The sequence below is a fragment of the Oncorhynchus tshawytscha genome, unplaced genomic scaffold, assembly GCF_018296145.1.
Source record: "Oncorhynchus tshawytscha isolate Ot180627B unplaced genomic scaffold, Otsh_v2.0 Un_contig_766_pilon_pilon, whole genome shotgun sequence".
Classification (NCBI taxonomy): domain Eukaryota; kingdom Metazoa; phylum Chordata; class Actinopteri; order Salmoniformes; family Salmonidae; genus Oncorhynchus; species Oncorhynchus tshawytscha.
This window is the reverse complement of record NW_024609833.1, coordinates 300,047-358,004: the sequence shown is the minus strand read 5'-3', so window position 1 is coordinate 358,004 and position 57,958 is coordinate 300,047. Positions and strand designations below refer to the sequence as shown.

Sequence of the window (57,958 nt, the reverse complement as noted above, 5' to 3'; positions counted from 1 at the left end):
ATAATTCTAAGTGTAATTTCACTACCCAGCTGTTGGTGGGAGTAATACACCATCCTATCTGGCACCATTCAACATCCATTCTGTCTCATTCATGTCTCAGAGTTTGTGGCTTGAGAAGGTACAGTGCATTCGGAAAGTTCAGACCCCTTCGATTTTTCCACATTTTGTTACGCAGCCTTATTGTCCTCATCAATTTACACACAAAAGCCTATAAGGACAATGTGAAAACAGGTTTTTAGAAATGTTTGCAAATGTGTGTATATATGTAAAAACAGAAATATCTTATATAAGTATTCAGACCCTTTGCTATGAGACTCGAAATTGAGCTCAGGTGCATCCTGTTTCCAGTACACACCAGTCTTTTTTTAATTTTTTTTTTTTAACTAGTCAAGTCAGTTAAGAACAAATTCTTATATACAATGACGGCCTAGGATGACTTATATACAATGACGGCCTGGGTTAACTGCCTTTTTCAGAACTGCACATTTTTTACTTTGTAAGCTCGGGGATTCGATCTAGCAACCTTTCGGTTAATGGCCCAACGCTCTAACCACTAGGCTACCTGCTAGGCTACCTGCTAACCACTAGGCTACAGTGCCTTGCGAAAGTATTCGGCCCCCTTGAACTTTGCGACCTTTTGCCACATTTCAGGCTTCAAACATAAAGATATAAAACTGTAATTCTGCACGCCCAATTTTTCAGTTTTTGATTTGTTAAAAAAGTTTGAAATATCCAATAAATGTCGTTCCACTTCATGATTGTGTCGCACTTGTTGTTGATTCTTCACAAAAAAATACAGTTTTATATCTTTATGTTTGAAGCCTGAAATGTGGCAAAAGGTCGCAAAGTTCAAGGGGGCCGAATACTTTCACAAGGCACTGTACCTGCTGCCCCAAGGACCTGTCTATATAAGGTCCCACAGTTGACAGTGCACAGTGGCCTCCATCATTCTTAAATGGAAGAAGTTTAGAACCACTCTTCCTAGAGCTGGCCACCCGGCCAAACTGAGCAATCGGGGGAGAAGGGCCTTGGTCAGGGAAGTGACCAAGAACCCCATGGTCAATCTGACAGAGTTCCTCTGTGGAGATAGAACCTTCCAGAAGGACAACCATCTCTGCAGCACTTCACCAATCAGGCTTTTATGGTATAATGGCCAGACATAAGCCATTCCTCAGTAAAAGGCACATGACAGCCCGCTTTGAGTTTTCCACAAGGAACCTAAAGGACTGACCATGAGAAACAAGATTCTCTGGTCTGATGAAACCAAGATTGAACTCTTTGGCCTGAATGCCAAGTGTCACGTCTGGAGGAAACCTGGCACTATCCTTACGTTGACGCATGGTGGTGGTGGCAGCATCATGCTGTGGGAAGTTTTTCAGAGGCATGGACTTGGAGACTAGTCAGGATTGAAGAAAAGATGAACGGAGTAAAGTACAGAGAGATCTTTGATGATAACCTGCTCCAGAACGCTCAGGACCTCAAAGGTTCACCTTCCAACAGGACAACGACCCTAAGCACAGAGCCAACACACACAGCCAAGACAACGCAGGAGTGGCTTCGGGAAAAGTCTCTGAATGTTGTTGAGTGTCCCAGCCAGAGCCCGGACTTGAACCCGATCAAATATCTCTGGAGATAACTGAAAATAGCTGTGCAGCAAAGCTCTCCATCATACATGACAGAGCTCGAAAGGATCTGCAGAGAAGACTGGGAGAAACTTCCCAAATACAGGTGTGCCAAGCTTGTAGCATCATACCCAAGAAGACTTGAGGCTGTAATCACTGCCAAAGATGCTTCAACAAAGTACTGAGTAAAGGGTCTGAATACTGCGTTCTAATTCATCCCAAAGGTGTTCGATGGGGTTGAGGTCAGGGCTCTGTGCAGGCCAGTGAAGTTCTTCCACACCGATCTCGACAAACTATCGCTGTATGGACCTCGCTTTGTGCACAGGGACATTGTCATGCTGAAACAGTAAAGGGCCTTCATCTAGAATGTCATTGTATGCTGTAGCGTTAAGATGCCCCTTCACTTGAAGGGGCCTAGCCCACACAATGACAAATTGCCCCAGACCGTTATTTCTCCTCCACCAAACTTTACAGTTGGCACTATGCATTGGGGCAGGTAGCGTTCTCCTGGCGTGCGTCAAACCCAGATTCGTCTGTCGGACTGCCAGATGGTGCAGCGTTATTCATCACTCCAGAGAACGCGTTTCCACTGCTCCAGAGTCCAATGGCGGAGAGCTTTACACCACTCCAGCCGACGCTTGGCATTGCACATGGTGATCTTAGGCTTGTGTCCAGCTGCTTGGCCATGGAAACCCATTTCATGAAGCTCTGAAGAAACAGTTCTTGCGCTGATCTTGCTTCCAGAGGCAGTTTGGAACTCAATAGTGCGTGTTGCAACCAAGGACAGCACTCGGCAGTCCTGTTCTGTGAGCTTGTGTGGCCTACCAATTTGCGGCTGAGCCTAGGGCCAGTTGCCCATCCCTGATGTAGAATATATTTTTCAACTTGAACCACAACAGTAATGGTAGTACTAACTACAGTCTGGTTCCACCACCCCTGAGAATGTCTCTGTTTCTACTCTCAGGTAGTTGACCCACAAAGATATGTTCTGAGGTTATGAGTTATTCAGGCAATCAGTGAGGTGCATAAAAAAGTTGCCACAAATTCTTTGAAATCACATGGTTTGTAAGTATAACACAGAGGCCTGCTGAGGGGGTGGAGATAATGAGTGGATTTGCACTTGAAACATTTTAGTTTTCAGATATTGTATGGAAATTAGTTGTGGGTGTCTTGCCCACTTCTCAAACATGGGTTAAGTCATTTTGATACTGAGAGGTCTGACCAAGCTATGGCCTTGCGCAGTCATGTGTCATTTTGAAACATGATCGATGGAGACCCCCTGCTAGGCTACTATAAATATCAGTGGCCTATTCAGTGGAGTGAAACAATCAGAATGCAGCAGTAGATTTGTAAAAATAAAAAAATAATTTAAAAAAGTTTAATCCCAGCACACCCTGATGGGGATTCATTTTTAGACTGGACTTTTAAACATTCAATTTCCCCTGACAATTCTGTTTTACTACTGAAACTAGAGGTTTCACATGTAGAAAAGATTTAACTTGTGTGACTTCAGGTTCAAGAAATGACTTCCTGTGGAACACTTTTTTCTCTAAAAAAAATCTGTGGTTTTCGTCTTCATTCTTGACACCCACGGTGGTGACAAAATAAATTGTAGTAGTGTTGAGTTATTAGGAAACACTTGTCGCAAGTAGGAGGTGATATGTTCATTCTTGAACACTGTACAACCTCCTTAGAAAAATTATAAACGATAAATCATCTAAATCCGATTATAGAAATGTTATCATGGGGGTGACTAATGTCAGTTGTTTTGGGCAATTAATGGATTTACTGTGGTTGATTCTGAATGGTGTGATATAATATATATATATTTTTTACAACGTCACAAGGATGTGTGTGCCATATTTGCTTTCATGGTAAACTGAAGCCACAAGATACAGTGAAACAAAATAAGACAAATATGGACGAGCACAGCTTGCTCTCCACAAAATTACAATCTGTTTATGTCAATGTGATTTCAATTGTACACTGAATGTCACTATCTTTCTATTGTGGTGTCTTGCACAATACTAGTGTCATATTTAATTTCCATTACGTTTAAGGCCTGAGAATGAGTAGAGCAACAGGGTGACATGATAGAGAATCTGAATAGTAATCTGTGATATGTAATACATCATTAAGCTACTATATCTTCAATATCTGAAATTAAAAATATATTTTTAGTTCAACCTTGAAGAGGGAGGAATTCAGATTTTGAGAACCTGAGACGCAGACCTAAAATGAAGGACAAAATAACTCGACCCACCAATTTAGGATTAGATCAAGTGGGACGTAACATCACATTAATGTCTATTCTGTTCCACTACTACAGTAAGCCGTTTCATCAATTAACCCTTTCCTGCCATTCACAATGAAAGCCTGTAGTGACTGGTTAGTTTCCCCAGCAGTGGGAAGGTTGACTGAGGGTTGCGCATGTAGCCTGCTACTCCTTTTTCTCTGCTCAGTTACATTACTGAAAAGAGGCATGGAGACGCCCACGTTATCACACACACACACTGATCTGGATGGCTTGGGAGTAGGAAGTGTTGTAATGAGAGCTCAGGGGGAAGTTCCCCCACGTGGCTGTGTGTGTTTCACACGGGAATGAAAATATATCACATCACACATTACCATACTAGCTTCAATTGAACAACATAGGCTAAGAGATCACTTATGGAGAAGATGTTGAAACATTGTTCTCTTTTACACATTTACTGTAACAGACCTCACTTCTTACTGACTCCTTGAGGTAAGCCAATACTTCCTACTGGATTAAGATAACACCATCTTGTCCTCAGGTTACAATAACAAGAGGTCATAAGCTTTTATGATCAATCATCAAAATGTGTTCAGGAAATAATTAATCAGTAGTTTAGAGTAAGCCCCCATAGATCAGTTACATCTCATAGCACCCTGGCCTTTTCAATAACAACCCCCAAAAAATTCAAGATGGAAATCATAAATTCCAAGTCTTATACAAACAAAAAACATTTGAAGTCATGTATTTAAATTAATTTAATGATTTAAAATAAAAATAAATCAATCTAGCCTACTAGTTGAAATACTACAATGATAAAAAAACAGAAAGTACCGGTTACATTGCATTTCCCTTGTATGCAGAGGTCCTCATCCACACCAAACTCTAAGCCTGTCCAATCGATCCTTCACATTCTAGAGAGAGCGTCAATCATCACCATCCATTCAGGCCACATTAAAACATTCACACATGAAAGAACAGACAACAGTGCAGCTCTCCTCAAAATAAGCATGTCATTATGGACAGATAAAAAATGCTAGTAATCCATCATAAGGAACATGTACTGTATGCGACTACGCTCCATGTGTCCAAAAAGGTTACAGTTTCAATTGAAGCAAAAGATCCCAAGACAATGTTTACAAAGGTTTGCATTGCTTTCTTCCCCAGGTTATTCCCCCAGGCAATGTTGAAGACTATGTGAAAACCATTGACCTATCATGAATATGCCACGTCCCACGACCCATGCTATGACATTTGCTTTGCCAGTAGTACAGTACAGTAGTTTAACTGTAGTCCTCATCTAAGGCTGATAAAGATGGGGCTAACCATCCATTCAGACATTACCACCCTCAGCCTTGTCAGAAACCAGAAGCATCCTGTTTTCAGGGGAAAAGCAGAGAAGAGCCGAAGCCTGAAAACCAAATACTTCCGGTTTCTTCCGACCCCACTCACACATTTATTTTACGGGTGCTACGTTAGGTTAAAACACCAACTGACATTGAAACAAAAGTGTCAAGCTAATGCAAACAGAACATCAAAAGAATGTGCAGTGCCTTGCAAAAGTATTCAGACCTCTTGGATTTCTTCACATTTTATTGTTTTACAAAGTATTACAATTGATTGAATTGTCATTTTTTGTCAACAATCTACACAAAATACTCTGTCAAAGCGGAAGAAAAAAAACCTTGTTTTTTATTAATAAACATTTTAAAACATATAGTTGTTGCATAAGTATTCAGTTCCCTGAGTCCATACATGTTAGAAACACCTTTGGCAGCAATTACAGCTGTGAGTCTGCTTGTGTAAGTCTAAAGCCTTGTTCCCACTGTAGGCCTTAATGCTCAAATCAGTTTTGGACTACTGTACTGACTGTCCAAACGGCAAGTTACAAGTGACCAAATCAGATGTGTAGGGTTCAGACAGCAGACATTTGCTGACAAGGCTACACTTTTTTTAGCTAGCCACAGCACTCCACTAGCTAGCAAAGTAGTTGTTTAGCTTTCTAGCACATTCACTAATTTGTTTGTAAACAATTACCAAGCTAGTTAGCTACCACATGTGCTTGTCAAACTGTCAACAGAGTAGTTAGCAAGCAACAAGATAAGTCGAATAACAGTCTAAAAACCACTTGAGGGTAAATAAATCAGACTGGACTGTACAGACATGGCCAGGAATCAGATTTGTATCTGACTTCAAAGTACCTACGAAGGTGATTTGAAATGTGACTTGAAATTGCCGATTCCATGTGCTTTTTGGCTGTTCAGACTGCAGGAAAAATAACAGATTAAAATCGGATATGCAAATAAATATGATTGAGTCACTTCAAACTGCCAATGTGAACATGGCTTGGGCTTTGCACACCTGAATTGAGCAATATTTGCCTATTCATCTTTTCAAAATTCTTCAAGGTCTGTCAAGATGTTGGGGATCAAGGCTGGACAGCAATTTTCAAGTCTTACCATAGTATTTCCACCATGCTTGAAAATAAGGAGGCAGTTATTCAGTGATGTGTGGTGTTGGATTTGCCCCAAACATAGGGATTAGAATTTAGGCCCAAAAAGTGTATGCCTTTGCCATGTTTTTTTGCAGTATTACTTTAGCACCTTGTTGCATACAAGATGCATGTTTTGGAATAGTTTTATTTAGTATATTTGTGTTCCTCTCACTGTCATTTAGGTCATTATTGTAGAGTCACTACAATGTTGTTGATCCGTCCTCAGTTCTGTTCCATCACAGCCATTGTACTCTGTAACCGTTTTAAAATAACCAATGGCCTCATGGTGACATCCCTGTGCAGTTTAATTCCGGTCCTGCAGCTCAGTTCAGAGGTACGACTATCTTTGAAGTGTCTGGGTGGTTTAATACACAATGCACTGCATCATTATTAACTAGACCATGCTAAAATATATTCAATGTCTGACTTGTTATTGTTACCCAATGGCATTGAACCACTGCCATTTTTAAGAGGCCTTCGTAAAGCTCCCTGGTCTTTGTAGTTGAATCTGTGATTGAAATTCAATACTTGACTGAGGGACCTCACAGATGTGCAGTGCATTCGGAAAGTATTCAGACCCCTTACCCATTTCCACATTTTGTTAACTTAACATTTTGTTAACAGCCTTATTGTAAAATGTATTACATTTATATTTCTCCTCATCAATCTACACACAATACAACAGGTTTTTTTTTGAATTTTAGCAAATGTATTAAAAAAAACCCAACAGAAATACCTAATTTACATAAGTATTCAGACCCTTTGCTATGAGACTCAAAATGGAGCTCAGGTGCATCCGGTTTCCATTAATCATCCTTGAGATGTTTCTACAACTTCATTGGAGTCCACCTGTGGTAAATTCAATTGATTGGACATGGTTTGGAAAGGCCACACACCTGTCTATATAAGGTCACACAGTTGACAGTGCATGTCAGAGCAAAAACCAAGCCATGAGGTTGAAGGAATTGTCCGTAGAGCACCGAGACAAGATTGTGGCGAGGCACAGATCTGGGGAAGGCTCCCAAAACATTTCTGCAGCATTGAAGGTCCCCAAGAACACATTGGCCTCCATTATTCTTAAATGGAAGAAGTTTGGAAACCAGATTCTCTGGTCTGATGAAAGCAAGGATTAACTCTTTGGCCTGAATGCCAAGCGTCACGTCTGGAGGAAACCTGGCACCATCCCTACGGTGAAGCATGGTGGTGGCAGCATTATGCTGTGGGGATGTTTTTTAGCGACAGGGACTGATAGACTAGTCAGGATCGAGGGAAAGGAACAGAGTAATGTACAGAGAGCTTCTTGATGAAACCTGCTCCAGAACACTCAGGACCTCAGACTGGGGCACAGGTTCACCTTCCAACAGAACAACAACCCTAAGCACACAGATAAGACAACCGGGAGTGGTTTTGTGACAAGTCTCTGAGTGGCCCAGCCACTCTGGAGACCTGGAAATAGATGTGCATCCAACCTTACAGAGCTTAAGAGGATCTGCAGAGAAGAATGTGAGAAAATCCACAAATACAGGTGTGCCAAGCGTGTAGGGTCATATTGCAAGAAGACTCCAGGCTGTTATCGCTGCCAAAGGTGCTTCAACAAAGTACTGAGTAAAGGGTCTAAATACTTATGTAAAATGTTTTTTTTTTGTAATAAATTTCCCCCAAATTCAAAACCTGTTTTTGCTTTGTCATTATGTGGTATTGTGTGTAGATTGATGAAGAACAAAAAATCTATTTAATCCATTTTAGATTGAGGCTGTAACGTAGCAAAATCTGGAGTCAAGGGGTCTGAATACTTTCCGAATACACTTTATGTAAGGGAGACAAAGGAAGGGTTAGTCATTTAAAATAATGTCAACCCATATTATTTCACACAGTAAGTCCATGTAACTTATGTGATTTGATAAGCTAAATTTGACTCCTTAAATAATTTAAGGGCTGAATACTTATGCATATTTTTTTATTAATTAAAAGAAATCCACTTTGACAGAGTATTTTGTGCGTATTGTTGACAAAATTACAATTAAATCCATTTTCATCCCACTTTGTAATAAAATGTGATATAATCAAGGGGGTCTGGATACTTTTGCAAGGCACTGTATAGCCAATAAGACATGTGTACAGCCTATACATAGGACATGTATATTGTTGTGAGTCATTCACTGCAAAAGCAGATGGGCTGAACCAAAGTTACTGACAAAGAGAGCTGTACAATTTGAATGTACAACTTTATAAAATGTGAATGCAGTTTGTCAAATCTTTTAGTTGTCTCTATGGGTGATTACTGACTTTATGGCTCGTTTGAATACAAATTCACATTTGCAATTTAATAATACCAGAACTGGTCTACAGTACCAGTCAAAAGTTTGTACACACCTACTCATTCAAGGGTTTCTTTATTTTTACTATTTTCTACATTGTAGAATAATAGCGAAGACATCAAACCTTAAGAGAATGTCAAGAGTGTGCAAAGCTGTCATCAAGGCAAAGGGTGACTATTTTGAAGAATCTCAAATATGAAATATATTTTGATTTAACACTTTTTTGGTTACTACATGATTCAATGTTATTTCATAGTTTTGATGTCTTCACTATTATTCTACAATGTAGAAAAACCCTGAAATGAGTAGGTGTGTCCAACTTTTGACTGGTACTGTATGTCCTGTTCCAAATGATTTATAGTCTACCCACTAATGATTGTTAGTGTAAGATAGTGTAACAAATAATTCAAGTATTTGGTTTGATTGTAAAAGCTAGGGCTTTTGAATTGCCTGGCAATTGGAAATCCTCCACTTTGTCTGGGTCAGCCAGGCCACTAAATGAATGCTACCATACTTAAACTTACATTCGGTATGAAAATGTATGGCATTTATCCAAATCAAATACTTCAATAATATGGTTTGCCTAGTTGAATCCTACACCAACAAAACAAGAGAACAAATAATTGTGCAGGCTGTTTGTTCCAAGAGCTGAAGTTCGAGTCATTCCGCCTGGTTGCAACTCTTGCTGGCATTTGACAGTTAATTGTCTTTTACCTGACCTAACGTAAGTGCGTCCTATTCAAAAATAAGATGGGCATCTTGAATGCTGTTTGAAATCTCTCTTTCCCCTCTCACTCCATATAAAATAGAACATAGTAACTCTGCAAAGCTCTTTTTGATGGTCTGCTGGTAAGCTGTGCATTTATTCTTGTGATGTTAGGAAAATAGTAAAACATTTTCTGTGGGGTCACTCAGTAACTTTCCTCATCATACACTATGGTAAGCCATGAGGAACAACACATCAGTCAACTAAAGATGTATGAACTATGCTATTCTTATGATCTGAAAGGGCGGTAATTTGACTTGAGATCCGTCTGACACAACCTGGACGTTCGTGTAAATCCTTCCTTGATCTCAATGGTAGACTTCTTTAGTTAAGAACATAGATCTCAAGTCAGAATAATGCCAAAAGTGAGACCTCTACCATACCTGCTTCTTTATATGAAACAAATAAAATATTCTCAAGCAGCATTACCTGATCATGAACTGGTAATGATTACAAACATTTCTCTCATGCCCAAAATGTACAACAATGCAATTATTAGTTTTAAACTAAATTGATGCAGTATCTACACAGAGATGATCCAAAACGGGACCTTACTTGGGGCCTGCTCACCATAGTATCTCATGTCCTCTTTTCATAGAGGCCTTATAAGCTTAATATAGTGCCATTCACAATATTACATTACTCATAGCTGAAGGCTTGCAGTATACAGCTCATGTACTAGTGATTACCCCAAAACTACAAACATCAGATTTTTGTTCTTTGACTGCAGCTCCAGAAGCATATCGCAAAGGCTGAAATCAATAGCCATTTTATTAGTTGTTTACATTTGACATGCCGATGTTGCATGCGTTTGAACTGGGTTTGACAGAAAAAACGTACAAGCGACGATTGCTGTGTAATTTTGGGGTCATAGACACTTAAACGGGCATGACTGCTGACTGGTCCAGCCGAATCACTCCCATTGACCTGTACCCTTGAAACCTGACCCTAGGCAACACAGTGACTAAGAGGCAGATATGACAGAACATCGTGATTTTGCAGGCAATAACTTTGCAGTGGTTTTAGTTAAGGTAGTTGATGCTAACTATCCACTTGCATAATTCACTCATTAAAAATAACCTGTGTGATAATTTTGCATTTTATTCAAGCAGATAAAGTAGTGACTTAGGCAGTGACATGGTTCCTCTATGACAAGAGTCCATCATTGAAATCAGAACCTAGTCACTGTGTTGCCTAGGGTTGGGTTTTTGAGACTAATTGACCTGTGTGACGACGGCTCGGTGCGTGTCAAGTCAAACACCTTTAAAAAGGCATTAGAATCCCTTTCTGTACCTTTCCTATGCAAAGTAGAAACCCATTAAATGAACACAAAAAGTCAAAAGGGACACACAGAGACAGAAAAAAAAACCAACGAAAACGTGGCTTTAGTTTTTGTTTTTCCAGTTCCCTCCTCAGACTCCTCCTCCTAGACCTTCTGCACCTGTGGCTGCGGCGCCCTGCGTCCTGCCTTCATGCGGATGCGGGCATAGACGCGCAGGAAGAGGGCGAGGAAGACCACGGCCATGCCGAAGCCCCCCACCATTGTGACGGCGTGGCCATACAGGAAACAGGAGAGCAGGATGGCGATGGCCTGCCGAAGGGTCATGATGATGGTGAAGATGGCGGCGCCGAACTGTGCGATGGTGTAGAAGATGAAGAGCTGGCCGCATGCTGAGCACACCGACAACAGCACGGCATGGAATGCAAACTCCGAATGTCGCGTCATGAAGGCCAGCGAGTCGAAGAAGGCGCCCTGCTCCAGCAGAGAGCCCACGGTGAAGAGGCAGGAGAAGAGGTTGACGCCGAACATCATCTGTACCGACGACATCTTGCACTTGAACAGGTTGTCCTGCCAGTTGGATGTGAAGCTGTCGAAGACAATGTAGCCGACCAAGATGACCACGCCGCTGAACGTTGTTACCGTAGACGGGTGCTTACCGGTCGTGCTCGTCAACAAGAACATGCTGACGCCCAGAGAGATCAGAGCCGCCGTCAGGTACTCCCAGTACTCGTAGCTCTTGTGCGACACAATCTTACCCATTAGCATGACGGGGATCACTTTAGAGGCCTTAGCCAGCACCTGGGTGGGGAAGCTGATGTACTTGAGGGCCTCGTACTGGCACCAGCTGCTGAGGACGTTGGAGAGCGAGGCGAACGAGTATTTATACATGGGCGCACCGTGGCGAGGTTGCTTGAATAGGAGACACCACAGGCCAGACACAGTCAGCGCCAGGATGCGGTTCATGAACACCAGGAACTGGGAGTCCTTGAAGCGCTCACCCTCCTCCTCGGGGGTGGAGGCCCCGTACGAGCGTGTCATCACCCTCTCCTGTAGGACACCCCATGTCAGGTAGGATGTCTGGAGAGAAAACAAGATAACATAGATAAAGAGACTAAACTGTATGACGTACATGAGATATAATTGTGAATATGTTGGTATCGCTGTTTTAGTCTTTTACACTTGTGGGAATTGGCCTATATAGACAGTAGTGTTGCACGGTACACCGGTACCATGGTAATATCATGGTCAAACACCTTTAAAAAGGCGTTTGACCATGATATTAATAATAATAATATCATGGTACCAAAACATCATAATAAAAACATTTTAGAATACCTTAGTATCGTTTCATGTGATACAATCAAATTTTTCTGCCCTACTAATCTAAAGAACCTGCTGGCGCCTGTAATAAAACGTTTATAACGTCAGCTACATTTAAGCAACAGCCACTAGTCTCTTGTATGCGCAGGTCCCATAATATCCACTTCACTTTCATGCGCATATCACGTGGGCAGCTATAACCAGCCAGCCACATACCCTACCTGCCGTCACTCACCTGCTTCTTGCTAATTATTGGTTTGATAAAAAACATTGTTCAGTCATGTTACCTAGCTAGCGAACAACCTGGTAGGTCTAGGCAGATTTGATTGACCCAGGAAGAAAGGAAAAGGGTCTGCTACTCATGAGATGTGCTTCAAAGGTAAGATTAATATAGGCCTAATGCAAGCCTAAACTATATCAATACATCTCTCTTTCTGGTGCTCCTTAAATTTGGTTAGGTGCCTAATGAAATCAAGCTTTATTTATATAGTACATTTCAGACATGAATGCAACACAATGCGCCTCACAGAAAAAAACAAATAAACAATGAAAAATGTAATATTTACTACACAAGAAACACAAGAGGATAAAAAACTGAAAGACTAACGTTTTAAAAGTTGGAAGCAGTGTGTGTGTGTGTGTGTGTTTGTGGGATAGAGGGAGACAGGAAGGGAGAGAGTGTGTGTGTTTGTGTTAACTGAAGAGTAAAGAAGGTTTCATGCAGTGTTTTCCCCTTACTGCTACAATGACATGGAGATCATTATGCATGTACAGTTGAAGTCGGAAGTTTACGTACACTTCGGTTGGAGTCATTAAAACTCGTTTTTCAACCACTCCACAAATTTCTTGTTAACAAACTATAGTTTTGGCAAGTTGGTGAGACATCTACTTTGTGCATGACACAAGTAATTTTTCCAACAATTGTTTACAGACAGATTATTTCACCTATAATTCACTGTATCACAACTCCAGTGGGTCAGAAGTTTACATACATAAATTGACTGTGCCTTCAAACAGCTTGGAAAATTCCAGAAAATGATGTTATGGCTTTAGAAGCTTCTGATAGGCTAATTGATATCATTTGAGTCAATTGGAGGTGTACCTGTGGATGTATTTCTAGGCCTACCTTCAAATTCAGTGCCTCTTTGCTTGACATCATGGGAAAAATCTAAAGAAATCAGCCAAGACCTTAAAAAAAAATTGTAGACCTCCACAAGTCTGGCTCATCCCTGGGGGCAATTTCCAAACGCCTAAAGGTACCACCGTTCATCCATACAAACAATAGTACGCAAGTATAAACACCATGGGACCACGCAGCCTTCATACCGCTAAGGAAGGAGACGTCTTCTGTCTCCTAGAGATGCGAAAAGTGCAAATCAATCCCAGAACAACAGCAAAGGACCTTGTAAAGATGCTGGAGGAAACAGGTACATATGTATCTATATCCACAGTAAAACGAGTCCTATATCACCATAACCTGAAAGGCCACTCAGCAAGGTAGAAGCCACTGCTCCAAAACCGCCATAAACAAATCCAGAATATGGTTTGCAACTGCACATGGGGACAAAGATCGTACTTTTTGGAGAAATGTCCTCTGGTCTGATGAAACAAAAAATAGAACTGTTTGGCCATAATGACCATTGTTATGTTTGGAGGAAAAAGGGGGAGGCTTGCAAGCCAAAGAACACCATCCCAACCATGAAGCACGGGGGTGGCAGCATCAGTGGAGGTGCTTTGCTGCAGGAGGGACTGGTGCACTTCATAAAATAGATGGCATCATGAGGCAGGTAAATTATGTGGATATATTGAAGCAACATCTAAAGATATCAGTCAGAAAGTTAAAGCTTGGTCGCAAATGGGTCTTCCAAATGGACAATGACCCCAAGCATGCTTCTAAAGCATACATCACAAAGCCCTGACCTCAATCCCATAGAAAATTTGTGGGCAGAACTGAAAAAGCGTGTGTGAGCGAGGAGGCCTACAAACCTGACTCCAGTTACACCAGCTCTGTCAGGAGGAATGGGCCAAAATTCACCCAACTTATTGTGGGAAGCTTGTGGAAGGCTACCCGAAACGTTTGACCAAAGTTCAACAATTTAAAGGCAATGCTACCAAATACTAATTGAGTGTATGTAAACTTCTGACCCACTGGGAATGTGATGAAAGAAATCAAATCTGAAATAAATAATTCTCTCTACTATTATTCAGACATTTCACATTCTTAAAATAAAGTGGTGATCCTAACTGACCTAAAACAGGGCATTTTTACGAGGATTAAATGTCAGGAATTGTGAAAAACTGAGTTAAAATGTATTTGGCTAAGGTGTATGTAAACTTCCGACTTCAACTGTAGGTACTCCTATAGGCTTCATTTAGAGTTATTAATGTAACTTTAGATGTTCTACAAACGTTGGCATGCATGTTTTGATTTTTAATACACTGTAAGGTTGCATTATATGACTAATGATGATTTGAAAAAGTAGCATGAAAGGCATGAACCCTGCTTTTTGTGTGTGTAGGCTGTACACTCTTCCTCAGTCTCTCATTCATAATTTGACAAGCACTTGATAATGCCTCGAATTTCCCGGCGGAATCCCCTTTGTGTGGCCGTAATGCCCCTTAAAAAATCTATGCCTTTTGCAGCCAGTGTGCCCTTAGGCTGAATATAATAATTAAAATTCACTTCTCCCTGAGTGCTGCGTGCTCCGAAGCACCTCTCACTCACATGACTCTCCATCACGTGATCAGGTCTCTCTCACAGGCTACAAGTGAAGACAGACACATTGGGGTCGCAACTGTGCGCATTCTTATCCAATTCCGAGATGCATATTGAAGATATTGGAAGAACTGTCCACATTTACTTTTAGTCAGCCAACAAGATGAGTAGGCCTAACAAACAGCAAAAGCACTAGTCTATTGTTACTGTAATTGAATTATTCCAATATGTTTTCATTAATTTAATTCCCTTAATCTATTTTATGAGAATTGGTAAGATTCTTGTTTGCATAAAATAGACAGAGACCAGTCTTATCAATAATAGATAAAAGTATTTATTATCTTAGCGCGCTGCCACGTTACCACGAGTAACAGTTTATATACAATAACATGACGTTATTTCATTGTTTCTAGAATGAATCCCCTCCTCCCGACCTAGAATTAAGTGAATTTAAAAGTTCATTCCAACTCACTAACACACACACAGGTCACACAACATAACTGAATTAACTCTTGACCCCTCATCATTATCGATCACCACTTAGCTGACAGTTCTAATTAACAGAAAACTTAGGAATGCACTCACTGCCTTATCTAAAACACCCCAGAGCTAAGTTTCGTCGGTTCAACCATAGGTTCACGACCCTATCTGCTTACTTCACCCACAACCCATTCCTCTCTAGAATAGTTTAGAATGGTGTTCGTTATATTTAATTACTCCTTGTTCATGCCACATAATCCCTTCTTATGAACTAACCTTATTAAACAGATATTGTAAAACAGGGTATAGTTTACTTAGTTACAGTTCTAAAAATTGGGATATTGTTTAGTAATTTATTCATAATATTCCTAACATCTATGTCAATCTACTGTCCCCCATATTACAAAAGTTGAACTATTATATTCTGTGTGAAAAATAATTATTCCAAACAAATGAATACAATCACTACCATCAAAAATACATTTTTACGCAATGAGGCTGACACAGATCAGAACATTTGGCTTAAAATGTAGGAGTAGGTTATAAGCGCTAATGTTCCATTAACAGGAAACACTATTATCAAAAGTGGCCGCAAATGCGATTATGTCATGCTTTTATTATAAAGTTGCATTTTTAATGGTGAAAATGATATTCCCCAAACTTGAAACTCACCGCTGCTTATGTATGCCAGTAGGCTCTCACCCACTGTAAAGTGGATTAATGTGCTTAATTTGAAGAAGTTATTTGTACACTTTAGTTGTGATACAAACCTTATCAAAACATATAGGTCAATTGGCTAGGCTATGAGGTGTGTGACTATGATTAGAAAAAGTCACACAAAAAAAGGCATTGTTTTACACTGGGCTTCATTCACAAGTGCTAATATATAATTCACAAGTGCTAATATTGTCACCCATCAGACTATTCTTGATTAAATCTTGTCTTTACATATACTAAATAATATATGTGGGAAATTTGTTTTGATTTAGAATGGACTATTATAATTTTCAAAAAAATACACGTCATCTATGTACTTAAATTGTGAATGGAGGACGCTTTTCCCATTGTTCATTTTCATGCCAGCTTGGTAGGTTATACTCCTGTCGTTAAGAGAAGCAATGTGCTTAATATTAGGAAAGTTGAGAAATAAATATAGTAGGCCTAGCCTATAGAAAGCTTTATAGAGGCCTTCAAAACTTTCTCACACAATTGCATAGCCTATAGAAATGTTGCACAACATGAGCTCATGGGCTCTCTTGAAGTGTTTGATTTGCATTGATGTCAGTGATTATTTAACCTTTATTTAACTAGGCAAGTCAGTTGAGAAAACATTCTTATTTACAATGACGGCCTACCCCGGCCAAACCCGGACGATGCTGGGCCAATTGTGCGCCGCCCCATGGGACTCCCAATCACGGCCGGATGTGATGCAGCCTTAACCAGGGACTGCAGTGAGGCCTCTTGCACTGAGATGCAGTGCCTTAGACCGCTGTGCCACTCGGGACACCAGAGTGCTGGGTTCCAGGCAGTTATCAAGTTTGGTAGGCCATCAGCAGCATCAGAGCTTGGAGAAGCCCAATTACTGTGATTAAACGGTCATGTGGAATTTGACTGCCTTCCTGAATTGTGACTGCCGGTTTGGTGGTAAAACAGTCACAGTAACAGCCCTAGTCATGCGTGCATTCAGGTGCATGTTCTGCAGTGAATTTTCTTCATAATATACAAACATATGCTCATTCTGTTCAGAACAACCCAGGGTATGCTGCCATGTCATCTTTTAACTGTTCATCAAACATAGTGATCATAAACGTTGACAGTATATTACATGAGTTTTATGAAATGGAAATGTGAAGTGCACATTTGGACTCAGGTGTTTGGCTCGCTTGTATGAGATCAAAGCAGTATTTATTATAATCATCAACAGCTCACCATTTATTTCACGTTACTGTACAGCCACTGCATTCCAATTTATGTGCTTATCAGTGCCCAAATCTGCAATTTTCAACCCATATACAGCATTGAGTGCAAAGGGCTACAACTAGAAAATCTACCCAATCAAAATTCAATACATTCTATTTATATAGCCCTTTTAACTACTTTACCTGAAGTCCCGCAGCGCAGAAGACTAACTTGAAGGCTTGTCTGGCCGACGAGCCCGAGTCAGCGTCATTTCTCGGAGCTATGGACACGTCGTCCAGGAGACCAGTCTTCGATTCACTACCAAACACACAGGCCTTTATGACAGGATAGCAAATGCCACGACCTGGGAGGAGAAAACACTGGTCAGGAAGATATTTTAATGTCCAGAACACATCAACCATTCACTGATTCATCAAAACAAACACAATGATCATGTTAACATAGAGAAACTGTGAATTGCAACTTGAAGGATACACCGAGCTTTAACAGATAGAATTCAGAATTAATGTGGAGAAAAATTGTAGGTCTATTTGTGTCCGTATCGTTCTGCGTGCGTGCCAGCGTATATGCGTGCATTATCACCAGTCTGTAGAACATCCACACCTGTTTCGAGGTAGTTGATCCTCTTGAAGTAGCCGATGAGAAAGTAGCCAGGTATGATGATGGTGGCGTAGCCCAGCACGTTGAGGAAGAAGCGGAACAACCACACGTCGTGCCAGTCCTGTAGTAACGAAGACTCTTTGTCAGCCGCCAGCGTAGACGGGAGGAGGATCAGCACCAGGCCAGGCCAAAGCCTTCAGCACATACAGGATAAAAGTACTAGTATTAGTACCGGAGGCATGGCAGGTAAATTCTGTAATAGACTGGTTAACTATAATAAACTCTCAGCAGCATGTTTTCCCCACATGGTTTTAGAGTGATGGATTGAAATACTGCAGAAGCTTCTCTGATGAGATATTAAAACTTAAGATTCTAGTATTTATTTACAACTTTAGACTTTAGTAGATTATGTGACTTGGGTGGGACATATGGGAAGGTGGGGGGGACACAGTGTAATTTAAAGCATAATTAACACATAAACACCCATTGGCCTGAAAGCAGAGTAAAGAGAAGAGACGATCCATTTCTACACAACAGCCCCGTATTTATACAGGTAACACAACCGATTTCCACCTGTCATGTTCACACTGATCCTTAACACTAGCATCCTTTCCCACAGATACCCCTAATTTACCTGCACACACCAATAGCTCTCCTCTCCGTTACCCATCTGGGGAGGAAGGGGATGACCTAATCAGGCCGTGTGAAAGGTGTGCTCCCTCCCTGGCTGCTGTGGCACAGTAGTGGATCACTTTCACTGGGAGGGAGGGCCCCCACCTCGTCCTTCACCCCAGAGGCCTGCCTACCTCTGCCTGCATGCCTGACTGGCTCACACAAACAGAGGCTCTTTGTTTGAGACTCTACCCCCAGCCAGTCAAGCCACAGAAGCCGCCACTGTAGCATCGCCCAGTGCAACCTGGGCTTTGAACAAGCAGCTCATTACATGGTACTGCTACCAACACTCCAGCCGTAGCTGGAAAAATGCGTCCGAGGCAGAACATTTTTCGCATTTAGGCTTCGTGCCGCAGTTGCTGGGATTCCATCTACTTATTGCAGGGGTCATCTTTGAAAGTTGCACAATTGGAAAGAGGGCCGTGTTGCTTTTACAGTACCAGTCAAACATTTGGACAAACCTACTCATTCAAGGATTTTTCTTTATTTTTACTATGTTCTATGTTGTAGAATAATAGTGAAGACTTCAAAACTATGAAATAACACATTTAAAATCATGTAGTAACCAAAAAAGTGTTAAATCAAAATATATTGCCTTTGACAGCTTTGCGCACTCTTGGCATTCTCTCAACCAGCTTCATGAGGAATGCTTTTCCAACAGTCTTGAATTCCCATACATGCTGAGCACTTGTTGGCTGCTTCTCCTTCACTCTGCGGTCTAACTCATCCCAAACCATCTCAATTGGGTTGAGTCCGGGTGATTGTGGAGAGCAGGTCATCTGACGCAGCACCATCACTCTCCTTCTTGGTCAAATAGCCCGTACACAGCCAGGTGTGTTTTGGGTCAGTTGGATGTTGAGTTGTGTCTGTTACATGAACTCTGTGAAGCATTTATTTGGGCTGCAATCCGAGGTGCAGTTAACTATAATGAACGTATCCTCTGCAGCAGAGGTAACTCTGGGTCTTTCGCAGATGGTCCTCATGAGAGCCAGTTTCATCATAATGCTTGATTGTTTTTGCAACTGCACTTTAAGAAACTTAAAAGTTCTTGACCTTCATGTCTTAAAGTAATAATGGACTGTAAATGTATCTTTGCTTATTTGAGCTGTTCTTGCCATAATTAGCCCTATTTGGTAAAATACTAATCTTCTGTATACCTTGTCACAACACAACTGATTGGCTCAAACACATGAAGGAAAGAAATTCCACAAATTACATTTTAATAAGGCACACCTGTTAATTGAAATGTATTCCAGGTGAGTACATCATGAGCCTGGTTGAGAGAATGCCAAGAGTGTGCAAAGCTGACATCAAAGCAAAGGTTGGATACTTTGAAGAAAATAAAATATATATTTTGATTTGTTAAAACACTTTTTGGTTATTACATGATTCCATGTGTTATTTTATAGTTTTGATGTCTTCACTAGTTTTTTACAATGCAGAAAATAGTAAAAATAAAGAAAAACCCTGGAATGAGTAGGTGTGTCCAAACTTTTGACTGGTACTGTAGGTACACTGCAACAGTTAGCCAAGGCCTAATTGTTGGAATGATTAGGAATGGATTGATTGAAAAAGTTTAATTTGAAAAAAATCTAGCCATTAAAGACCCTGTGCTTCACTTTGTTCCAGGATGCTCAAAAATGCAGTGGGGGAATTTCTTGAAGGGACACCTTCCTTCTATAAATAAAGACTTAAGGGACAAGACTTATCTTCAGATAACATCAGATGACTTCAAAAAAGGATAGAAAAAACAAATGCATTGTTACTAAATATACATTGCATAATTGATTCTCCTCAGATGTGGAGGGAAAAATAGCTTGTTCAAGAGCTAAAATAGAACTGCTGGGTTGAGGTTTTCCTTTGAAGCTTACTAGGTCTTATGCATGCTGCCATGATAAAGATGGTATGGAAAAAGTTGGCCGAGTTGTAGGAAACCTATTGTATTCTTAATAAAAAAATATAAACACAACATGTAAAGTGTTGGTTCCATATTTCATGACCTGAAATAAGAGATCCCATAAATGTTCAATTTGCACAAAAAGCATATTTCTCTCAAATTTGGTGAACAAATTTGTTTACATCCCTGTTAGTGAACATTTTCTCCTTTGCCAAGATAATCCATCCACCTGACAGGTGTGGCATATCTAGAAGCTGATTAAACAGCATGATCATTACACAGGTGCACCTTGTGCTGGGGAAAATAAAAGGCCACTAACATTTGCAGCTTTGTCACACAACACCATATATTTATCACGTTGAGGGAGTGAGCAATTGGCATGCTGACTGCAGGAATGTCCACCAAAGACAGATAATTTCATGTTGATTTCTCTACTATAAGCCACCTTAAACGTAGTTTTAGAGAATTTGGCAGTATGCCCAACTGGCCTCACAACTGCAGACCCGGTGTACCCACGCCAGCCCCCCACATCCAGCTTTTTCACCTGCAGGATCGTCTGAGACCAGCACATAAACAGCTGATAAAATTTAGGAGTATTTCCGTCTGTAATAAATCCTTTTTTGGAGGGAAAAACTCATTCCCAGGCCCACCCATAGCTGCGCCCCTGCCCAGTTGTAAATCCATAGATTAGGGCCTCATGAATTTATTTAATTTGACTGATTTCCTTATGAACTCAGTAAAACCATTAATTGTTATGTTGCATTTATATTTTAGTTTAGTATAGTTGTAGCAAATGGCTTACTTAACGTCAAAACAGTGACATTGCATCCCTTACACACTTATAGGACTTGAGACTAGTATGTTGGCCTGAACCCATAAATGCCTAAACTGTACATGTTTTTTTCTTCTTCACATAACTGACAGGGCTGGTTCACAAACACAATAATATCCTAGAAAATCTGAACTGTCTACATTCATCAAATTGTAGTAATACAGCAAGCACTGATGGACTAAAAGCTGAAACGTATGAACAATTCAAGACAACATGCCAGATACATTTAGCAATGGCTAGGTTCTTCCTGCATTTATTCATATGGACCTAAGCGAACCTTTTCAGTGTAACTAGTCTACAACCCGTGACAAGGAAAACAATACTATTTACAAACATATACATAACTTTGATAACTTGTAATGACTTTGATTTGGGCATTTCAATCTGGGCTGTGTCAAATGTCAATACACAACACACATTCTCTACATTTCAAGGTAAGTTAGCTAACTAGCCAAACCATATCGTCGAGTGCAGTCTGACAGCTGTTTACATGGGCACGCTCACATTGACAACTGGCAGTTAGCTGTGCTAAATATATATATTTTTGCTTTACTTTGGGTTTAAAGTGAATGCAATTCCAAATGAATGGTTAGAGGCATCAACACGATGTGTTCCTACCTCCATAAAAAAGATGGCATTTTCCACCCACCAACACTTATTCTGGTCTAACACCTGGCGTTGCGAACACGCCGAACAACTCAACCACTTTAGCTACAATGAAGCGTTTACGCAAATTAACTGAGGAAATCCCTAATGTAAAAGCTAATTTCTTTCGGGCTGGCTGTTTCCTTTCCCGGTGCCTTCACAACTTATCAATTGCCTTATGTGTTTACTTCAATAAAGAATTCCCTTCAGTGGAAACCTGGAAAATGCGAAGCCGGATTTCATTACATAGCTGAGATTGTAGACCTCCGTCGCACATTGCCACCTGTAGGGCTGGAAGAATAAATGCACATGCCCGCTTTACGAGCAGTACCAAGATAGGCAGCTAGTAAAGTGGGCAAAAACGGATTCTCAAATAAAAATTCCTGATCACATTTGACGACGATTTCATGGCGACGTTGGCTAGCTAAACTCATGCGTAGAAATGAGTTCGGGTCTAACGGTTGTCTCGCACCGAACTGCGCATGTGCAACCCATGAACTCAAAGGCGTCTTCGATATACATTTGTTTTTGGCGAAAATGAAAACGTGTCAGTTTATCACTTTCGTGAGGTTGGAGTAATAACATCAGCTGCTTGAGATATTGGCGCGAATCATCTAGTTTGTGCCTTTAGATCTAAGGAGGAATTGTTCACAAACCCCGAACTGATTGTTTCGCAAGCGTTCCCGAGAAGTCTCGCGATATTGCGCCTCCGGATTTAGAAACTCTTGCCAGAACTGTATTTATAGGCTACAATATGTTCTATTATTTTATTTTTTCATTGTATTCACAGGAATGTCCCTGTATTGATATGTAATATTATTGTATCAATAAAAAAACATATAAACCAAATTGCCAATTTATAAAGTAGAATGCATGTCTATCTCCCAACAATGTAATAAAAACAATATTATCATTTTTCCAAAACATATTGCAATTAAAGTATTGAACCATTTATATTGGTGAGTTTTCATTTATCCACACTGAAAAGCACACGTTTGTAAAGTTACATATCCCTCAAAAGAGGAAGCCAGGTCAGCCAACATACCAGCAAACACATGCAGTTATCTAGTTGAGGAACGCTCAACTCCTTGAACGGAGTTGAGCATCACCTTAGCTAGCAGTTATCTTGACAATGAGGAAGTTTTTTGTCCAAAAACAGACATTCTACAAGCAAAAAACACTGAGTATACAAAACATTAAGAACACCTTCCTAATATCGAGTCCGTCAGTACATGGACAAGGTACATGTAGACAAGGTCTTGAAAGCCTTCCACAGGGATGCTGGCCCATGTTGACTCCAATGCTTCCCACAGTTGTGTCAAGTTGGCTATGTCCTTTGGATGGTGGACCATTCTTGATACACACAGAAAACTGTTGTGTGAAAAACCCAGTAGTGCGGCAGTTCTTGACACACTCAGACCTATGCGCCTGGCACGTACTACAATTCCCTGTTCAAAGCACTAACATCTTTTGTCTTGCCCACTCTCTAAATGGCACACATACACAATCCATGTCTCAATTGTCTCAATGCTTAAAGATCTTTCTTTAACCTGACTCATCTACATTGAGATAATTCCCACAACCCCTGCCAAACAGTGGTTTCCTATCCATCCGGACAAACAAATTAGCCTTGCTTATCTGGCTTATTCTGGAGTATTGACACATTTTGTCAAGTCTAGTTTATGCCCAAATAATGACTTGAGTCACTCAAATGCTTGTCAAAGAAAATAGGCCAACATACAAATAGAAGGTAAAACATTCCCCACAAACAAAGAAGAAATTAATCCCTCTGCCCCATTGAAAGGCTTCTTTATTCTCTGGTCCCAGTCTCACCTTGAGCCTGTGTCTGAATATTCATTATGGGCAGACAGAGTATACAGAGAACAGACAAGTGATCTGGGTGAGTGGAATGTACAGACGTATTGTACTAAAGAGGGTTATCAGGAAGAATCAAGCAACCGGCAAATAATGTTTTACCAAAAGCAGCTGACAGGAAAATGAGAAATAAGGAGTTTTGTAGTTATCAATGAGGCTTTGTTCTCCCAAGTCAGCATCCTACAATGTTTAGAACAATTTATTGGATGGATTTGCTATACATGTTGAGTCAGCAATAGCCTGCTAACAACTTGGATTAAAATGTGAGTGTTGTTCAACCAGATTCTTCTCCACAAAACATCTAGTCTACAGTATATAATCTACATAATTGCTTAAATCCTTAATTCCAGATGTCATCCTTTTTGTATTATCCTCCCTGCTCAGACAGATGTGCATATACAGTACTATAAACAATTAATGACACACTTCAATTAAAAACTCCAAAGATATGTATGACCCCCCCCCCAAAAAAAAGAGTGAAGCTACAATCTTATTTATTTCATTACAAAATATAAGAGTTTGAAAGTGTTAATTAAGAGAAGGCAAAACATCTAAACAAGCCAGTCTGATTCAGTACACCATAACAGGTATCATACCTGATATATCAGAGATGGAGGAGAACGATGGTAAAATAGGGAAGATTTTACTGTCTTGAAAATACAGCTATTATGATTGTGTCTTACCAATAGCGGAAAGAAAATGCATTCAAAGCAGAAACCGAGAACTGAAACATACAATGAAAGATATTAAATTATGATGAAGAACTTCTCTCCATAACAGATTTCGTTGACTAAAGTATAATTGAAAAACATTTTCAAGCTGAAACAATGTTCATTTATAGCATGACAGCAATGTATTTTCTGTGTTGAAACTACATTTCCCACTATAATCAGTTATTATACACACGTGATAAAGAGGTAGATTCCCTGTGTACTTTAGAGGGAAATTAAACATTTTAATTTAATTATTTCTGCTCATATTCATACACTAGGTTTTGGTAGTAAATCAGTTACCTTGTATGAGAAAATGTTTCATTTAAGTCTACATGAGATTTTCCTGCATTTGAAAACAGTTATCAACCATCAAATTATATGACAGACACCTTTGTACCACTATGCTAGCAGAGAATAACTTTTCAATGCGAGTGTCTAAAGAGTTCACACTCACATATACACACACACACACAACAACGATAAATAACCCTACAGCAAAGATTTATGTAAATGAAAAATCACATTTAAAACAGCAAATTACAAACATGATTGATGTAAAGCTACACTTTTGTGACAAGGCTCCATGATGATGTTCAAGAGGTCAAATGTCACCTGTTGTAGAGTATTCAGGTGGTGAGAGAAGTACACGGTCAGAATGGTACTCTAACCACTGACCTGCCCTGGATTTGGATGTCATCAAAAGGGAAAAGAGCAAGGATCTGAAATAAAAGCATATGGTGGGGGTTACATGTCACATTATATGTTCTACCTTTGGCCAGACAATAGTTCAGTCAGTCTCCTTCACAACAGGAAATAATCTGGAGATGTTTCACCCCCACAAAGCATAAAGAAAATGTATTTCAAGCACTCAGTGAATATTAGATTTGAGTCACATGAAACACTTTGAGCTGGTTTCCCAGACATTCACTACACGACCAAGAATATTTGGACACCTGCTCATCAAACATCTCATTCCAAAATCATGGCCATTAATATAGAGTTGGTCCCCCCCTTTGCTAGTATAACAGCTTCCACTAGATGTTGGAATATTTCTGCTCGGACTTTCTTCCAATCAGCCACAAGAGCATTAGTGAGACCGGGCACTGATGTTGGGCGATTAGGCCTGGCTCGCAGTCAGCGTTCCAATTCATCCCAAAGGTGTTCGATGTGGTTGAGGTCAGGGCTCTGTGCAGGCCAGTCAAGTTCTTCCACACCAATCTCAACAAACCATTTTTCTATATGGACTTCACTTTGTGCATGGGGGCATTGTCATGCTGTAAGAGGAAAGGGCCTTCCCCAAACTGTTGCCACAAAGTTGGAAGCACAGAATAATCTAGAATGTCATTGTATGCTGTAGCGTTAAGATTTCCCTTCACTGGAACCATGAAAAACAGCCCCAGACCATTAGCCCTCCTCCACCAAACTTTACAGTTTGCATGCATTGGGGCAGGTAGCGTTTTCCTGGTATCCTCCAAAAACAGATTTGTCCGTCGGACTACCCGACGGTGAAGTGTGATTCATCACTCCAGAGAACGCGTTTCCACTGCTCCAGAGTCCAATGGCAAGCAAGCTATACACCACTCCAGCCAACGCTTGGCATTGCGCATGGTGATCTCAGGCTTGTGTGCGGCTGCTCAGCCATGGAAACCCATTTCATGAAGATCCCGACGAACAGTTCTTGTGCTGACGTTGAGTGTTGCAACCGAGGACAGACGCGCTTCAGCACTCGGCGGTCACGTTCTGTAAGCCTGTGTGGCCTACCACTTCACAACTGAGCCGTTGTTGCTCCTAGACTTTTCCACTTCACAATAACACCTCTTACAGTTGACCGGGGAAGCTCTAGCAGGGCAGAAATATGAAGAACTGACTTGTTGGAAAGGTGGCATCCTATGACAGTGCCATGTTGAAAGTCCCTGAGCTCTTCAGTAAGGCCATTCTTCTGCCAAAAGGTCTGTGGGGAATGCATGACTGTGTGCTCGATTTTATACCCCCGTCTGCAATGTGTGTGGCTGAAAGAGCCAAATGCACTAACTTGAAGGGGAGTCCATATATGTTTGTAAATATAGTGTAGATTAAGGCTATAACTATAGTCCTGGACTAAAATGCATGTTCAATGGAGAATCTGCATTGAAAGTGCTTTTTAGTCCACTACAAGGATTGTGTGTAGGACTCTGGCCCTTCCTCTATATCTCACATCATCATTGCCGCCAGCAAGATCCAGTGCCGTCTCATCCTCTATGTTCCTCAGCATCTTATCAGCCCCGGATTGGCAGAGCAGGTTGGCGATGGCTGCGTCCTGCCGGCCAACGGCGAGGTGAAGTGGCGTGCAGCCGTTAAACATCGGCACGTCCACATCGGCTCCCTTGTTCAATAGCAGCGTCATAGAGACAATGTCATGGAGCTCCACTGCCATATGGAGAGGTGTTTTACCGCTCGTACCTTCCTGGGGGAGAGAGAGAAGAGACGTGAGTTAGGGACTCGATAAATCAAATGTGCCCTCAAAATAGGATATGAAGGGCGCAAATGGAGGGAGCAAAGGGTCAACAAATCTTAGTAAAAGACATTTTACAAGCTGTCCTCTTCAACACAATATCTTTTAATTCAAATACTGAAAACATTCAATGAGGCAGCTTGATATCTACTGTATAGCATGTTTATTTCACACAGAAAGATATCTAGGGTAGTGTTAGGTCAGTCTACTATGTTGTGTTCTATATCTATGTGTGTCTGACTCAGACTTGCTGGCCTGGGCCTCTTCTCTGACGAGTCTAGCTGCTCCAGAAAAAGCCCCCATTACATCAGGCTTTCTAGCCCAGCCGCCTCATGACCCAACTCTAATTACATTGTCATGAATCTATCAGAACCTGCTGAGCTCAAGGCCATATCACTATCAGTCTCACTTCAGCAGTGCACAAGTGCAGCAGATGGGAGTACAGTAAAGTACATAGCTTGAAGGAGACACTGTACTTCTAAATAAATACCATGCACTCATTATGACATGATGCATTCACTTAGGACAGTATAGTGTAGTTTGATCATCTATGTAGAGGTAAATATTTCTGAGGATTTAGCTATGACACATTGAAGTACTAACTACAGTATTATTGCACAATGTAATGCACTTCGTGAGTAATACAAGTCCAGTGAGAAAAATTGTCTGAAAGGTTTTTTCAATGTATTTATCGAAAATACTTTTCTCAACATCTAGTGCTCATAGCGAGGTTATTGTAACAGTACACCCGGGTGAGTAACTGGACTAACCTGGATGTTGAGGTCTGCCCCTTTTTTCATCAGTAGCTTCATCAGACGATGCTGCCTGTTCACAGTGGCTAGGTGGAGAGAGGTAAGACCTGAAAAAGAAGACATTACTTTCAAAAACCACCTTTCTGAATGAGCGATTTGATGAATTTGAGTAGATGTTATAGCTAGTATCAAACAAGACACGGTAAGGTCATACCACGTGACTCACAATAACCTACATACCAAACAAAATATACAGTTGTTACATCTATAAACATGATTCACATCTGCAAAGCCTACTAAGCCAGGAACATTGAAAACTAGCTAGACAGCAACAACGATTCATTTACACCAGTTTTGTCTCGCACTGTGCAATGTTGCAATAAAACAACACGCGAGGTGGGTACATCCTCGGATAGACGCCAACACATGAAAAGGAATTGACACTAAATAAAGAGCCATCACATCATGGTATCATTATAGCATCGTACACAGCCTACAAGCTGATCATCCTGGGCCCTGGTCAGTAGGCAAAAGTTATGGAATGTTCAAATAGAAATACATTAAAAGAGAAAATCCCCACTTAACATTCAGTCTGTCTCCAAACAGGCTCTCAACGTGCTTGATAGTGCTTGATATGAAGCCTAATAGCAATCATCACGGTTACATCCTCAGAAAGCATGAGCTCCTGAGTTGGGAAAATCTTGTGCAATACACCGACACATGCCTTCTATTCAAGATCCTAAATGGCCTGGCGCCCCCTCCACTCAGTACTTTTGTTAAACAGAAAACCAAACATATGACAGCATATCCACAAGTACTGCCATGAGAGGTGACTGTAATCGTTCCCTTAAGGAAAAGCACCTTTAGTCAATCTGCTTTCTCTTTGAGAGCTTCCCATGTCTGGAATACACTGCCATCAGACACACAACTGCACCACCTATCACACTTTCACAAAAAAAATGAAGACATGGCTAAAGATCAATCAGATTTGTGAACATAATCCCTAGCTGTGTATTGCTGCTTTCCATGTTGTCTGTAGCTTGTGAGGTGTGGAAACACTTTGTTGCTTTTTGTGCTATGTTTCTCTGTCTGCATGCTATGTCTTGCTTGTCATATGTTGCTCTGCATGTGCTCACTGCTCATTGATTGTCTGTATTGTAATTGTTTTTATAAACCTGCCCAGGGACTGCGGTTGAAAATGAGCCGGTTGGCTGTCTGTTTTGCAACAGACATGTCAAGGTAGTCCCTCCCTGTTTTTCTTATTTTTTTTCTCTCTCTTTTAGAGCCAAATTAATACAGGCCCTGCTTTCTCACCTCTCCAGTTCTGGGACTCGAGCACAGGGGCCAGCTTGCTGGAGGAGACATTCCGGATCATCTCAGTAGCGCACTCGACCCAGCCCTGTTCGCAGGCCATGTGGAGCGGCGTGTTCCCCTCCTGGTCCTGCAGCTCCAGGCTGGCCCCGCTCTCCACCAGGTCCCGCACCACCGACGAAAGGTTCAGGTAGCTGGCTAGGTGTAGCGGCGTCTGGGAACATGCATACAAAATAATAACTCCCACGGGTAGACTCAATATGGCCGCCAGCCCACCCACCACTGAAAATTGACTAGGATGGGGATCGCCTTTTTTGTAATTCTATGGGACCACATACCAACCTGAACAAACCAACAAAGGGTTAGTATGGGAGGAGGGTGTGATATCTGACTTGGAGTCAGTATGTACCCTCTTTTCAAAGTTTCATTTGAGTACAATCAGGATTACTAAGACCCGATATAGGAGCTGATCTTAAGTACAGTAGCTAGTATTTATAACTGAGCTTTACTATAGAACTCTAATGCCAAGTGAGGTGATTTAGCAAAAATGCATTGGTAGGCCTGAGACATCTCAATGTGAAACTCCTGATTGAACTGGGTAGGGCTGACTAATATAACCAGTAGGGCCACTATTGCTTGTGTGGCTTTTGGTAAACGCTAACAGAACAGAGAGAGAACAAGGTGAGTCATGGTGCAAAATGCTGACTGTCATTTCTGACCTCCCAGACATTTTCCTCTCCGACCCATCAGGATGTCTCAAACGCCCCTTCAGCTTGCCTCACCCCCCCTCACCTCTGTAAGTGACAGGTTACACACCCCACCCCCTTAATGTTCAGTCAAAGCTCCTCTTAAATATGCACTGTCCAGTTGCACATTTCTCATCGATGACTACGTTTTCTCAGGCAGCCCAATTCTGATATTTCTTCCACCAATGAAAAAACTCAATCAGATGTGATTGGTCAAAAGACCAAATTGGTGATTTAAAAAAAAAAAAATGAAGGCCTGTGTAATCTCAGCCTTAGAGACAAAAATATTCCAGATAAGATTTATTGTTTTTGAACAAGGAAAGCAGGGGAGTTTCCAATTTCCATTTAAACTCCCTTATGAAATAACCCTAGAACCCCTCTCACCCACAGAACCGTTCCAGTGAGAGGATGTACTACTGGAGAAAGGGGAAGAGAATGCTCTTCAATTACAGGGTGCAGAAATAACATTATCATCTCTGTTGTTGTCATAAACATTGACAGTTGCAATCGTCAAGAGGAAGTATCATGAAGGTTAAGTGGTTTCAGTACACCAGTACCCGTGTTGAGGGTGTAAAGAGAAGGGGGTGTGGCTGTGTCTTCTGTACCTGGTACAAGTTGTTCTGAATGTCTAAGACATCTTTGGGGAACATCTGTATCAATTGGTGAGCGAAGTGTTCATCTTCATGGATGATGGCTAAATGCAGGAGTCTGGAGGGGCGACAAAAACAAACCATTTCTTATAAAATGTCAATCATAAATCTATCAGATTTTTACATTTTACATTGCAGTTGTCACAAAGTGCTTCTGCAGTAAACCCGCCTAGGCCGCACAGCAAACAAAAGCAGTTGAGTTGCGGTCACTTAAACATTGCATTCAACTGAAAAGTGAGCAGCCTGGGGAGAGTGGAAACATTTCTCATGACATTCCTAGTTACTTTAAATTAAATATTTAAAAAATGTGAGCAGCCACAGGATATAATAAATGGATTTCATCATGTGATGGAAAGAATTACCTGCTGGAGAATTTTTAGAATGTCATCTAGATCTACTTGGAAATGTAACACATAGCATCCCATGAATGAAAACTGCTTAGTAGGCCACAGTGCTCAGTGGTTGTGAATGTTGCGCAATAACGGAACTTTTATGCAAAGAATAGTCATGTCAAGAGGATGTTTGATTCCACAAAGCACTCAAAATATTTCTCTTCTCAGTTATCATTTGTTGTAATTGAACTCAAGTTATTCGGATAATATCCTAAGATCGAACAAACAGAACCATCGGGTTATTACTGAATGTTCAGCAAACACAAGCCTCAAGCCTATGAACATGAACTACTCAGTTAAAATAGCAAATGCAATGCATTGTGTTCTTTACTGCAGCCCATATACAAAGTCATGACATTTGATACAGTCAATCAAAGTGGAAAACAAGAAACCCTTACCCCAAAAGCTAAAGGGGAAGTTCTAGCAGACAAAAGAGCCAAATGCAGGAAATGGAACAAGGCCACTGCAGTGCTTTATTTAACCCTACAATAAGGCTTTCCAGAACACACACTTCTCCCTACATAGTGCACTACTTTTGACCAGGGCACTCATTGTCTACCTAACTAACTAATGTGAAAGTAGTAACTCGTTTAGCCTATCCTTGTTCCATGCTAAATGTCTTCATGCAAATCTATTTATCTTGTAACTTCATTTTAAGACAATCCATTTGACATATAAAAAAGCAACTTAAAAAAAAACCTAAAAACATTTACTTGCACAAGTAAGACCGTAGATTATGATTTAATAACTCCTCTTCAAAGCAGAGCCAGTAGCCTGGTCCCATGTCGGTTTGTGCCGTCTTGCCAACTCTTATGGTCAATGTTTGGTGTGACAAACATATGAGACCAGACCACAGAACTTGCCGGCATTCTTTCGACTTTTTCAAAGGTACAAGGTCAAATGCAAGATCTTCCTTGGAATATAAACTTTTTTTTTTAAAGTCTCAAATGGGACTTCCTAGTATGAACAGTTGGGTAAGATAAAACAAAGAAAATATCCCATGGGGGAAATTAAATGCCTGCACCGTGGTACTTTCTCAAGTCACAGGATTGATGTAACGTATTGTGGGTTCTTTCTATTGTTAGGTAAATATAGTACAGGTCAGAGAATGCTTCCTTGTGACCTAGTCAGACAACGAGAGCAAGGATATGAAAGGATGTCAGAGAGACAAAAAAGCTGTTACTCTGTCAATGGAATGGTTACACAGACTCACTTCGACGTTGAACAATTGATAGCGATCAGCATAATATATTTCTGAGTATGCTGACTCCAAAGACAAAGCCAGGACTGAGTGGAACGCAAAATCACATGTAGAAGGCCGATAAGGCCAAGTTTGCATGTCTGTGACTGTGTGTAGAAATTGTATGAATTTCAATGATCAGCCTATTCTTGGACCTAGCGAGAGAAGTACTATGTGAACATGTGCCCTGCCTTGTCTATCACGGGGAATTTCCACAGCCATGTCTCTTACACTTCTGCTTTCCAAGTCGAGGCACCCCACAGGAGTCCATCCACGATCATGACAGCTTTCACAGGCTTGAGTGTATCACTCTAAACTTAAACTCTCTAAATCGACATCACATACCATAATGACTGGGAATAGGATTAACATGACATACGCAAAGAGGTGAATTTCTCCAGCGCAGGCCAAAACTACAGCCCATCCCCCAAGCCTTTTATTCATTCAGACAGCAACAACACTGTGGGTTGCTTGACTGTTCCGCTGCAAATTCATGCATTAGGCCTAACCTACAAAAATGCATCCATCTTCAAATTGTTATGGTGGTTAACACACATCAGACAAGATGATGTCAAAAAGCATCACCGGTTTGTTGACAGTGGTAATTTTAGTCTATGCTCTCATGGCCAGTTGAACCCCCCTAAAAGGACAACCAAAGAGCAACACCAATCCAATTCTGTCAGTTGTACAGGGTGTGTCTGGGGGTGTCTCTAGGGGTGAAGGGTTGAGTTTTAGATTGAACACAAATGTATGGGGTAGAACAGACATCACATTGTGCATTAGGATTAAGTTGGTTGATAATTGTAATCATGGCCCAATTAGTGACTCAATCGTCTATGCTATGCATTTTAGACTGTGAAAATTCATATTATGGACAAAGAGATTGATTTTCCAATCTCCTTTAATGCCAAACTCAAATACGGTTGGCCCTACTTTTATCTATACTGAAAAATGCATATTAAACACGTTAATGATTGCACACATCCACATATACGTATATTTCTTGATACATCGTCTCACTTTAAGGTCGTCGACATGGACACATTTTACTTATTCAAGAACATAGGCATAGGACACATTTAAATATGTATTACTTTAAAGATGTAAATTTTTAAAAAACTTACGTGTCTCCATCTTCAGTGATGTTGGTGAGAAGGTTCTCTTTATGTTCAAATGCTGTATTCTTCGCACTGTCATCTTCAGACTCCGAAATGTTGCAGCCCTCTATTATCTCACTGAAATTCTCAACAGTTAGTGACGACGAGCCATAAGCAGAATCCAACCGCTCCTCTGTGTTGCTGCTACATTTGTCCCTGGCTTCACTGGATTCAGAAGTCGAATCCCGTACCGGTTTGTTATAGGGATCATCTTTCGTAAAATATTGGAATGATTCAACACCAGAGTCTATTCGGTTATCCTCTAATAAATTCACTTTCCCATTCGCATCTTCAGCGCTTGCCATGGTGGCCTCCGGCCCGCAGTCACTGCAGGTCGGCTTTTCAGGTTTAAACCCTAAAAGGACTACCTGTTGCTTGATGGTGCGAGCAGTCCTCCGTGGAAAAGTCGATCACACCGGAGTAGGAAGGAAATCACTGTTCCTTTGTTGCTTTTCATGCCACCGGGTCGAGCGCTTTTCTTTTCCCGCAAAACTTCAGTTAAATGAAAATAAGTGAAGTCATCTTGCGACACCGTATACATGCAAAATGGGCCATTTAGTTCAAACCATAAAAATACTTAAATCAACAACAGGGTTTCAAATAAATTTGGTACGCTCATAAACTGAGGTCAGCCCACATAGTTGAGAGCACGTGAGCAATGAAAGGCGATTGGGTAAGCGCTCAGCTCTGACATTGGGGAATCCCCGAAGGGCGTGATATGCGTTTACATTACAACCACCCACCAACGCCGTGGAGTCTCCCTGGTTTTACAGGATATGTTTGACCAATGTTCCCTGTACGGTGCTTTCATATGTCTATTTATAAACTAGTATGTCCCAACCGGGAGATTCACAAGTGAAGTAAATAGGGAGTTCATTTTTCAGTGAGTAGGCAAGAGGCCATTTCTTAGGCCTAAAAACAGACAGCCAAATGTAGTGTTGAAATATGGAGACAGAATTCAAAACGTGTAGCCTATGAGTTGACCTATAAGTAAGCATTTAGAATAGGCCTATTACAAACATGGAAGTAAAACTTCAGTGGCCTATTAATATAGCCTACTAAGATGCTGACCAGACCACTCGCGCATGCACATGATGATTTTGTACACAAACACCAGATGCAATCAGGACATGCAAGTTGAAATATCAAAACAAACTCTGAACCAACTGTATTAATTCAGGGACAGGTCGAAAAGCACGAAACATTTATGGAAATTTAGCTTGCTGTTGCTAGCTAATTTGTCCTGGGATATAAACATTGGGTTGTTATTTTACCTGAAATACACAAGGTCCTCTAAATCAAATCAAATCAAATCAAATTTTATTTGTCACATACACATGGTTAGCAGATGTTAATGCGAGTGTAGCGAAATGCTTGTGCTTCTAGTTCCGACAATGCAGTAATAACGAACAAGTAATCTAACTAACAATTCCAAAAAAAAAAACTACTGTCTTATACACAGTGTAAGGGGATAAAGAATATGTACATAAGGATATATGAATGAGTGATGGTACAGAGCAGCATAGGCAAGATACGGTAGATGATATCGAGTACAGTATATACATATGAGATGAGTATGTAAACCAAGTGGCATAGTTAAAGTGGCTAGTGATACATGTATTACATAAGGATGCAGTCGATGATATAGAGTACAGTATCTACGTATGCATATGAGATGAATAATGTAGGATAAGAAACATTATATAAGGTAGCATTGTTTAAAGTGGCTAGTGATATATTTACATCATTTCCCATCAATTCCCATTATTAAAGTGGCTGGAGTAGAGTCAGTGTCATTGACAGTGTGTTGGCAGTAGCCACTCAATGTTAGTGGTGGCTGTTTAACAGTCTGATGGCCTTGAGATAGAAGCTGTTTTTCAGTCTCTCGGTCCCAGCTTTGATGCACCTGTACTGACCTCGCCTTCTGGATGACAGCGGGGTGAACAGGCAGTGGCTCGGGTGGTTGATGTCCTTGATGATCTTTATGGCCTTCCTGTAGCATCGGGTGGTGTAGGTGTCCTAATCCGTCAATTAATCCAAAAATAAAAGGGTAAAACAAGTTTGTTTCTAATAATCTCTACTCCTTCAGGCCTCTTCTATTGATTTTATATGGCGTTTGGCAACCAACTTTAAGGTGCATTACCACTACCAACTGGAGTGTATAGACCTCAGTTCATCTTTCAATCACCCACGTGGGTATATGGCCCTAAAACCCAACGAAGAGATGGGAGAGGTGGGACTTGCAAGTCAAGCATTACAAATAGTTCTATTTAGTTCTATTAGTTCTACCAAGTTCTATTTTAGCACCTGGCTACGCAAATGATGCTCGTTGACGCACAGTGTGGGTGCAATGATTTAGTAAATTTATTTTGCACCGCTTGCATACGCGATGCGAGTGGTGTGGTCAGCATGTAACATGTATGTGTACATTTATTTTGTGACGAGAGCAGTGTAGTCAGCATGTTAGCCTATGATGTTCAATACTGTATAATTCTTCTCCGGTGGGTGCTCTCTAATCTAACGTTACTCCTTATAGTCCAAGGACCTTACATGTTCTGTTTAGAGGCAAATTGGCGCTGACAGCCAAATACTCCATCTAAACGTGAATCGATTCTCAATTGCAGTACAGTTCTAGAAACATAAAGCCCTCTACTTTCATTTCACATCAAAATGTTTAGAGCAAGGGCCTCAACATTGTGGCCATTAGAGGGCAAAATCAGCCTACAGCAGGCTACAGGCGATAATACAAAATTATTAGGTAAAACATGTTAATATGTTGTAACCAACTACAGCAACATAAAGTGTTAGTGTTACCAAGGATTACTTTAATACTATTAATTAATAATAATATTCATTATTTAATACTATTCATACTAGCTTTTGAGCAGATTTTCTGGCATTTCAACTTGCTGTCAAAAGTAGGCTAGCTGTTGCATATTTGTTCCTGCAGCTAATGTCATTAATGTTCCAAGTCCAATCCTACCTGGCCATACTTTTTGAATGATTAGATGCTGTAAGTTGATTACATTATGCTCACATAGTCACTGTGCCATCTAATAACTTCACTCTGGGGTGAGTCATATAACTGGATAAGGTCAAACTAGCCTGTTGGAAACTAATGGTAAAGGCTTGGATTTTCACTGAACCAAGGATGTTTTTCATTGAGTCGGCTATATATGGAGCAAAAATTACTGTATAAAATAAATAATTCAAATACTGAGCTATATTGTATGCTCTAAAAACTGTGGCCCTTATTTTATAACAATACAATTGCTCAGAGGAAGAGATTTTGTTTGTATTACTTGCTTAACAACAAGTAATACTTTTTCTTCTCAAAAAGGTAGCGGTCAAAATTATTGACACCCCTGTTTTCAATACCTTACCTTGTGAGGATAACGTCACTGAGCATTTTTCTAAAATGTTTTATGAGTTGGAGAACATATTGATAGGGCTCTTAGACCATTCCTCCATACAGAATCCTTCCAGATCCTTCATATCATTTGTTTGTGCTTATGGATTGCACTCTTCAATTCAAACCACAGGTTTTCAACTGGTTACAAGTCTAGAGACTGAGATGGCAATTTATTTATTTTTATTTTTTTGGCCAAAGAACCATTTTGTTGTGGATTTTGATGTGTGCTTGAGGTTATTGTCTTGCTGGAAGATCCACTTGCGGCCAAGTTTCAGCCTCCTGGCAGAGGCAACTAGGATTTTGGCAAAAATGTCCTGGTACTAGATAAAGTTCATGATGCCTTTGACCGTAACAAGGGCCTGAGGACCAGTGGTAGCAAAATAGCCCCATAACATCAAAGATCAACCACCATATTTTACAGTAGGTTTGAGGTTCTTTTCTGCTCATGCATTGTCATTTCGACACCAAACCCACCACTGGAGCTCTATTTTCATGTCATCCAACAAATGTAAACGCCTGGAGTTTGATAACGGGATTGGAACCGGTGCTTTGGTAAAATGACCTGAACATAGAGCTCTTTGGCTATGAGCATCAGTGGTGGGGTTGGCGTTGAAATGAGAATGCAAATGCCTTCTCAACACAAGTACCTGAAGAGGATTGCAATCACCACACATCACCAGGTGTGCTCTTATACATTCTGCCTGTGCCGTCTCAGGGGGAAGCACATGTAGCCTAGTCTACAGACAAGCCTACTTGCCTTTGTCCTACAGCCTAGTAGTGTTTTTTTTGTCCTAGTACCCCTTGTTGGGAAACAGTGCCTTAATCACTTGCAAGAGTATTTCGGAAGCACCTGCATCAAGGCGCAAAGGAGCCCATTTTTTCTACAGTGGACATATGAACCCAATACATTTCGCTTTGGATATAGGCTGCTGTAGCCATGCAGTGGCACCTCATGCTGTGGGGGAGAAGATGCTGCTTTACACAATGGGAGCATGTCGTAGGGGTTTCCTCCCGCTATATTGGTTGGATTATGTAGCCTGGGGTAGGCTTGCTGGCTAGTTTACGTTGCACTGTGATTTGGACCTCGGTTTTACTAAGGTGATCCATGGCCCTGTGTTTTTGCTATTGTCAACATGTTCCCAGCATCGGCTGCAACGGCCAGTGAGAGCAGCACTACTACCGTTCCAGAGGAGGACACAGAAGAGAGCCCCCGCGAGGAGGTGAGAGAAGAGAAACGCTTTGTTTCGCTTGCGGCTGTACGAGAGCTGCTAAGCGAATCGTGCATTTTGGCAAATGGTTCATATTCATATCATAGCTAAATCCCACGTAACCTGAGCCCTATTCCGATTCTGAGATATCGGTTAAATTACCCACTTAAAATGAACGCATTATGCGCTGCATCAGCACATCTGCACCAATCTTGTTTTGAATACGTTTCTTAGGCTACCGTTTATCACTGTAAATCGTATATGGTTTTGACCATATTATTAAATATGTGGTGTAGTTTGACTGTGCAAGTTTGTGTGCGTGTGTGTTTGCGCGTGAGCGTAGGTAAACTACGTGAGTGTGTGCTTGTTTTTCTCTCCCTTCCAGTCACTGAATTGGTCATGTCCCCATGAAATGGTCCCTCTCTGGTGCGTATCAAAAAGATTGACAGCCACCTGTCTGAGGACATATGACAGGCTATATGCTATTCCTGTCATGGTCTTCCAAGGCAAGGGATTATGAAAGCCCTTTTAATGTTAATTTACACAACAATTTTAACATTTAGGGGAATTTCACAAACTATTATTATTTATAATTGTTACAATCAGGCCCTCTTGTGTTTACTGTCATTCTGAGTAGGTTTGCATTAGGAAACACTCAATTGTATAACAATGTTTAATTGCTGGCTGGTTATATTCCGATCTGCTTTGTATAGCCAGGGATTGGATGATGATTTAGTAGAATGGTTTATTATCAGTAGATAGGATGTGTCATTTTTTTTAACCATTTTAATGTGTGAGTATTCATTACCTTACACTCACAGTTCCTATTATCACACTTCTGAATTAAACCTAGGATTGAAGAATTTACATTTCCAATCAAGGTTTAAGTCTTGAGAGGTGCTAATGTTGAGTCAAACTTTTGTTTTACTCTACATTATTCTACATTGGGCCAAGTATGACTTCTAACTATCAACATGGAAGTTGGGCAAGCAGTATCTCTTCCATTAGCCCTTCTATTACACAATAATTTTTTTAATGTAACGCAGAGCCAGTCTTAACAATATAGAAGTGTCAGCTTGAAAGGAACTCAGTTGGAGGCACTAGATAGAACACACTAATAAGCCATTGCTCGAAATGGTTAAAATACAATGTGGACTATTGTAGACTATAAAAATAATGAATTTAAATGAAATGCCATGTAACAGGAAGTATGAATGAAAACCTGTGAACCCAAATAAACCCTAAAATAATCGCTGACTTATCTAACACCCTCACTTTGTGCTTCATCAACACCATTTGTTGAACACACCTCTGGTGAAAATTAGATCACCTGAGATGATCATCATTGTGGCTGTTTGGAGCTCCTATTCAGAATTCATCAGGGAGGTTTTTGTCTGTCATGCTTAATTGCTGTCACGGCTACAAATATCTGTTGTTAAATTTTTAGAACGATATTACATTACCTCCTAATATCTATCAAGAAGGGATTAAAACCACCCACACTGTATGTGAAAGAAAATGATTTTGAATTTTTGATATCATTAATTCATAATTCCAGCTGCCTCCACATTGATGATACTTAATTGCCTGGTGCATCTGTTTAACTTAGCTTCACCATTTAAATATTACGATTCCTGCTGCTTTTTCAATCAGTTTTTCTCAAATTCATCTTAAAATTTCAGAAGCAGTGACTGCAAAATGCTTTCTTAATAAAAAATATGAATCAAGTTACTTTTATAATTGACTCAACAATGGCTGTACTTGCTATTCTGCTTTCCTCTAGGGTTTCCCAAACCCTTTTTAAAACTGTGTTGTTGAGGCAAGTGGTCATGGAGAATATACAATATATTGATTTTTGTGATGCATGATATACATCAGAACAATAGATAGATAATCAGACGCGGTTGGGCACTGATGTTTGGAATTTAGACCTGGCTCACAGTAAGCGTTCCAATTAATCCCAAAGGTGTTCAATGTGTTCGATGCAGTTGAGGTCAGGGCTCTGTGCAGGCCAGTCAAGTTCTTCCACACCAATCTCAACAAACCATTTCTGTATGGACCTCACTTTGTGCACAGGGGCATTGTCATGCTGAAACAGGAAAGGGCCTTCCCCAAACTGTTGCCACAAAGTTGGAAGCATAGAATGGTCTAGAATGTAATTTTATGCTGTAGCGTTAAGATTTCCCTTCACTGGAACCAAGGAGCCTAGCCCAAACCATGAAAAACAGCCCCAGACCATAATTCCTCCTCCACCAAACTGGCACTATGCATTCAGGCAGGTAGCATTCTCCTGGCATCCGTCAAACCCAGATTCGTCCGTCGGACTGCCAGATGGTGAAGCGTGACTCATCACCCCAGAGAACGGAAACGCTCCAGAGTCCAATGGCGGCAAGCTTTACACCACTCCAGCCGACACATGGAAACCCATTTCATGAAGCTCCCGACGAACAATTCCTGTGCTGAAGTTGCTTCCAGAGGCAGTTTGAAACACAGTAGTGAGTGTTGCAAATTAAAAGTCTTACTAAAAATAAAATGTAGTGTAATATCCACTGTGCTCAAATAGATTTATAACACAACAAGGACCCTTCAAATTCTAATATTAGATGAGTAGGCTTAGGGACACCACACCCACTACAATCAATTATTATCTCATGCCATGCTGCTTTAGTGCATATTATTTTATTGTCAATTCAGAAAAAGGGCACAACAGAGGCTGGAATGCAACAGGGGCTTGAAAGTGTGTCATGTTCGATTGATCACGGTGCTATTCGCTGCCAGTGAATAACTAATATTCCATTGCGGTAGCGTTATCAGCAGAAGGGGGAAATTCAGTGCTAAGCCCTCTGCTCTATGGGGAGTTTTGTTTACAGGGGACCATGTCATGTGACAAGGTAAGGGGAGGATAATTATGGAGGTCTGTGGAGTCAGGTCTGTGTTGTAAAAACCTGAAATACAGTTTGGTGAAACCTGTATTTAAATCCCCAAAAATGTTGTCTATACAGTATTATTAACATGCAATAGAACCATGGAAAGAATTATATAACGGGAACACAATGCCTCCTCTTCCTAGCTGTTTACAGTGTCCTTCCCTCCTTGTGTATGGTACTGTTCAGTTCGGGTCCTACTAATCACCCCAAACAACCACAAACAGGTGTCCCAAATAACCCCAAACATGTACCCCAAACAACCACAAATAACCCCAAACAGTTACCCCAAAGACCCACAAACAACCCTAAACAGGTACCCTAATCAACCACAAACAACTCCTAACAGGTACCCCCAAACCAGTACCCCAACCACAAACAACCCCAGACAGGTATCCCAAACAACTACAAACAACTCCAAACAGGTACCCCCAAATAACGACAAACAACCCCAAACAATGAGAAGCATCCAGCCCCCTGGTCTGCGAACCTCAGAACGCAACCACAAACAACCCCAAACAGGTACCCCAAACAACCCCACAAACAACTCCAAACAGGTGCCCCAAACAGGTACCCCAGACAACCCCAAAGAACAACTAACAACCCCAAAAAGGTACCTCAAACAACTAAAAACAACCCAAAACAAACCCAAACAAGTACCCCAAACAGGTACCTCAAGCAAACTTAAATAACCCACAAACAACCACAAGCAACCCCAAACAGGTACCCGAAACAACTAAACAGGTACTCCAAACAACCACGAACAACCCCAAACAACCCCATAACCCCAAATAGGTACCGCAAACAACCTTAAACAACCCCCATACAATCACAAGCAACCCCAAACAATGAGAAGCATCCAGCCGCCTGGTCTGCAAACCTCAAAGCGCAACCACAAACAAACCCAAACAGGTACGCCAAACAATCCCAACAAGTACTCCAAACTACCCCAAACAGGTACCCCAAACAGGTACCCCGAACAACCCCAAATAACCCCAAACAGGTACCGCAAACAACCCCAAACTGGTACCGCAAACAAACCCAAATACAGTGCCTTGCGAAAGTATTCGGCCCCCTTGAACTTTGCGACCTTTTGCCACATTTCAGGCTTCAAACATAAAGATATAAAACTGTATTTTTTTGTGAAGAATCAACAACAAGTGGGACACAATCATGAAGTGGAACAACATTTATTGGACATTTCAAACTTTTTTAACAAATCAAAAACTGAAAAATTGGGCGTGCAAAATTATTCAGCCCCCTTAAGTTAATACTTTGTAGCGCCACCTTTTGCTGCGATTACAGCTGTAAGTCGCTTGGGGTATGTCTCTATCAGTTTTGCACATCGAGAGACATCGAGAGGCTCCATCCATCTTCCCATCAATTTGAACCATCTTCCCTGTCCCTGCTGAAGAAAAGCAGGCCCAAACCATGATGCTGCCACCACCATGTTTGACAGTGGGGATGGTGTGTTCAGGGTGATGAGCTGTGTTGCTTTTACGCCAAACATAACGTTTTGCATTGTTGCCAAAAAGTTCAATTTTGGTTTCATCTGACCAGAGCACCTTCTTCCACATGTTTGGTGTGTCTCCCAGGTGGCTTGTGGCAAACTTTAAACAACACTTTTTATGGATATCTTTAAGAAATGGCTTTCTTCTTGCCACTCTTCCATAAAGGCCAGATTTGTGCAATATACGACTGATTGTTGTCCTATGGACAGAGTCTCCCACCTCAGCTGTAGATCTCTGCAGTTCATCCAGAGTGATCATGGGCCTCTTGGCTGCATCTCTGATCAGTCTTCTCCTTGTATGAGCTGAAAGTTTAGAGGGACGGCCAGGTCTTGGTAGATTTGCAGTGGTCTGATACTCCTTCCATTTCAATATTATCGCTTGCACAGTGCTCCTTGGGATGTTTAAAGCTTGGGAAATCTTTTTGTATCCAAATCCGGCTTTAAACTTCTTCACAACAGTATCTCGGACCTGCCTGGTGTGTTCCTTGTTCTTCATTATGCTCTCTGCGCTTTTAACGGACCTCTGAGACTATCACAGTGCAGGTGCATTTATACGGAGACTTGATTACACACAGGTGGATTGTATTTATCATCATTCGTCATTTAGGTCAACATTGGATCATTCAGAGATCCTCACTGAACTTCTGGAGAGTTTGCTGCACTGAAAGTAAAGGGGCTGAATAATTTTGCACACCCAATTTTTCAGTTTTTGATTTGTTAAAAAAGTTAGAAATATCCAATAAATGTCGTTCCACTTCATGATTGTGTCCCACTTGTTGTTGATTCTTCACAAAAAAATACAGTTTTATATCTTTATGTTTGAAGCCTGAAATGTGGCAAAAGGTCGCAAAGTTCAAGGGGGCCGAATACTTTCGCAAGGCACTGTAACGAGAAGCATCCAGCTGCAGATTATGCGTGAAAACTATACATTGATTTCATTGTATATCCCACCAAGAGAAAATCTTTTTTTTAGATAGTATTCCAGCTATATTAGATCAAATCCAGACAGGAATCATTATTTTAGCAGGTGACCTAAATCATACGTACATAAAAAAAGTTTAGAGAGCCTCTAAATAGGCTTAAAAATGTAATCTCTACAGGTAATGTAACAGGACACCTGGAGATTACTATTCCCAACTACAAAAAAACAATTCCTTTTTTTCTCAAAGTAAGAAAAGCTATATTAAATGTACAACATTTTTATTTCCAAAAAATGCCCTCAACAATTTACTGGATTCAAAAATTCGTGATATAGTGATATCGGATCATTTTCCGTTATCGTGCTTAAATACACCAATAGAAAATACACTTAGCAACAGAATTTGGAGCGTCTGTATTAACTAAGTAAATGACATTTATTTTAACCTTTGCCATTACAGATGTAGATGTAGAAGATAGAGAAAAAAACGACCCCTGATTTATTCTGGGATGCCTTTAAGGCGTACATTAGGGGAATGATAATCTCATACTCAGCAAAAGATAAATCTGATTTAGAAATTAACATAAAATAAAAATACATCTCTTAGAAAATTCTATAAAAATCATTACAAGGTAAAGAAGAAAATAAAATGTGAAATTATTCAGGAATACGATCTTTTACTATTGAAGAGAGTCAACAATTACAGGTTAATGTCAAATAAAACATATTACTTAATGGCAAATAGACCTGGTAAATATCTCACAGTTCAAGCAAAAAGAATACCAGTTATAATTTAAAAAGATAAACATACAAATGCATAAATTGGAAATAACATGATTAATTACATTTTAGAAAGCTTCTATGAAAATGTATATAAATCAGAATTAAACAACAGTTGGACAGATCTTATAGACTTCTTAGACTCAACAACCCTGAAGTGATTATCAGCAGAAAATATATGTATAAAAAATGCATTTTAAAAAATCACTAAAAACAGAGATCACCCCAAAATAAATATGATATACTGTTAAAACATTCACGTGGATAAAAGTACCAGGAAGGGAAGGCTTTCCCATATAATTCTATTTAGCGTTTTCGGACAAAGTAGCGCCCCACATGAAAACAAACATGGCACTCAATTCAGTATTCAGTACTTCCTAGTTCCATGTATCAAACAGTTATTTCAGTTATATTAAAAAGCAGGAAAAATCTGGAGTTCCCTACTGATTATAGACCCATAAGTTTAATGAACTGCGACAATAAAATAATAACAAATGTGATAAACTAGGTGTATGTGTGGGTCACTACTTCACATGAGAGCCATAATATCTTGTTTTTTTAAATTAAAATGTGTTTTCTGGCAAAAAAAAACTTCTGGAACGTGTAAACTTTCATGTGCCTTAATAACAAACTTGTATGCCATCTGAAAATCAGAGTAAAATAGTTAAATTACGAGCCTAGTTGGTTTAGCCACAGAAAAAGTCAGCAACCTTCCCGCTAGCCATGATTGGCTGAGATAATGAGTGGGCTGGACATGCCACTCAAGTTAAAGTGTACTGTGAGCTAACTAACTAATGTTAGCTGGCTGGCTAGCTAACATTACGTGTATGATCTTATTCGTATCTCAGAGCCATTAGCTTGGCTAGTTATAGCCTATTGTTAGCTAGCTAACCTGGTTGGTTAGCTACCTGCAGATTCATTCAGGGTAGTAACGTCATGAGTTGGGTTTATGCTTTAGCTAGCTAGCCTAGCTAGCTACATTTTCAATTATTACACGTTTCTAATTTTGACAGTCATTTTCATTTCAAGTTAAAGTGTACTGTTAGCTAGCTAGCTAATGTTAGCTGGCTGGCTCGCTAGCTAATGTTATGTGTATGATCTTAATATTTGTATCTCAGAGCCATTTTCTTGGCTAGTCATAGGCTAATGTTAGCTAGCTAACATTGAACCTGGTTGGTTAGCTACCTGCAGATTCATGCAAGGTAGTAACATCATGAGTTGTAATTATGGTTCATTGTTTAGCTAGCTATCTAGCTACATGTGTTAACAAAAGACTCCACTATGCAAGTGTCAATTTTAAAAGAATGTCACTGCGACAATTGTTAGCTTGGGTGCTTGACTGCTTTTGTTTGGACAGAACACTCGGATCAACCCTTAAAACCTCTTGGCGCACCGATCCCTTTAGCGGGATCATTTTCGTCAACATCCACTGAATTGCAGAGCGCCAAATTCTAATTAAATTACAAAAAAAAAATCATGAAATCACAAGTGCAATATACCAAAATACAGTTTAGCTTGTTGTTACCAACCAAGACAGATATGGGCATTATTGGGCGTGAACAAGCCGGATGGACAGATTGGAAGATAATGGTGGCGGATGGACTAAGAGAGGTTACCACATTTACATGTAGGAGGGACTCATATGTTATGTGTGTATAAAAACAGAGCCAGAGCTTAGGGAAGGGAGTTGTTCCGCGGACCAGCTCGGCTTCTGATATTTTGTATTAAAAGCCTATATTGAATTCACAAGTTCTTGCAAGTGTTATATTTCTACGACACTAGCAGCAAAGTAGATTGATCACAAAAGTCAGAAAAGCAATCAAATTAATGGCTTACCTTTGATGATCTTTGGATGTTTGCACTCACGAGACTCCCAGTTACACAATAAATGTTTGTTTTGTTCGATAAAGATTATTTTTATATCCAAAAACCTCTATTTGGTTGGCGCGTTTTGTTGAGTAATCCACAGGCTCGTGCAGGTCATGACGGGCAGACAAAAATTCCAAATATTATCCGTAAAGTTCGTAGAAACATGTGAAACGTTTTTTTATAATCAAATCCTCAGGTTGTTTTTACAATAAATAATTGATAATATTTCAACCGGATGGTAGCCTTTTCAATAGGAGAGAGAGAGAAAAGATCTGCTCCAGGCTGCTTGCGTATGCACAAATCTGGGGACACCCAGCTATCCACTGACACGATGTGATCATTCTCGCTAAAGCCTGAAACTATGTATAAAGACTGTTCACACCACGTGGAAGCCATATTGAAAGGAATCTGGTTTGAATGCCCTTTAAATGGAGGGTAGGCATGCAATGGAACAGAGAGGTTTCACAATAACAGCACTTCCTGGTTGGATTTTTCTCAGGTTTTCACCTGCAATATCACTTATGTTATACTCACAGACAATATTTTGGCTGTTTTGGAAACTTTAGAGTGTTTTCTATCCTAATCTGCCAATTATATGCATATTCTAGTTTCTGGGCCTGCAAATTTTTCATCCAAACATCAAAATACTGCCCCCTAGTCTCAAGAGGTTAAGGAGATTGGTGGAGCTATAGCTTAACTTCTTATGGCTGCAGGGGCAGTATTCAGTAGCTTGGATGAAAAGGTGCCCATTGTAAATGACCAGCTCCTCAGTCTCAGTTGCTAATATATGCATATTATTATTAGTATTGAATAGAAAACACTCTACAGTTTCCAAAACTGTCAAAATATTGTCTGTGAGTATAACAGAACTGATATTGCAGGCGAAACCCTGAGGAATATCAAACCAGGAAGTGGCCTCTATTTTGAAAACTACATGTTCCATAGCCTTCCTTTGCTCCATTTAAAGGGATATCAACCAGATTCCTTTCCCTATCGCTTCCTCAAGGTGTCAACAGTCTTCAGATATAGTTTCAGGCTTTTATTTTGAAAAATTAGCCAGAACGATAACATCGCGTCAAGTGGTCGCATGAGTTTTGCTCGCGCAACAGAGTTTGGACAGCCATTGCTTTCCCTCTCTTACTGATAAAGACATTTGCGGTTGATATATTATCGATTATATATTTTAAAAACAACCTGAGGATTGATTATAAAAAACATTTGACATGTTTCTGTGGACATTACGGAAACTATTTGGAATTTGTCTGTGTTGTCGTGACCGCTCTTTCCTGTGGATTTCTGAACATAACGCGCCAAACAAACAGGTATTTTGAATATAAAAATAATCTTTATGGAACAAAAGGAACATTTATTGTGTAACTAGGAGTCTCGTGAGTGAAAACATCCGAAGATCATCAAAGGTAAACGATTAATTTGATTGCTTTTCTGATTTTCGTGAACAAGCTACTTGATGCTAAGTGTACTTCATGTTTTGTCGAGCGATCGATAAACTTACACAAACGCTTGGATTGCGTTCGATGTAAAGCATATTTTCAAAATCTGACACAACAGATTTAACTTAACCTCTTGAAACTAGGGGGCATTATTTTCATTTTTGGAAAAATAACGTTCCCAAAGTAAACCGCCTATTTCTCAGGACCAGATGCTAGAATATGCATATAATTGACAGCTTAGGATAGACAACACTCTAAAGTTTCCAAAACTGTCAAAATATTGTTTGTGAGTATTTTTATTTAACTAGGAAAGTCAGTTAGGAACAAATTCTTGCTTTCAATGATGGCAGATTTGTACTTTGTCAGCTCGGGGGTTTGAACTTGCAACTTTCTGGTTACTAGTCCAATGCTCTAACCACTAGGCTACCCTGTCGCCCCAAGTATAACAGAACTGATATTGCAGGCGAAAGCCTAAGAAAAATCCAATCAGGAAGTGACTCATGTTTTGAAACCGTTGTCTTCCTATGCACCCCTATTGGCCACTGAAAGGGATATCAACCAGATTCCTTTTTCTACATATTCCCTAAGGTGTCTACAGCATTGTGACGTAGTTTCACACCTTTATGTGGAAGAATGAGCGTAAACGACTACATTGCGTAAGTGGCCAGCTGAGGGCTCTCAGAGTGAATCTTGCGTAAAAGACAGAGGTAGTCATTTTTCCTCTCGCTCCTACTGAAAAGCTAATTGTCCCGGTTGATATATTATCGAATAGATATTTGAAAAACACCTTGAGGTTTGATTATAAAAAACGTTTGCCATGTTTCTGTCGATATTATGGATATAATTAGATTTTTTTTCTCGGCGTTGTCGTGACCGCTATTTCCGGTGGATTTCTGAACATAACGTGACAAGCAAACGGAGGAATTTTGGGCAGAAAAATAATCTTTATGGAACAAAAGGAACATTTGCTGTCTAACTGGGAGTCTCGTCAGTGAAAACATCCGAAGATCATCAAAGGTAAATGGTTAATTTGATTGCTTTTCTGATTTTCGTGACCAAGCTTCCTGCTGCTAGCTGGACATAATGCTATGCTAGGGTATCGATAAACTTACACAAACGCTTGTCTTGTTTTGGCTGTAAAGCATAATTTCAAAATCTGAGATGACAGGGTGATTAACAAAAGGATAAGCTGTGTTTCACTATATTTCACTTGTGATTTCATGAATATGAATATTTTCTAGTAATATTTTTTGACCGTTGCGCTATGCTAATTAGTGTAGTTGATGACAATTCTCCCGGATCCGGGATGGGTAGTTTCAAGTTTAACAAAATGGCTAAGCTGTGTTTCCCTATATTTCACTTGTGATTTCATGAATATAAATATTTTTAGTAATATTCATTGAACGTAGCGCTGTGCAATTCAGAGGTTGTTGATGACAATTATCCCGTTAACGAGATTGCAGCCATAACAAGTTAAGAGGGTGTGAACGATGCTAAATGGGTGTAGACAAAGAAGAGCTCTCCAGTAGTAGTAGCAAAACATTCAAAGGCCATTTTCTCAAAAGTGAGGTTACAAGTTGATCAACTTTCAAAGCAGAATTACTTCCCATTGTTCCTCAAATGCAGTGTATGATATACCATATTGTAGCTCTGAGTCTCTGCTTTTATCCAATGTAAAAAACACAATTTCAAATTTTGCAACATAAGACCGGATCATGGCAGTCGCTCACAAATCTTACAAGCAATAGACTGTCCAAAGTCTTTTAGACTAATGGACCTTGAATAATGGATGTTGATGCCAAAAATTATTTTGGCGGTCTTGAATGGCCTTTTCTATTCAAAACTTTGGAAGCTTTCAATTTTCCTGCTGAAATAATAGATTTAATACAGATATTATAGAAAATGTCCTAAAGCCTAAAAAATATACACAAATAATACATTTTCTGATGAAATTGCTTTAGAAAGTGGCACAAGACAGGGATGTCCCCTCTCCCCCCTCCTGTTTGCACTGGCACTTGAACCTCTTGCAGAAAGAATTAGACAGGACCCAAACATATCAGGTATCAGTGTTGGTAAACATTAATATGAACTAAACATATTTGCAGATTAACTCCTGATATACCTGACCAATATTGAAAACTAAATGCCCCCTTGGTATATTTTCAGAATACTCAAAAATATCAGGATATAAAATTAATCTGGAAAAAACAATATAATAGTCATAGGGAAAAGAAATAGAATAACTCACAATCTACCGCAATCCTTTAAGTGGACCACAAAAATATAAAATACTTAGCTGACAACAAACAAATATATAACTTACTTAACAATATGTGACCGACCGGCTCAATTCGGTCTTATGTAGCAAAATTTGAAATAGTTTTTTATTTTTACATTGGATAAAAGTAGAGACTCAGAGCTAGAAAATTGTATATCATACACTACAGTTGGGAACAATGAGAAAGTAATTATTTTTGACAAAATTAGAAATGTGTAATATCTGAAAATGTAGCTAAGACTATCTTACCCGTACACATGGCTTCTCCCTCTCTGTCACGGATTCCATGGTTGACGTAAATTTGAAGTAATCCGGAGACAGGTTTTTTATACAACAGCCTTCTGTGTGTTCTCTTTTTCACTTCCTCTGCATATTTGCAATCAAATGCCAGAATTTTCTCCATCTCCTTAGCTATCATTCTCTAATTCCACCCGGCATTCCACTGATTTCAAATCTCGGTCCTCCAGAAAGTGGAGAGCAACAGTTTTGCAGTTCTACTACGTGATACCTTTAAAAAAAGCAGCGTTAGAAAGGATTACCTACATATACTGACCAGCTCATGTTATAGACAGACACGTGTAACCTGGCAGACCAATCCGAACTCATCTCTCGGCATGTCCAGCCCCCCAATATCTCAGCCAATCATGGCTAATGGGAAGGTTCCTCACTTTTTCCGTAGCTGAACTAACTAGGCTCGTAATTTAACTTTTTTTTTCATATTTCCAGATAGCATACAAGTTTGTAATTAAGGGACATGAAAGTTCACATGTTCCAAAATGGCTCTCCTACCCCCAGTTTCCTGAAACGAGTCACATATGAAAGCAGATTTAATTAAATGGTACAATATTCCCATAAATCTTACAGGTAGTATAAGCCTCTTCAGAATGTAATGGAATGTATTTATTTTTGGTAATACCAATTACCCCACCGAAGACATTCTTTAAAAAAGTATACCCGGTCATAGAATAAAAAATAAAGTTTTACATCTTCCTAAGTGTGAGGGAGTTTTTAACCTTCCAGACTTGGAATTGTATCAACTCACTACCCAAGGCTTTTACTTGTGCCATATAGTTAAATGCACTAAAGGGGAACAATCGGTACATATTGAAGATGCTCATGCTCATCCCCAGAATCTTTTTATTTTCAAAGGATAAAGCTAAGAACGTTAACAACTTCATAGTTAAGAACGCTATAACAATATGGAAGAAAAATACACTTATTCTACAAGAACAAATATCACTCCCTAAAAACGTAACCTACGGAACAATCCTTGACTAGCTTTTCAGAATTAACCAAGAAATTGGTCCACATGGAAAACTAAAGGCATGGATACCGTAAATGACTTGGTAACAGGAAATACATTTATTTCCATTATATAATTTAAAATCTATTTTGGTCTGACCAATGTAGATATTTTCAAATCGATGCAATTAAAAGTTCCATATCACAACATGTTTTATTTGAAATCTTTTGGACATCAGAACAACCTTGAGGGAAAGAGATGTTCACATGATAGGTAAGACATACAAAATCTTGCAGAGAGCATATCGTATCCAACCTATCCAATTAATTAGAAAAAATATCAACTATTGGAATCAAGACTTAAAAATAACTGATGTTGGCACAAGATGGAGGGAATGTTGGAGCATAACTAATGAAATGACAGTAAATGAAAATGTAAACTTAATCCAGTATAAACTATTGTATAGAATTAATTTATTATACAAGAGACAAAATACAAAATTCTACAGCACTGATGGATATACCTCAGCAGAGTCATATCTTAAGTGTAAAACTAAAAATGACTCAATAATCCATGCTTTCTATGAATGCTATGAAGTCCAAAAGTAATGGGCAGAGCTATAAAGTTGTCTGTCAGAAGTATTACAATGTAAATGCACTTTTAATCTGTCTGTCTGCATATTTCACGACATGGCATATAGTGAGATACCAAATGGGCTGATTCTCTTCTCATCACTCATCTTGAAAAAATCTATACATAGTCGACCGAGAAAAACAAATCTGGACAATTTAAGGCAGTGTGGCAAACAATAATGCAGGCACTAGGGAAGGGAGTGTGAGCATGCGGATCCGGGCTGATGAGATGTAGTCGTTGTTTGTGTGCGCTGGAAATCAATGTTCGCATGTGTATGTTTTTATCTGGTGTTGGAAAAAATATGAAAAATTGACTAGTATAAATTTAAAAAAGAAATGGAAACAAAAAGATTCTCGTGGGGAGGTTGATCGTGTGAAAGTTCAGATAAAGTCTGAACTGTTTGATCATAACAAGCAAAGACATGAGCAAGCAGCTCTTTGCTCATACATAAGATACAGTATGTCAAAGCACTTAGATGGCTGAATATTTCATGTGTTGCAAAGAGTAATTGCTTTTGCCTCAAATTCTTTCAAGTTGACTGTTTCTATAGAGTTATTTAAAAGATAGCTATTGCTTCAAATATCCATCAATTCATCATTCTCATTGTGCATTTGATATGTGTATTTTCTCACTGTATGTATAATGGTTAGCACAACAATGCTTACAGGTATGTTTTCCCAGACTCATTGCTATTTTCTTTCTCCATTTCCCCCTGTGCAGCAGCGGCCCCTGAAGCAGTCCCTCAGTAAGTCCCTATGCAGGGATAGCCACTGGAAATGCCTGCTCCTGTCCCTACTCATGTACGGCTGTGTGGGGGCCATGACCTGGTGCCACGTGACCAAGGTGACACGGCTTTCCTTCGACAGTGCCTACAAGGTCAAGTCAATGATGTACCACGAAAGCCCCTGCTCCAACGGATACATCTACATTCCTGTGGCCTTCATGGTCATGCTATACGTGGTCTACCTGGTGGAGTGCTGGCACTGCTGCACCCACAACGCACTGCTGTACAAGGTGGACGTGGAGAGTGTGGGCGAGCGCATTGGGTGCATGCAGCAGGCCACACCCTGCATCTGGTGGAAGGCCATCAGCTACCATTATGTGCGGCGCACGCGGCAAGTGACGCGCTACCGTAACGGAGACGCCTACACCACCACGCAAGTGTATCACCAGCGTGTCAACACGTACGTGGCTGAGGCGGAGTTTAACTACGGCAACTGCGGCGTGAACGACATCTCCAAGCAGCTGCAGGGCCTGGACAGCTTCCCCGTCACCAAGCTGAGGTTCACCAAGTGCTTTAGCTTTGCCAATGTGGAGTCGGAGAACTCCTACCTAACCCAGCGGGCCCGCTTCTTCACCGAGAACGAGGGCCTGGACGACTACATGGAGGCCCGCGAGGGCATGCACCTGAAGAATGTAGACTTTAAGGAGTACATGATTGCCTATTCAGACCTGGACCACCTGCCCTGGTACGTGTCCAACTACGTGTTCTGGGCAGCCGCTGCCTTCACCTTCTCCTGGCCGCTGCGTGTGCTGACCGAGTACCGCACAGCCTACCTCCACTACCATGTGGAGAAGCTGTTCGGCTTCGACTGTGTCCCTGTCACACCGTCCGAGGAGCGACCATACTGCCACCACATCCCTAGGGTCAACACCATCGAAAGCACTGAGCTGGAGTGGCACATCCGCTCCAACCAGCAGCTGCTGCCCAGCTATTCCGAGGCTGTGCTCATGGACCTTGCTCAGCTTTCCTCAGGTGGCGGCAGCAATGCCAACACCTACTCGGTGTGCGGCAGCTATGGCAGCTACCGACAGAACTGCGAGCGCTGCCACTGCACCATCAGCAGCTCATCCATCTTCTCGCGCAGTGCTCTGAGCATCTGCAATGGGACTAGCCCACATATCCCCTTCAGCGCCAGCCATTTCTCATTGTCGCGGCTGTACGGCTCGCGGCGCAGCTGCTTGTGGCGGAGCAGCGGCAGCCTCAACGAGACGTCGTGCCCCACAGAGAGCACGCGCTGCCTGACACCGTCGGACCAGCCAGCTAGTGAGGAGAACCCGCCGGACTACCAGGATGCACTCTACTTCCCCGTGCTCATTGTGCACCGCAACGAGGGCTGCCTGAACCATTCGCTGCACATGAACGGATCCTGTGTGGAGACCACCCTATGACTCCCACCTAGTCTAGACCTGAACAAGGCATGTAATGTCACTGTCCTTTCTCTCTGGAGGTTGATGACTGAATAATAGATCTTTTTTTCCCTTCCAGGGCAGGCTTACATGGATCTATTTTTCCCCCCAATTGGACCACAGAACGACACACCAATGGCATTCCGGACCCCTTCCAGACCTCTTTCAACACAGTTTGTCAAAGACAAACTCCATACAGTACTGGATTAAATGCACCTTTTGGATGCTCACTCCACCTTTCCAATACCTTCCCTTGTAGCCCAGCCCATCTCAAATAAGGTGCATGATATGATATGTTCCTCGTAGTAAGTAATAGACAATGTAACTATCTCAAAGAATGTTTGAAAAAACGACATTCACAAGCATAGTCAGTCTGAGACAAATGGACTTAGTGTTCTGAGAATGATGTTGCACAACACCACCATTCTGGACCAATCACAATGCTCTGTTCATATCAGTTCATGCTAGCTTCCACATGACCTATAAATTGAGGAGATGTGTAAGCAAGGTACACTAACAGACATTTGGCCTAAGAATAAATTCCAACTTAAATCATAGTGCATTTTGTGCAACTTTAATGAGAACATCTGTTTGTTGGATTGAATTGATTAAATTGGTTATTTTGTGAGAGGCTTACAAGGGATATCTTTTGACTGAAAATCCCAACACAGCTCAACAGTAGAGGCCTCCATTGGAGATGACTCATAAGTGGGGCGTGAACTTAAGGAACATAAACAATATTTATTCAAGCCTTAGAGAGCAATTTGGAGATGGCAAGGAAAACCATCACACCACACAAATTATTGCAAACAGGAAAAGTTGAAAACAATCAGACCTTTCCTCCCCCGTAAATGCATTTCTGGACATTTAAAAATGTTGCTGCATGTATCAAAGTAAATTCAGACAGTCTATAATTCATTTCCACTCTCGCTCATGGTTCTCAATTCAAACATTCAAATACTCATTTGGGGCTATGGAATGGTGTATTTGTTTGTTTCGAGGTCAACAAGTTTTTCTGGAATTAATGCTCTTTCATGATGATGATGTGAGATACAGTAGATACAACATTCACTTAATTAGCAACGGGAGTAAAATATCACAGGATGCAATGGCATTCCCACTTCCTGGCCATCTAAATATAGCAACATAGTCAGTGCCATTAATCATTTAGTACAGGGGGACTAAAGGACAAAAGGACTTCAAACTGAATCCATGAGAGAAGTATTTCATCACATCATGTTCCTTACTCTTAATGTCACTCTTCACTTAATTTTAATATATTTCTGATTAAATAATACATCAGCTGTCAATAATAACCTCAGCATGTCTCCTATTTCCAATTTGACTATTCTTTCTCAAAATTATTTTCATTATGCATACAATAATTTGCTTCAAACAAACTCTTCTTTGTTTAGGGATTTAGGTGCCTGACTATGGGTCCTTTAAACCTTAAGTTTGGCTTAAAAAACACACACCTAAACAACATACAGTACCAGTCAAAAGTTTGGACACACCTACTCATTCGAAATCTTTTCTTTCTTTCTTTTATTAGAATAGTGAATAGATCAGACCTATGAAATAACACATATGGAATCATGTGGTAACCAAAAAAGTGTTAAACAAATCAAAATATATATTATGTTTGAGTAGCCACCCTTTGCCTTGATGACAGCTTTGCACACTCTTGGAATTCCCTCAACCATCTTCATGGGGTATGCACCTGGAATGCATTTCAATTAACAGGTGTGCCTTGTTAAATGTTAATTTTAGGAATTTCATTCCTTCTTAATGTGTTTGAGCCAGTTGTGTTGTAACATGGTTGGGGTGGCATACAGAAGATATCCCTATTTGGTAAAAGACCAAGTCCATATTATGGCAAGAACAGCTCAAATAAGCAAAGAGTAACGACAGTCCATCTTAAAGACATGAAGGTCAGTCAATCTGGAAAATGTCAAGAACCTTTAAAGTTTCTTCAAGTGCAGTTGCAAAAACCATCAAGCGTTATGATGGAACTGGCTCTCATGAGGACCGCCACAGGAAAGGAAGACCCAGAGTTACCTCTGCTGTAGAGGATAAGTTCATTAGAGTTAGCCGCACCTCAGATTGCAGCCCAAATAAATGTTTCACAGAGTTCAAGTAATAGACACATGGTCTAATTGCTGCAAAGAAACCACCACTAAAAGGACAACAATAAGTTAAATAAAGGTTCAATAAAAATATATAAATAATAAGAAGAGACTTGCTTGGTCCAAGAAACACGAGCAATGGACATTAGACCGGTGGAAATTCGTCCTTTGGTCTGATAAATCTAAATCTGAGCTTTTTGGTTCCAACCGCCGTGTCTTTGTGAGACGCAAAGTAGGTGAACGGATGATCTCCACATGTGTGGTTCCCACCGTGAAGCATGTAGGAGGAGCTGTGACGTGTTGGGGTGCGGCGATACACCATCCCATCTGGTTTGCGCTTAGTGGGACTATCATTTGTTTTTCAACAGGACAATGACCCAAAACACACCTCCAGGCTGTGTAAGGGCTATTTGACCAAGAATTGAGATGGTTTGGGATGAGTTAGACCGCAGAGTGAAGGAAAAGCAGCCAACAAGTGCTCATCATATGTGGGAACTCCTTCAAGATTGTTGGAAAAGCATTCCTCATGAAGTTGGTTGAGATTGCCAAGAGTGTGCAAAGCTGTCATTAAGGCAAAGGGTGGCTACTTTGAAGAATCTCAAATATAAAATATATTTTGATTTGTTTAACACTTTTTTGGTTACTACGTGATTCCATGTGTTATTTCATAGTTTTGATGTCTTCACTATTACTCTACAATGTAGAAAATAGTACAAATAAAGAAAAACCCTTGAATGAGTAGGTGTGTCTAAACTTTTGACTGGTACTGTATCTTTCCTACACATTCATACAACCAACAAACCAACCAACCAGAAATAAATTTAGTAACAGATCAACTCAACATTCACTGCTGATAGCAATATACTGTATACTGTATTTTACTTCTAGTTTTCAGTGGCTTCTGATGAGACAGGACATCAAAGTGAGGCGGGCAACCAATTATTCAAGATATGCTTTGTCTATTGTCAGAAAAAGCAGGCTAACAAGCTGGACCACATGCTGATTCTGCTGCTGATGCCTATCAGCCATCACAGAGATCTAAAATAGATTATGGCCTGTGTTCAAACACGGATAATGTCAGCTCTAATAATAAACCATGAGGATTTTTGAAGATCTGAGAATAAGCATAATCACAACTGATATCATTTTCTATGTACGAATGTCTAATTTCCACTATAATTTTTTTTTCAAGGCAAGCCCAGGCATAAACCACATTTGCATGACCTTTTGCAAGACATGTAAATAATATTTGTAAATAAGTTCAATAAACGTGTACAGAACCAATCACTTATAAACTACACAGAAAGGGTGCTCAGCTTATAAACTGAAGAATCCAGCGAACCCACTGCCCCCAGTCCCCTGAAACATCAATGTAATATTATGGTTTTGAAGGTAGCAGTCAAAGGGTTTTGTTGCTGTGATCAAAATAAAGCTTACCTAAGAAGCTGGAGTCAATAAGGCCCAGGATAAGAGCTAAGCTGATAGCCAGTCAGACACCCTTGGCACAGAGCCCCCTGCTAGTTAATAGAAAAAAAACTGGTCAATTCAGGGGGGTGTGCCGGCAGAGCTCAGTAATCTATGCCCAGGGAGTCACGCTTACAATTCATAAATCGTTATTAGATCTATACATCAAGGGTAGATTCTCACTTCTTGGTCTCCTACTGACAATTTAATTTCTTACCTCAGAAATGACAAGCATTATCTGCTGGTGTGGTTATGTGATTGGACTGACTGGATCGATCACTTAAAGACATGCTCCAGAACATTGGTGACTAGTAAGTGTTTTTTTTTACTTCCGCTTCGGGCTGAATGTGTCAATGTGTAGTTCAAACATGCATAATCTACAGGCAGAATTACTGGCTTACCTCTTAGCCCAAAAAATCCCTATTTTGAAAGCGACTCTTTGCTGGAAGCTGTGCAGCGCTATTTACCCTACATTTTCTCCCACGTGGGACAGCCCCCTAGCAATTCCAGTTCCAGCTAATTAGCTTTACCTACAAAATTAGATATAGTTTGTGAAATCTGGTAATTTATTTTTTTCACCTTTATTTAACCAGGTAGGCTAGTTGAGAACAAGTTCTTATTTGCAACTGCGACCTGGCCAAGATAAAGCAAAGCAGTTCGACACATACAACAACACAGAATTACACATGGAATAAACAAACATACAATCAATAATACAGTAGAAAAATCTACATACAGCATGTGCAAATGAGGTAGAATAAGAGAGGTAAGGCAATATATAGGCTATGGTGGCAAATTAATTACAA

At 40.4% G+C, this 57,958-nt stretch overlaps 3 protein-coding genes across 3 annotated transcripts; 1 reads left to right on the top strand and 2 right to left on the bottom strand.

Annotated features, from left to right (window-relative positions):
* Positions 1–9,457: 9,457 nt before the first annotated feature.
* LOC112217443 (adenosine 3'-phospho 5'-phosphosulfate transporter 1) lies at positions 9,458–22,525 on the bottom strand. The gene is made up of 4 exons (XM_024377732.2): positions 21,792–22,525; positions 17,776–17,966; positions 17,355–17,515; positions 9,458–11,813 (listed from the first exon to the last, which is right to left on the bottom strand). The coding sequence occupies exons 1-4, from the start codon at positions 21,809–21,811 to the stop codon at positions 10,881–10,883; spliced, it is 1,305 nt and encodes a 434-aa protein (XP_024233500.1). The 5' UTR covers positions 21,812–22,525; the 3' UTR covers positions 9,458–10,880.
* A 1,340-nt stretch (positions 22,526–23,865) lies between these two features.
* LOC112217444 (NF-kappa-B inhibitor epsilon) lies at positions 23,866–33,810 on the bottom strand. Its single transcript, XM_024377733.2, has 6 exons — positions 33,113–33,810; positions 30,312–30,414; positions 28,964–29,174; positions 27,668–27,756; positions 26,601–26,849; positions 23,866–25,125 (listed from the first exon to the last, which is right to left on the bottom strand). The coding sequence occupies exons 1-6, from the start codon at positions 33,448–33,450 to the stop codon at positions 25,057–25,059; spliced, it is 1,059 nt and encodes a 352-aa protein (XP_024233501.1). The 5' UTR covers positions 33,451–33,810; the 3' UTR covers positions 23,866–25,056.
* An 18,231-nt stretch (positions 33,811–52,041) lies between these two features.
* LOC112217313 (transmembrane protein 151B-like) lies at positions 52,042–54,000 on the top strand. The gene has a single exon (XM_024377556.2). The coding sequence runs from the start codon at positions 52,042–52,044 to the stop codon at positions 53,542–53,544; it is 1,503 nt and encodes a 500-aa protein (XP_024233324.2). The 3' UTR covers positions 53,545–54,000.
* Positions 54,001–57,958: the final 3,958 nt, after the last annotated feature.

What these genes read in the sequence shown, in the direction of transcription:
- LOC112217443 (XM_024377732.2), bottom strand. Translation starts at nt 21,811, where the DNA reads ATGCCATCTTTTTTATGGAG. An exon ending in ATGCCATCTTTTTTATGGAG is followed by an intron (nt 17,967 to 21,791) that starts GTAGGAACACAT and finishes TATGTGCTGAAG; the next exon opens with GCTTTGGCCTGGCCTGGTGC. An exon ending in TCTGCGCTGCGGGACTTCAG is followed by an intron (nt 11,814 to 17,354) that starts GTAAAGTAGTTA and finishes TTTTCTCTCCAG; the next exon opens with ACATCCTACCTGACATGGGG.
- LOC112217444 (XM_024377733.2), bottom strand. Translation starts at nt 33,450, where the DNA reads ATGGCAAGCGCTGAAGATGCGAATGGGAAAGTGAATTTATTAGAGGAT. An exon ending in GGGCAGACCTCAACATCCAG is followed by an intron (nt 26,850 to 27,667) that starts GTTAGTCCAGTT and finishes TCTCTCCCCCAG; the next exon opens with GAAGGTACGAGCGGTAAAAC. An exon ending in TTGCTGGCGGCAATGATGAT is followed by an intron (nt 25,126 to 26,600) that starts GTGAGATATAGA and finishes CTTTTATTTCAG; the next exon opens with ATCCTTGCTCTTTTCCCTTT.
- LOC112217313 (XM_024377556.2), top strand. Translation starts at nt 52,042, where the DNA reads ATGTTTTCCCAGACTCATTGCTATTTTCTTTCTCCATTTCCCCCTGTG.